The 69,880-nt window shown below is 35.1% G+C and overlaps 8 protein-coding genes across 16 annotated transcripts in view; 4 read left to right on the top strand and 4 right to left on the bottom strand.

Moving 5' to 3' along the window:
• The window catches only part of LOC111811096 (formin-like protein 14), an 11,867-nt gene extending 7,698 nt beyond the window's left edge, over positions 1-4,169 (bottom strand). For all 4 annotated transcript variants that reach the window (XR_002817496.1, XR_002817497.1, XR_002817498.1 and 1 more), the window contains exons 1-6: positions 4,028-4,169; positions 3,496-3,615; positions 2,705-3,408; positions 2,402-2,623; positions 1,661-2,252; positions 164-1,307 (exon numbers count right to left, since the gene is read on the bottom strand). Coding sequence is in view for 1 of the 4 variants with exons in the window: in XM_023697824.1 (XP_023553592.1) it covers positions 164-1,307; positions 1,661-2,252; positions 2,402-2,623; positions 2,705-3,408; positions 3,496-3,568 (2,735 nt within the window). In the remaining 3 variants the exon portion in view is untranslated. The remainder of the gene's footprint in view (positions 1-163; positions 1,308-1,660; positions 2,253-2,401; positions 2,624-2,704; positions 3,409-3,495; positions 3,616-4,027) is intronic.
• Positions 4,170-18,464: 14,295 nt separating this feature from the next.
• Positions 18,465-22,330, top strand: LOC111811467 (probable methyltransferase PMT21). Of its 2 annotated transcripts, XR_002817546.1 has the most exons (9): positions 18,466-18,740; positions 19,612-19,907; positions 19,976-20,124; positions 20,212-20,407; positions 20,492-20,702; positions 20,779-21,451; positions 21,560-21,637; positions 21,730-22,036; positions 22,068-22,330. XR_002817546.1 is itself a non-coding variant. In XM_023698328.1 (8 exons), exons 2-8 carry the CDS (start codon positions 19,629-19,631, stop codon positions 21,950-21,952), a joined length of 1,809 nt encoding a protein of 602 aa, XP_023554096.1. In that variant the 5' UTR covers positions 18,465-18,740; positions 19,612-19,628; the 3' UTR covers positions 21,953-22,330. The 2 variants fall into 2 exon arrangements, 1 of the variants encoding a protein (XP_023554096.1); XM_023698328.1 differs by having other exon boundaries at positions 18,465-18,740; positions 21,730-22,330.
• Positions 22,331-22,416: 86 nt separating this feature from the next.
• On the bottom strand, positions 22,417-24,232 carry LOC111776334. Its single transcript, XM_023655764.1, has 4 exons — positions 23,876-24,232; positions 23,028-23,123; positions 22,886-22,934; positions 22,417-22,726 (listed from the first exon to the last, which is right to left on the bottom strand). The coding sequence occupies exons 1-4, from the start codon at positions 24,230-24,232 to the stop codon at positions 22,638-22,640; spliced, it is 591 nt and encodes a 196-aa protein (XP_023511532.1). The 3' UTR covers positions 22,417-22,637.
• Positions 24,233-32,385: 8,153 nt separating this feature from the next.
• Positions 32,386-34,194, bottom strand: LOC111776332. Its single transcript, XM_023655761.1, has 3 exons — positions 34,145-34,194; positions 32,704-33,024; positions 32,386-32,629 (listed from the first exon to the last, which is right to left on the bottom strand). The coding sequence occupies exons 1-3, from the start codon at positions 34,192-34,194 to the stop codon at positions 32,386-32,388; spliced, it is 615 nt and encodes a 204-aa protein (XP_023511529.1).
• A 1,106-nt stretch (positions 34,195-35,300) lies between these two features.
• Positions 35,301-47,019, top strand: LOC111776246 (mediator of RNA polymerase II transcription subunit 34). Of its 4 annotated transcripts, XM_023655644.1 has the most exons (20): positions 35,301-35,654; positions 36,584-36,807; positions 37,289-37,435; positions 37,782-37,997; positions 39,051-39,155; positions 39,257-39,361; positions 39,479-39,601; positions 39,995-40,083; positions 40,425-40,461; positions 41,394-41,427; positions 42,436-42,488; positions 42,553-42,630; positions 42,718-42,783; positions 43,180-43,246; positions 43,397-43,450; positions 43,576-43,683; positions 43,929-43,993; positions 44,473-44,551; positions 45,280-45,494; positions 46,614-47,019. In XM_023655644.1, exons 1-20 carry the CDS (start codon positions 35,591-35,593, stop codon positions 46,803-46,805), a joined length of 2,121 nt encoding a protein of 706 aa, XP_023511412.1. In that variant the 5' UTR covers positions 35,301-35,590; the 3' UTR covers positions 46,806-47,019. The 4 variants fall into 4 exon arrangements, with proteins under 4 accessions (XP_023511412.1, XP_023511413.1, XP_023511415.1 ...); XM_023655645.1 differs by lacking the exon at positions 42,718-42,783; XM_023655646.1 differs by lacking the exon at positions 35,301-35,654 and having other exon boundaries at positions 36,725-36,807; positions 37,286-37,435.
• A 1,858-nt stretch (positions 47,020-48,877) lies between these two features.
• Positions 48,878-52,573, top strand: LOC111811354 (protein MOS2-like). Of its 2 annotated transcripts, XM_023698163.1 has the most exons (3): positions 48,878-50,424; positions 51,690-51,894; positions 52,173-52,573. In XM_023698163.1, the coding sequence occupies exon 1, from the start codon at positions 48,953-48,955 to the stop codon at positions 50,366-50,368; it is 1,416 nt and encodes a 471-aa protein (XP_023553931.1). In that variant the 5' UTR covers positions 48,878-48,952; the 3' UTR covers positions 50,369-50,424; positions 51,690-51,894; positions 52,173-52,573. The 2 variants fall into 2 exon arrangements, with proteins under 2 accessions (XP_023553931.1, XP_023553930.1); XM_023698162.1 differs by lacking the exon at positions 52,173-52,573 and having other exon boundaries at positions 51,690-52,151.
• A 49-nt stretch (positions 52,574-52,622) lies between these two features.
• LOC111811353 (beta-amylase 1, chloroplastic-like) lies at positions 52,623-58,715 on the bottom strand. The gene is made up of 4 exons (XM_023698161.1): positions 58,040-58,715; positions 53,867-54,077; positions 53,659-53,775; positions 52,623-53,554 (listed from the first exon to the last, which is right to left on the bottom strand). Exons 1-4 carry the CDS (start codon positions 58,573-58,575, stop codon positions 52,757-52,759), a joined length of 1,662 nt encoding a protein of 553 aa, XP_023553929.1. The 5' UTR covers positions 58,576-58,715; the 3' UTR covers positions 52,623-52,756.
• A 10,705-nt stretch (positions 58,716-69,420) lies between these two features.
• The window catches only part of LOC111811426 (formin-like protein 1), a 5,046-nt gene continuing 4,586 nt past the window's right edge, over positions 69,421-69,880 (top strand). Inside the window, exon 1 of the mRNA XM_023698265.1 lies at positions 69,421-69,880. This exon is cut by the window's right edge and continues 1,629 nt beyond it. Within this exon, the coding sequence (XP_023554033.1) occupies positions 69,720-69,880 (161 nt within the window). The 5' untranslated portion in view covers positions 69,421-69,719.

The raw sequence follows: 69,880 nt of genomic DNA, 5'->3' as shown, positions 1-69,880 counted from the left end.
AAAGCATATCAATAAACCTTTTATTTTTCTGTTCACCAGGATCAAATTAGGAGGATTTCATTAATAATATAAATTCGCTATTGAATAAAGTACAGGCTCTACAGTCTAAAAAAACATGGATCATCCAATCAGTAGAAAACTCAAAAATTCATTCATAGTGCACCTTGATTGATTTTCCTGCTTTTGTGAATCAGCCCACAAACTGCCTTGCATTGCTCGAGTAACTTTTACCCAGTGCAATGGTTTTAAAGTGGTTTTTTTTGGAGCATTTACAACTCCAGTAGCAAGACGGCCTTTTCCTTGAGTTGTTGACCCTAGAGAAGCTTTGCCTCTTCCAACAGAAGGAGGAGGTGGTGGCGGTACATTTGGCCCTCTTGATCCGGGGGGAGGGGGTGGCATTGGTGTAGCACCATGACTTGACGGAGGGTGAGCATTAGAGGACTTTGACGGTGGAGGAGGTGGAGGAGGTCTAGTTGGTTTAGTACCATGACTTGGTAGCTCAACACTGGGAGGTCTTGGTGGTGGAGGAGGTGGAACCGGTGCACCGCGATTTGATTGTGGAGGTGGAGGTGGAGGTGGAGGAGCACCAGAAAGTTTAGGAGGCGGAGGGGGAGGTGGAGGAGCACCAGAAAGTTTTGGAGGCGGAGGCGGAGGTGGAGGAGCACCAGAAAGTTTTGGAGGTGGAGGTGGAGGTGGAGGAGCACCAGAAAGTTTTTGAGGTGGTGGTGGAGGTGGAGGAGCACCAGAAAGTTTTGGAGGTGGAGGTGGAGGTGGAGGAGCACCAGAAAGTTTTGGAGGTGGAGGTGGAGGTGGAGGAGCACCAGAAAGTTTTGGAATTGGAGGCGGAGGTGGAGGTGGAGGTGGAGGAGCACTAGAAGATTTTAGAAGAGGGGGAGGTGGAGGTCCTCCACCTCCACCTCCAGTACCAAAAGATTTTGGAACTGGAGGCGGAGGTGGAGGTGGAGGAGGAAGTGGAGAACTGGAGGAATTTGAAATAGGTGGAGGTGGACCAACAACTTGTGGAGGGGGAGGGGGAGGGGGAGGTGGGGGTGGAGGAGCACCCGAAGTTTTAGGAACAAGCGACAGTGAATGAGTCAAAGAGGCTTCAACAGGATTGGTACCGGTAGTATATTGAGGTGGAGGTGGTGGAGGTGGAGGTGGTGGAGGGGGTCTCCCATGCATTGTTATGGTAGTCAAATTTGAACTCATGGAAGTTTCTACATGAGGTTCATTATGAGACAGGGAAAAAGGTGGCGGCGGCGGTGGTGGTGGAGGAGGAATTACTTCATCAGTGGGTGTCATTTTATTTGAGACAAGTTCCCCACTAGCATTAGTAGATGGTAGATTAGATGGAGGTAACAGTGGCGATGANGCGGAGGCGGAGGCGGAGGCGGAGGCGGAGGTGGAGGAGCACCCGAAGTTTTAGGAACAAGCGACAGTGAATGAGTCAAAGAGGCTTCAACAGGATTGGTACCGGTAGTATATTGAGGTGGAGGTGGTGGAGGTGGAGGTGGTGGAGGGGGTCTCCCATGCATTGTTATGGTAGTCAAATTTGAACTCATGGAAGTTTCTACATGAGGTTCATTATGAGACAGGGAAAAAGGTGGCGGCGGCGGTGGTGGTGGAGGAGGAATTACTTCATCAGTGGGTGTCATTTTATTTGAGACAAGTTCCCCACTAGCATTAGTAGATGGTAGATTAGATGGAGGTAACAGTGGCGATGACATCAAAGAACTTATAGGAGGGGTTGAGGAGCCAACAGAAGTTAATGGAGGTTCTTTATTCGAAGATATCTCATCTTGAAATTCATCAGAAAGTTGAGGAGACTCTGATGAAATATTCACTTCATTAGCACCAATCTTGTCCGACAATAATTCAGAAGAATGTACCGTAGCTGGAATTGTAAAATTGGTAGAAGTTGAATCAACCACAGGCCTTGTAATGGTATCAAATACTTCATCTAAACTATCGGCAGTGCTAGATGTATTATTTTCCTCTTCAGAATCCACTGGTGAGGAGTATGAACTTGTTTTATTTTGCAATCTTGACAATTCCTTCACATCACTCAAGGCAGAAAGATTCTTGAGTAGCCACAAGGCAGCATCATCATTGTTATCAATCCACTCAACACCACTAAAAAGTTCTTGAACCCTGGAAAAAGCTTCAATTGGTAATCCACCTTTCTCTTCACCATTCAAAATTGTGGTTGGAGCCCTTGGAGGGGAGATGCTTTCCATCTCTCCAAACAGAACCTAATTTAAAAGCAATTAATTGTATGAACAGCCAAAGAGAAAAAATAAATCATTAAATCAGAGTTCTTGGGACATTTATCTCATATGGTAATAATAGTAAAAGCAACAAACTTGGTATTGAGATTCTCCAAATGACTGTCGAAACTCACCTCAGCTCGAAAGCCTTTTGGATAACGCTCCTTTGAATCCCAAAGAATGTCCAAATTTTCAGAGGTTAGCATCAGTATGTTTGATCGAATAAACGCTGTATTGAACATAATACGAAACATCATAACTTCCCTTTCTTGTTCTGGTTCCAAATGTGAACACTCCAACACTACATCTCCTTGAACCAAACACTGAACGTCTATTTTAATCACATCACACTCTGCCTGCAATCAAAACATCCATCTTTTCATGGTTTACATATCTAAAGTATATGAGGTCACAAAATCGAAGTAGAAAATCAGTACCTGATGGTAGTGACGGAGGGCCTTGTTCTTCTTGGGCATAGAGAAAATCATCTGCGTGGAAAGCCCACCCTTACTAAAAAGATTCCTCCCAAAAATACGAACAACTGGTCTGCAGCCATTCTGAGAATCAAAACCCGGAATGCCACGAAGAATTACACAATCTAAAGAAAGCGCTCGCTCGGGTGGTGGCCACTCAGAGACTATATTTCTCCTTGCAACATATTGCAAGTAGCGGAGCTGAGATGGGAATGGATTTAATGGTGACAAGAGCTGCAAAAACCCTTTGGGAGCTTCTCGATGAACAATTTCAAGAGTTTTCCTCTCACCACTGTGCAGTTTTCTAAATATCAAAAAGCTAGCCAAAAGGAATGCTAACAGTGACCAACCTCCCCTCTCACAGTGGAGAAGAATGACATTTTGTTGGTTACCTAGCAGAAGCCAACTTTCACAAACATGGAGGAAGTGCTGTATTAACGACAGCGGTAGAAGCGGGCAACCTTCATATTGTCGAGGATAATCCATCACAGTGACATCATACTCGCACAACATTTGTGAAAATTGGCTCCGTTTCTCCCCTTCACGAAAATTAAAAGCAAGAAAAGAGGACTCGGGGAATTCTTCATGTAATTCGTTTATGATTTCGTGCAGATATATTTGGTACATATCATCAGGCAATACTTCAGTAGAAAAGCACGAGTCAAAAACTGCACAAACTCATGAAATTGACAACCAAATGAGAAACTATTAAGCCAAAGTTCATAATAAAGTGGCAAATTAAGATTTTCACTCACTATATACTCGTTCAACAAATTCCAGCAACCCATCCGGGGGTCTTCTGTAAAAGAATCTACTGAGGAGAGACATTTCGATGAAATGAATTCACATATGAGCATACACCACAGAACTAAGAGCTGCAAGATAAGAAACAGAAACCGGAGTTCAATTTTTCCCAATCGCACAAGAAATCATCAATCGTTAGACAATTTCTTCAAGAACATCCATAGAAACAAACTAAAGGCAAACATTCCTAGTCCAATTCTCCATCATCTTTCTTTAAACTTCAATCAAAGGCAATAATTTCCACTGAGAGACAAAAAATTGTACAAATCTTACAAAATGCGTACTCAGTGGAGCGCGAGAAGACATGCTCCTCGTTTCTCGATTTCGAAACAAGAAAAATAAATCACGATAGCAAAATGTTACTCAAAAAGTACGAAATGAAAGGAGAATCGGGAAGAAATGCGGCAAAGAATATTCGTAGGGGATCGAAATCAAAGAAGAGAAGCAGAAAATAGAAGAAATTAAAGAGAGGAAGAGGGAAACCTGGGCGCGAAGAGCGAGCGAGCGGTGGAAGAACGAGGGAGAATTGGGAGATTTTGAGAATTTGAACGTAGAAAGAGAGAGGACCCCACGCCGCCGCAGCCACAACTCCGCCTCCCCTTTCTACTCTCACACTTCTATTTATCCTTCCATTTCCTCTTCCTTTCTTTATCCACCCGATTTGGCCGCTGTCGGAAAATCTAATCATTTTACATTTTTTTTAATTTTAAAAACTTTAATAATACTTTTTTTTTTNTTTTTTAAATCTAACAAATATAATTTCTTTTTTTCTTTTTTTAATATTATTGTTTAAAAAATACCCATAAACCATTAATATTTATTTTTTATTTTCAAAATTTTCGTTAATATTAAAAAAAAAAAAAAAAACTTTAAAAATATTTTTAAGTATTTTGTAAAAAAATTAAAAACGGTTATATTTGTCAACTTCTCCTTACCCAAAACTTGTTACTCTCTTACTTGCTTATACAAATCTCTCTAAAAAATCTCTATTTCAAAAATCTCTTTGGGCTCGTTTCCTAAAATCTTCTTTTAAACTGAGGTCAGAGGCTCGAACATACGTTACTTGGTTGTAGGTGACGTAAGAACGAATTTGATTAGCTCACTTATCGTTAGGAAGTAAATGCTGCACAATCGCAAATCTACTGCCATCAAAAGTGCGATTGTGACACAATAATACTCACGAACCTTTATAATAACATAAAAATATATGTAAATGATTTATGAGGTGTCGATAATTTTTGTTTATATATTTAAATGTAATAAATTTTTAATTCGTTATTTTTTAAATTCTATGTGTATTTTTTAAATATAGTACTCATCGGAAATATATTTTTAAAATTTATAGTTCCGTCATATATTTGGCGGTAAAATTTTTTTTATGGTGGGTGAATTTTTTTTTACATGATGTTTCAAGTAAAATCTCTCCCTCGTCCATGATTTCATTCAATTCCTTTACAAAGAAGTTTGGGGGGTTAAAACATTGAATTTACTCCGATCAAACTCCGGCGAGAAAATTCATCTTCTCCGATGCTATTTTTCCACGTGAAATTACAAGCAAACACGTGGTTTCGGCCTTCTAATTTCCAATCGGCGGAGTCGCCGGCGAAGCTGCTGCCCTTTTTCCAGGTTTTTTTTTATTTTTTTAATTATTTATTATATGCGAAATTACTAAAGTACCCCTTTTCGCTTAGGGCTTCTAAGCAAACACGTGGTTTTGGGCCTCTAATTTTTCAATCGGCGAACCTGCTGCCTTTTTCCAGATTTTTCTTCTTTTTTTTAATGATTTATTATATGCAAAATTACTAAATAACCCCTTCAATTTGGGCTTGTAAGCCACGTGGTCTTGGGCCTCTTAAGATCCAATTGGTGGAGTCGCTGGCGAAGCTGCTGCCCTTTTCCTTATTTATTATACACAAATTACTAAATTACCCCTTCCGCTTTTAATTTCCTTTTTTTTTTTTTCCTTATTTCCATCTTTTATTTTTTAATTTCCTTATTTTAATTGTATTCTTCTAAAAAAGAAATATCCTTTATTTATTTATTTATTTATTTATTTATTTATTTATCTATTTATTTATTTATTTATATATAGACAATCATTTTGAACCAAAAATGTCCATTTGAACGGAGGGAGGGTGGGAAACATTTTTTTCTTCTTTAGATAAATGGAGTCGGGGACGGGATTGTATTCTCTGTCCTCATTCCCGCCCTATTTCATTTAAATATATTTTCAACGCATATTAAAATCTCGCACCGGCATGATGCTTGACCACGTATACTTCAAAACTTAAATTTGCGTTATGTTATCTAGAGAGATTTCGTTCGCATTGCATATATTTAAAGGTATTGAAAAGGATAATAGATTAAAGTGAATAGCAGATTTTGAACGAGGTGGAAAGATGACATGGCACCTCAATTTCAAGTTCGGGGACATCTTGATCTTGTGACGCCTCAAAGCTTCAAGTTAGAGTTGTGTTTTAGAGAGAGATTTAGATTAGAACGAGATCAGGTACGTCATGAAAGCATTACCTCTATATTTACTAAAGAAGAAATTGCATGAGCTTTCTAACCATGTATGTTCACATCAAGTGGCTTTTCCGTCAATGTTATCTTTACTATCAGATAGACGAGTCTTCTAAGGTTGTGCCAAGTCAGTATTGTTTAAGCATGTGACCATGGACAACAAGTAAAAAGGGGGTCTGGAACGGGCGTGCGACTCCGGGACATCCGTCATGCAATTACAAACAACACACCATGAACAAGCACGACTATAACACCAGGTCAGCATTGTCCAATATTCACCTCGACAAGCCAAAGCTAAGACCCAGACACGTGTCTTCAGGTAATTGAGCCATGTGGGAAGCCCACACTCCACCCCTAATAGCCCACGACACCATGATTGAAGGCAATACACCCCTCAAACACAAGTACAAAACATAAACAAACGTGTTGCCCACAAAGTGTCCGACGAAATGTCAACAAGAACTATGAATTAAAATTTCTTTGGGCTTGAACTCGCCCTTACTTCTATGCACGACCCATCAATATTCTCAAAAGAAAATGGGGGAAAATGGTGAAGAATGATTGATTAGAGGCTGAGTTAAAGAAGAAAACAAAGAGAAAGTGGGGCTGTCGTGGTGTGTTTGATAGTCACATGGCGAGTGATTGGATTGGCGTTGGCGTTGGCGCAGTGAGCACATGGTGTGCGCCATTTTTTGGCCGCTCCTTTAAATATCTCAACCGTGACAGCTGCGCTAACGCCAAATCCCATGTCTCTAATAATACCAATACAAATTGAGGATTCATTATTTGGAGCATTTTTATTGAATTTTATTATAAGTTCTTCTTTGAAAAAAAAAAGTCATTTTTTAATCCTTATATTGAGATGACGGGTTGACTTTTAACCCTTATTATCGGGTGATTTTGGACGACAAATTAGCTAGTTGATGTAACACACATGAGTTTGGTCAACGAATATTTAGAAAATTCGAGATTTATTAGATGCCACTGTATTCGCTGTAATGCTCAAGTCAGGTTGAGGTAAATTTGTTTGTTAACGGACAACACAATCTTTTTAAATATAAATTATATTGAAAAATAAGAATTATCAGTTAAATTTTTTTAAAACTAGTATTTTTGTTTAAAAAAAAAATGAGAATGGAAGAAAATTTGTCACGACTTAATTTGGTGACCAAATAATGCTCAAGATCTCATTGAAGTATCCTCGTTAGAAGAGCACAAGCAAAAGTCCCACCGACACCTCAGACTCCTTCACTCCTTGAGACACCTAATCCTCGCGCTCATCACCCAAATATCGCTGCTCGTCCTCTAATTTTAAGAAAAAAGAGTTTCCGTCGCCTTCCTGGGTAAAAACAGTTGAAGACAAAGATTCAAAATTTATTCAGTGGGACAAAAAAGGTGGGAACTCGATCCCTATTAGGAATCCATGTTCCATTAATTGAAATAGGATGCAGGGTCTCCTAGTTAGAAGAGCACAAGCAGGTCCCCTCGACACCTCAGACTCCTTCGCTCCTTGAGACGCATGAACTTCAAGCTCATCACCCTCGTACCGTTGCTCATCCTCTAGTTTCAATAAAAAAGAGTTTCGGCCGCCCCCTAGATAAAAACAGTCGAAAACAAAGATTCACAGACAAAAAAGGTGGGAACCCAATCCCTATTCCGGGAGTTGAAATAGGATGCAGGGTCTGAGACCGAGACTAGGACTGGCAAGGCTTCCTTGTACCGTCCTTTCTCCTCCCGCCCAATGAACTATCACCTAAGATATTTAGAACCATATAAACTTAATCTTTTCAATTATCCATAATAATTATTTTATTATTATTTTGAATTCAAATTTATTATTCATCTACAAAATTAAAATTTTTTGGATTATAAAATTTGAATTTCAAATATTTAAAATAATAATAATAATAATAATAAATTCCCCCTAAAATTATACAAAATATCCACAAAATTAAATTTTAATTCTACAACTTTAATATTTTTTTTTTAAATTAGGACTTTTCCATTTAAATAAATGGTATAAATTAAAATAGGGTATTATTGGACATAATTTACTATTTAATTTTAAATAGTAAATTATTAAAATTATTATTACCATTCATTTGAACTCAAATAATATTATTTAGTATCCAACGAGCATTTTAAAGATTAAAATTAAAAAAAAATTAAAAGGGTAAAATTGTAATAAAATATTAGTATTATTTTTTTATTTAGCATAATAAATATTAGGATGAATATAAAAAAGATCACCCTAGAAAGAATATTATTAATATTTTTTTACAAATTTTCCACCAAAAACCAATTAAATATTGTTAGTTAAATAACAAATAAATATTATATTATTTTTAATTTTATTTTTTTTTTTATTTGCTACCATAAATATTGTTAACATATTAGCTCAATTGTACGAGTAATTATATTTATGATTTAGGGTGAAATAAATTTAGGAAAATGATTTTGGGATTTTAAGAATAAATTTAGGAAAATGATTTATGTATTTCACACAAAACGTTATAAATTTTAGGAATAGATTGACTACTTCCAGTATAAATACCCCTCCACCCTATTTAGTTCATCATCCCGAGAAATCTCAAGCAGTAGTTTCTGCACAGTGTTTTTATAAATTTCTTCTCAATTAGTCTTAATAAAGTGTGCGAGTGCTTCCGACCGAGAGTCGTGTTCAACAAAATATTGAAAATATTTATAAATAAAAATGAAAATAGGGTGACAAAATAAATATTATTATGTGTTGTTGAAATCAATCAAACCAATTTTTTTTTTTTTAAATTAATTAAATTAAACTATAAGATCTAGAAGTGGCAAAAATGTAATTAATGAAGAATTGATGAGCCTTTGTTGTTAAGCAAATATATTTAATTTAATTTAATTGCAATATTTTGTTGGAGAAATTGATTAAGGAATGAATTAATTGTATTATTTTGAAAGCTAAGTTTTGTGGGGCTCTCCACATTGAGGTGTTTTTGAAAAGTTGCTTACAAAATAATTAAAAGAAAAAGGGTTTGGTGGATTTGTTTAAAATTGCTAACTTGTATTAAATGATGAAAAGATTCAATTCAAAAGTGTAGTGTCTATTGAGTGTGTTACAACTTTCGTAGTTGTGACGTTTGGAATCGGTTTCGTTTTAATTGTCACCGTCCATGTTCAAGATTCGACACTCGATGGCTTTGGTGTACCCGTGTGTCCCTGCGATATGGTCACGTTACTTCTCGTTTCTCTTTTGAGAGTGAAGACTATCCACGCATTCCAACACGGGAAGACTAGCTTTCAACCCCACTACTAGTAGATATTGTCCTTATTATGCATCGCTCTTAGCCTCATGGTTTTAAACACGTCTACTAGGAAGAGGTTTTCACACTCTTATAAGGACAATTTCGTCCCCCTCTCCAACCGATGTGGGATCTCACAACCCACCCTCTTTGGGAGCCCAACGTTCTCGCTCGCACACCGCCCGATGTCTAACTCTGATACCATTTGTAATAACCTAATCCCTCTATTAACAAATATTGTTCGCTTTGGCTTGTTACGTATCGCTGTCAGCCTCATGGTTTTAAACGTGTCTACTAGGGAGAGGTTTCCACACCCTTATAATAATTGTTTTGTTTCCCTTTCCAACCGATGTGGGATCTCACCATCCACCCCCCTTGGAAGCCCAACGTCCTTGCTAGCACATTGCCTGATGTCTAACTCTGATATCATTTATAACAGTCTAAGCCCTACGCTAACAGATAATGTCTGCTTTGGCCCGTTATGTATCGTCATTAGCCTCACGGTTTTAAACGCGTCTACTAGGACGAGGTTTTCACACTCTTATAAGGACTGTTTTGTCCCCCTCTCCAATCGATATGGGTTCTCACAATCCACCCTCCTTGGGAGCCCAACGTTCTCGCTGGCACACCACCCCATGTCTAACTCTGATACTATTTGTAACAGCCCGAGCCCAACGTTCTCGCTGGCACACCACCCCATGTCTAACTCTGATACTATTTGTAACAGCGCAAGCCCTCCGCTAGCAGATATTGTCTGCTTTGACCCTTTATGTATTGTTGTCAGCCTCACGACTTTAAACGCGCCTACTAGGAAAAGGTTTCCACACCCTTATAATGACTGTTTCATTTCCCTCTCTAGCCGATGTGAGATCTCACACCAACACGGGTCATTTCAGCATGTTTTGTCTGTTAGGATCGATATCAGTCGTTAGCTCTGATACCAATTGTTAGGATCGCACAACAACGCACACGCTCGATCTAGATGAACACAAAAAAAGGATGGAGAAAATTGCAAGGAGAACTCTGGCTAAATTTTTTTTTTATTGATGACTTCACGTATGTACAACAAGAGAGAGTACAGAGAATAGAAAGTACGTTTTCAAAGCTCTACCGAACCAGATATATATATGGTTTAGTTTACTATATATAACTTTACCAGATTTAGTCATCTACTATATATAACTATTTACCATATATAGCTTTACCATATATAGCTTTACTATATATAGCTTTACCAAATATAGCTTTACCGCATATAACTGTTGACCAAGTTATAAATAAGTATCAGCCTCCACAGCCTAACATTGTCATCACTTACATCTACCTAAAATCGAGGTCACTCAGTATAAGATTGCTCCAAACAAAATACGTTTAACTTTGGAGTTCTTATGATCGAACCACTAAAAATGAAGGTACACCTTGTTAGATTCAGCACCTAATGACCTTGACATTCCCCTACATCTCCCAACACAAACACGTTACTTACTTCTCACTTCTCTTATAAGAGTGAAAACTATCCCCACAAACCAATGCAAGATCAACACGGGTCATTTCAGTATGTTTTGTCCTCACTCACATACTTCGTAAGAAAATTCAAAAAATGTCACCCTAACAAAGTACACTGAAAATAAAGGTGCAACTTATCGGTATGGATAATAACTTTCAGTTCTCGTAAGTTTTTTTTAGTTATTTTATTCTCGGGACCTCATTCAGATATGACATCGATTCATTTATGTACCCATAGTGTCACGTCAATGCACTATAATTTATTCCATGAATGAAAATAATAAACTAATATTTTATATAATTTGTTGTGATTATATAAATAATATATGTATGTATTTTTGGGAACATACTAGGAGAGATTTGTACTTTTGGAGGCGGTACGGCACCGTTTGGTGAACATGCATGTGAGAGACACGCGTCTTGTAGTGGGAAGAGAATAGTTATTAATAAATAAATGAATAAATAAATAAATAAATAAAAGAGAGGTGTCGGTGAGGTACGTTTATAGATTCGAAAATATTTAAAGGGTTGCTGAAGGGAAGGGACAGGAATATTGGTATCCTTCATTATCGTCCTTTACAAGCTTTCCCAATCTCCACGCGCTTTCTTGGAGCGTGAGAATCCTTTATTATTATTATTATTATTAAATTTAAATCTGATTTTAATAGCCTTTCTTCTATTTTGACTTTCATTCAAAGTTTATTTTAGTCTTTAAATTATATATATAAAAAATATTATCTCTTATTAATATTTAAACTAATAAAAATACTTTTAAACTTTGTAATTTATCTAAAAAAAATTCCAAACTTAAATTTTTTTTTTTAAATATGCTCTAAAAGAAATAATCTTTGAAATTTTAAATAAATAAATAAATAAATAAATATATATATATGTATATATATTATGGTTAATATATGGATGAAAACCGTCATAGATTATCTCTAAATTTTTTAAATATTATTTTTAAAAATTTACGAATATTTTTAAGTCGTGTTTTTAAAATTTTTAAAATTTTTTAAGGATATTAATAAAATATTAAAAAATTCAAGGGTATTTTTGGAACAATTTTAAAAGTTAAAAGAGTATTTTTGAAACTCTACTCAAGTTCGAGGGTATTTTTGAAACGAAGTATTAGCTGTGATAAGGGTATTTTTGAGATTTTTTTTAACGGAAATATTTTTTTGAATAAGAGATTTACCGTGTATATAAGTGAGGACAATTCTCGACATTGGTATAAGACTTTTTTTGGGTGGGTTTAAAATAGAGAACGTCATACTATCATGGAGATATGCGATGATTCGTTGAAATTATTAATTGAGTATCAAAATCATGATTTAGACCTAGTCCTGTGTCGTTTGAGGTCGTAGAGTCTTTCTCGAACTTTAAAGTGTAAAGGTCCATTGATCTTACCAATTGATATAAAAAACATAGTTTAAACCTAGCTCTGTGTCTGAGGTCATAGGGTCGTTCTCGAACTTTAAAGCTAAATCAACAAATTTCCTATTACAAGTCAAGTGCAGTTATCTCTACCTAATTTGTGTGCCGACATTTATGATAAAATTTAAAAATAAAAAAACGTGACACGTTTGTGAACTAATAAATAAATTATATCATTGACAAAAACATCATAGGTTTAAATTTTTATCTTACATAACGTTAAATTAATAAAGAACCATCGCAAGAATAACAATAAAATGATGAGTAGAAATGAATGTTATCTCACGATTAGTAAAAGTTATTAGGTAAAATCAAGTAAGGGTGTTCATATGCCCAATAACTCGACCAATTCGGACTGTCCAACCATTGAGCTTGTTTCTTTTTTTAAAAAAAAATCGAAAAATTTGGTGCAATTTGTGAGTTTATATTTTTCAACCCGAAAATAGGTTACAACGCAACCCAATCGTACCCTACCCTACTTTTAAAAAAATTAAACGTTTATTATGGATGAAACCCGACAACTCGACTCAACCCAACTCAACCCAACCCAACCGTAGAATATTAAGTTAGGTTGAGTTACGGACTCTATTCCCGTTGCTTAAATAACCAACTTACCTAACCTGAAATTTCAGATTAGTCGAAAAGATTTTTCCAGCTTAATTCAACCCACCCGTGTACACTTTTAAAACCCAACATAACTAGCTCGTTTTAATAAGACATCAATTACCCGTTTAAAATTTTTAATCCGACAATATATATATTTAAAAAAAAAATTAAAAAAAATATTTTTAGATGTAAAAGTTGAGAGTACCAAAGATTTTCTTGCTAGTTTTCTCGGGAAACAAACAGAAAATAAGAGCAATTCAAGTTTTGTCGTTTAGTGAATGATTGACGGCGGTTTCATTGTGTAATCAAAAGACATGTGAGGGTCTCCTCCACCACTTGCATTTATCCACGTCGGTGTTGACCGTTGAATTTTACCATTTTTTTAATATAAAAAAAACGAATATTACGTAAAAATAAATAATAATAATAAGTTGACCAATAATTCTTTGAATATCTTGAATATATTCTTTATTTGTTAATAAAAATAAAATAAAATAGTTCGAGTAATTTTAAAATTATAATTCTGGTAAATTTTGACTTACGATAGATGTGCGATAGAAGATAGCTACGATACCCATTGAATTCAGTGTCATTGTAACCATACAGTGACGATTAGCTATGATATCAGTTCATAACTGACACTGAGCTCAATATCATCATGTTTTTACAACGTTGGTTTGTAACGATGTTAGTAATCGATATTCTGTGTCTAAACCAATGAGAGCCTTGAACTGACGTATTTTCTCAATCTAACTGAACATGATATGGTGACAATTTATTTTAAAAACGTTTTAAAGAATTTGCGAGGATCGTGTTTTTCATGGATTTTTTTTTAATATAATTTCTATTAAAAAAATATAATATAATATTTAATTTAATTTCTAAATAAAATATTGGGTTGGACATGAATATTTATAATTAGTGAAAATAAGCTCTAAATTTTTGTAATTATTTATTTATAATTTTTGAGTGTCGGTGAGAAAAAAAAAGGCTAAAATAATTACAGAAATGTTATGATTAAATAAGAGAAAATAAAAAATAAAAAAATAATTATTTGAAGAAAAAGAAAAAGATGGATAAAAAAAAACATTAATTAAAAATGGAAGCTTTTTTGAATGCCACCGACAAAGCTTTGATTAAATCAACAAATTTGGCACTCCCTCCACGTGGAAGCCATCCCTCCACTTTTTAAATAAATAAATAATATTTTTATTTTTTTTTTCTTTTGCTAAATTAATAAAAATATCCTTAAACGTGTTAATTTGTTTCAAAAATATATTTGAACTTTCCCCAGTTTCAATAATATCCTTAAATTTTCTAAAAGGTCTAAAAAAATACCATAATTGTTAACTCGGGATGGAAACGGTTGATATTTTATTTAAAAAAATATATTTAAATTTTAAAAAGTTCAAAAATACCCTTGTTCGTAGTATTTTACTTAGAAAAGTTACAAAAAAAAAAAATTTACCGTCAATATATAAATGAAAACTGTATATCTTCAAAATTTTGAGTGTTACCTTCTAAAGTTTATGACTATTTTTGAAACATGGTAATAACAATAAAGGTATTTTTGGACTTTTTAAAAGAGTTTAAAGATATATTTTAAAATTTTAAAAAAAGTTTAAACCTAATAAATGGAGTATTTTTAAAATTCATTAGAAAGTTGAAGGGTAATTTTGAAATAAATTATTACTGTTTCCACCCCGAACGAATGGTAAAAATATTTTTGAAGATTTTTTTTTTAATTTAAGGGTATTTTTGGAACGTTTTAAAAAGTTTTAAGCTATTATTGAGACATTTATAAACTTAGGGGTATTTTTGAGACAAAGTATAAAGTTGAACGTGTTTTTATTAATTTACTTTATATTTTTATTTAATTTATTATATTTGGGATTTAGTAAATGCCCTTGGTAAGGGCACCTACCCTAAGACTTTAGGGTTAAGAAGGGAAAGGGAGACTCAATTATTATGTAAGAAAATTAATTCTAAATGTCTAATTATCTCTCCTTTAAAAGTCAACACAAAAAGGGACCAAAAACTCTCAAATCTTACCTAATACATTTTTTTTTATTATAAATTTTAATAACATAATTATAAATTATAATATAAAGATTAAAATAAATAAACTTAATCAATTCAAGTATAGCTCAGTGTATAAAGATATTAATTATCGTTCAATAAATTACCCTAAAACCCTAATCACAATAATGGGAAAATTTTATTAATATTAATTATACATCCAATTAACTCTAAAAATGTAACTAATCGAGATTATTCATTTCTACACCTACATTACATTTATGGTTAACAAAATATATGAATAAGTGTACTTTTTAAGTATCATGAATAAATGTAATAAACTTACTCCCGTATTATTTATAACACCATATGTATCATTATTAGAGTTAGACATCGGGTGGTGTGCTTACAAGGATGTTGAGCCTTAAAGGAGGTGGACATCGAGCGTTGTGCTAGCGAGGACGTTGGTCTCTCAAAGAGAGTGGATTGTGAAATCCCACATTGATCGGAGATGGAAATGAGTGTCAACGAGGACGCTCGGCCCTTGGTTGGTGAGGAGAACGAAGCATTCTTTATAAGGGTATGGAAACCTCTCCCTAACAAACACGTTTTAAAAACTTTGAGGGAAAACCCAAAAAAGATTATATCTGCTAGCTAGCGGTGAACTTAGTTATTATACCATATGCCCAGAACTTCGATGGATATGATAACTAAGAAAAGCTTAAGACAAGATAGATTCGTGTTAGTTTGTAGGAATAACCTTCACTCTTAAAAACAAGGAGTAAGTAGCGTGATCATGTTGTACCAGAGTGTCAGCCGTACCCTGTACATTATAATTTAATTAAAAATAATAATAAATAAATAAATAAAAACGTGTCGTGGTCACATTGTATGGGGCTCGTAACCCAAAAGAACTTGAAAGTTTGATTCCTAGGGCTACGACATTTCCATTGGATCATGCAATTGTGTACTCTACACATTATAATTGAATAAATTAGATGGAAATTTTTAATGTTGAATAAAGTAGATGAAAATTTTATTTCTTCAAAAAGAGACTAAAAACTTTTGAGTCAGCCCAATAATTATTTTTGGAATTATTTTATTTAATAACTCCAAATATATAATACACAAAAATACATTATTAAAAGAAATTTCATTTATCTAAAAATAACCTTTAATTTTAAAGATTTTAATGCCCTTCAACATAAAAATAATAATAATAATAATAATAATACAAAAATAATTTTAAAATTTTAAAAAAATTGAAAATACATTTAACACTGATTTTAAATTTTTAGATGAAAACGGTTAATACTTTCTTTAAAAAATATAGCTTGAATTTTCAAAAAAAAAAAAAAAAACCTTTTTAATTTAAAAAAACTTTTTTGAAAAAATAAAAAATATTCTTACCAAATAAATAAATAAATAAATAAATTTATTTATAGAATCATTAGTATCATATTTCAAAAGTATTTACCCTTAAAGAATTGTTATGAATTTTTTTAGAAGGTTTAAAAGTATTTTTAAAAATGGTTTTGATCTAAAATTAGAAGATATTTTTATTAATTTAGCTTTTTTTTTTTTTAATTAGGGTTTTTTTTTTGGAGAAATGAGGAAATAATTTATTTGTTTCAAAATTGGATAATCAATGCTATTATTTAAATTTTAAATATTGATGGGCATTTTAGTCATTTAATTGATCAACATTTTTAGATTTTAATGCATGCGGTAGTCATGTGGATCCATCCATGTGAGCACCAAGTCTTAATTTATAGAGCTAGAGCAGTGAAATTCCATCATTAACCTTAGCCCTAAAAGTTTTTTCATTAATTATTTTCCATTTTCCAGATAATTAATATTGGGAAACAGATTTCCTGAGTGGAAGATAAAGGTTTAGACAGGCTTCATTATCACCAGAAATGCTGTCCAAAAATTTATACACACAAATAAAATATATCCTAAATAATCAAATAAACATGTCATAATTGAAAAAAGAAAAAAGGGGTAAAATATGATTATATATATTTTTAATACTGTATTTTCTTAGTACTAAATTAGAGTAAATGTGTGAGATCTAAAGGGAACAAAGCATTCCTTATAAGGAGTGTGTAAACCTCTCCCTAGTAGACCATGAGGTTATACATAATGGGCCAAAACGGACAATATCGGCTAGCGGTAGACTTGAGCTATTACAAATGGTATCACAGCTAGTCACCAGATGATGCAAGACATTGGTTAGGGTAAATTTAGACCCTCTCCATAATAGATACGTATTAAAACTGTAAGGCTAACGACGATACATAACAGATTAAAGCAGACAACATCGGCTAGCGGTGAGCTTGGACTATTACAAATGATATAAGAGCCAGACACTGGATAATGTGCCAACGAGAACGCTGGACCCCCAAGGGGGTGGATTGTGAGATCCTACACCAGTTGGAGTAGGAAACAAAACATTCCTTAAAAGAGGGTAGAAAACTCTTCCTAGTATACACATTTTAAAACCGTGAAACTGACGACAATACGTAGCCAGGCAAAACATGCAATATCGGTCAGCAATGGGTAGTTACAAAAGGATTGGTATCCTGTTTTCCTATTTTGGGGAAAGAATATATATATATATATATATATTACTTAATATAAATAAAAAAATGTGAATGTAAAAAATCAAAATATAATTGAAAACAGTAAAAGAAAAGAAATAACAATCAATAAACCGATAAGCACATTTGGACAACAGTAGCGTGGCATGTTCTGATTGGCTTCAAGTTGATAAAAGTCGTGGCCAGTTGTGAAACGAAAAGTTCCATTGTCTTTTCCCCATTTTAGGAAAATTAAAAAATGAAAGAAATAAATAAAGTTGATAAACCGTAATTGTCGCTTTATTTTTATTATTTTTTTTTTTCTTTTTCATAACGCGTAGGAATCAATCTTTAGCACAAGCCAGAAGCCAAGGCCAATCATGGAAATCAAATTACCCAAAAAATTCATAAACGATTCAGAAAATACTTAATCTCGGACTACACAAGAAAATTGTTGATAAAACTTCAAAATGACATTTTCTTTTGATCCAATTTTTCTTTTCTCTTTATCATTGAAGAAAGACAAAAATTTCAGGATAACAAAATTTTCGAGAATTTCTCTTAGATTCGAATTCATAGCGGATGATAAAACTATAATAGGTATTTTCTGTTTCCTACTCACACGAGTCCAATATCCTTGATTTTTTTTTGATCAAAACTTAGGTTGGATTGATAAGTTTTTCTGATCATAACCTAACGCAACAAAACTATCTAAGGCTCAAATAATTAAAATATTTTTGTCATGATTCAGCTTCTTACCGTTACATTTATTGAATCAGCTGAATTCAACAAACTAGGGTACCTGTCCTCCTTTGATTCAATATTATTTCACACTTAACAATGAAAAAAATGAAAAATAGAAAATGAAGTAAAAAAATGAAATAGAGTAGATAGATAAACATGGGGGAGAGAGAGAGAGAGAGAGAGAGGTGACAGTTGTGAGGAAGGAAAGGGAAGGGACGAGGTAGTGGGGACACAGCTGCAGAGGGCCGGCAAGAACCTGACTTATTTAAACCTTCATCTACATGAAGGCGAAGGAAAGGCTCTCTCTCTCTCTCTCTTTCACACATTCTCCGGTAGAGCCTCTCTCTCTCTCTCTCTCTCTCTCTCTGGGGACACTGAAACCAGAGAGATATTTGAGCTTACATACAATCCTTCATTTCCAGTTCAAAATCAGTGGTGGGGAAGGAAATACAAACAGAGTAACTCACTCACTCACTCACTCGCTCACCCAAGGTAAACTCTCTTTCACTCTCTTTCAACTTATAAGACACAGATCTCTCCGGACATTCCCTCTCTTCTGTTCCAAAACCCTTCATTCTATTTCTTCTACAACAGATCTCACCATTAGATTCTGATGTGTCTTCAATTTTTACCTTTTTTTTTTAAAAAACTCACTTCTGGGTGTTTTTCTTTGTTAACATTATCCATTGATGTTGGGGAAGTTACAGATGCTTCTGGGTTTGCTCTGTTTCAGCTAATACTTGGCTGATTTGCTTTATTTTCTGAGAAATTCTACCTCTTTACAACAAAAAAAAAAAAAAAGAAAAGATCTTCTAGACATTGGTGAATCAAAGAAGGGAAGCATCTCATTAGCAAAACGGTGGTCGTTGGATTTCATTTGGGTTTCCATTTCTCCCGTTGATTTTTAGATTCAAGGGATGGGTTTTCCTTAGACTAGGTGTGTGTGTGTGTGTGTGTTTGGTGGCCCAACACCATGTGTGAAAATTCCAATCTGGAAATTAGAAATTGTCGGCTGTCGTTGTCGGATGATAATTTTACAGCTGCGTTTCACATACTTCATGTTCATCATTTCACAATTTGATCTCCATAGCTTTTGAATTCTTGATTTTTTTTTTCAAGCTCAAATTAACTGGATCTGTTGTTTTCTTCATCTTTCCAGATTGTAACTTGTAGGGTAGCTTTTGCTTTCTGTTGAGTTTGTTTGTAGATTCAAAGGATTTGTTATAGGCTTTCGTTTATTAGGTTCATCTTGTAGCTTGGAAGTATAAATTTTGTTTAAGAAACTGTTAAAAACATCTCAAAACCTAATCAATTAATGCAAACATTCATATAACTCTGGCCCCTTGGGTGTTTTTTTTTGCAGATTGTTGATAGGGAATCATGAAGTATAAAGATGGGAAGCCAGGATATAACCCAGATAAGAATGCAAGAGTTCTCCCTATGACAATTCTGTTGTTTGTGTTATGTGGGTTCTCATTCTATCTGGGTGGAATCTTTTGTTCTGAGAAAGAGGTAGTCAATGTCAAAACATCCATGGACGTCGGAGACTCGGTTGCATCACCGAGGGATACAGCCGTTTCCCCGCTCCAACTTAAACCTGTTACCTTCCAGGCCTGCAGCAGTGATTACCAAGATTACACTCCTTGCACAGATCCAAGGGTATTTTCCATGACTTTCATATCTAAAAGAGTATATCAACCATGTCTAATTTTCACTTGTGAGTGCAGAAATGGAAGAAGTATGGTTTGCATCGTCTTACTTTCATGGAACGACATTGCCCGCCCGTGTTCGAAAGAAAGGAATGCTTAATTCCACCACCAGATGGGTATAAACCACCAGTTAGATGGCCAAAAAGCAAAGATGAGTGTTGGTACAGGTAATAATATGTTTCAAACTTCCACATATAGGTTTCAAACTTCCATATCTTCCAAGTTTCACTAACTTTATGTTGGCTCGACTTTAGGAACGTGCCATATGATTGGATCAATAAACAGAAGTCTAATCAAAATTGGCTGAGGAAAGAAGGTGAAAAGTTCCACTTTCCTGGTGGGGGAACTATGTTTCCTCGTGGTGTTAGCGCGTATGTCGATCTGATGACAGATCTTATCCCGGAAATGAAGGATGGAACGGTTCGAACAGCCATTGATACTGGGTGTGGGGTGAGTACTTTCTACAACTAACTATGTTATATATATCAATGAGGAACGAAAAAGTTTTGATCAGCTTGATGAACAACATTCTAGGTTGCAAGCTGGGGAGGAGATTTGTTAGACCGTGGAATTTTAACAGTTTCTCTTGCACCAAGAGATAACCATGAAGCTCAAGTCCAATTTGCATTGGAACGTGGAATTCCAGCGATTCTTGGCATCATTTCGACACAACGACTACCTTTCCCATCGAGCTCCTTTGATATGGCTCATTGCTCAAGATGCCTTATCCCATGGACTGAATTTGGTAAATATCTATTTTACCACTAAATTCAATTGAGTCGACTAAAATTTCTGATTATCATTCTTGGTTTGGTTTTCAGGTGGAATATACTTGCTAGAAATCAATCGAATCCTTCGACCTGGAGGATTCTGGGTTCTATCTGGCCCCCCTGTCAACTACGAAAACCGTTGGCGAGGATGGAATACGACAGTGGAAGAACAAAGATCAGACTATGAAAAATTACAGGAACTCCTAACTTCAATGTGCTTCACCCTTTACAACAAAAAGGATGATATTGCTGTTTGGCAGAAATCTTCTGATCCTAATTGCTTTAGCAAGATAGCAGCTGATGCTTTCCCTCCTAAGTGTGATGACAGCCTTGAACCAGATTCAGCATGGTACAGTCCATTGCGCACTTGTGTCGTTGCTCCCAACCCGAAACTGAAGAGGACAAGTTTGATGGCTGTACCTAAATGGCCAGATCGTTTGCACACCTCACCGGAACGTGTTTCAGATGTTTATGGTGGAAGTTCTGGCACTTTCAAGCATGATGACAGTAAATGGAAGGTCCGAGCAAAACACTACAAGAAGTTGCTTCCTGCTATTGGGACTGATAAGATCAGGAATGTTATGGATATGAATACAGTTTATGGAGGTTTTGCTGCAGCCATTATTGATGATCCCTTGTGGGTTATGAATGTGGTTTCTTCCTACGCTGCTAATACTCTTCCTGTGGTCTATGATCGTGGCCTTATTGGAACTTACCATGACTGGTAAAATAAATGAACTGTTCCTTCTTTTCCTTCATTACTTTTTGGTTGGTTTTCAATACTCTCACAGATGAAAAACTTATGGTTAACTAGCAATGGCTAATTTCGCAGGTGTGAAGCATTTTCAACGTATCCTAGAACGTATGATTTGCTCCATCTTGATGGTCTTTTTGCTGCAGAAAGCCATAGGTAAAAAGATAATGCGGTTTGACAGTCTTTTTTTGGTAAATGGATGATTGGGAAGTTAGTATGAGTTTCTCACTATATTGCATTCCTTGCAGATGTGAGATGAAGTATGTGCTTTTGGAGATGGATCGAATCCTTCGTCCTAACGGGTATGCGATAATCCGAGAGTCGAGCTACTACGTAGATGCAGTAGCCTCAATAGCCAAACAGATGAGATGGGGATGTCGTAAAGAAGAAACTGAATACAGTACTGAAAAGGAGAAGATGTTGATTTGTCAGAAGAAACTTTGGTATTCTTCTAGTGGGAAATCAAGATGACAGACGGAGAAACAGAAGCTGGGCCAAATCCAGGTACTTATACTTTCAGAATCAAAGAGAAGCAAGTAATAGAAGCACAAAGAGATTAAGAAGCAAGTAATAGAAGGACAAAGAGATTAAGAAGCAAGTAATAGAAGGACAAAGAGATTAGTTTATTTATACTGGGGAGGAAACTGTGATACTTCTCCTCGAAGAATCGGGTGTCAAATAATGTGGTTATTATTTATTTTTACAGGGCCTCTTTCATATAGATATATTCTTTTGTAAGGGAGCAATTTGTATGTCAATTTTCAACTTTTCTTCTGTATCTTTTTATGTTCAATACTACATTTGTCGTCTGCATTGAAGTTATTGATGGGTTGTTGAGATATTAAAATATGGGCTAGAAAGGTTCAAACCACAAGTCCCATTCTTGTGATCTGTCCTTTGATTTTTGGTTTTGTTTTGTTTTTTATCTTGTCCCTTTGAAGAGCAAAAAAGAACTAAACAGATTCAATACGAACCTGAAAAATTCAAACCTAACAAAAACAATAAATCTAAGATAGTAGGATCATAGACAGCAAGGAAATGAGGAAAGGAACCATCATATTTCATTTAGTGCATGTTCTTATTTTGTGATGTTAGGGTTCAAAACATGATGTACTTATGTAAGATTAATAGACTCACCGAGCAATTGATAGTGAGGTTAGGTGGAGGGGATCCCAAAACGGCTACGAAGAGCATCAATTGATCTCTCAAAGGACTGCGAAAGCTCGGTCATGGATGTTTTGCAAGCTGCTAATGAGAAAGTGTTACAATCAAGGTTTCATATTTCATATAACAGTTTCAAAACTGAATAATGAAAATATGCAAATTTCGGGAGAACATCTATATTGATTGATATTATCTTTGAGCGATTCGTAGTTAAAAATTATCATTGCAAGATTGACATACCTCGAGATGCACTCTCGTGTTCATGTGCCAAGAACTCTTCATAAGATGCCTAATAGTAGACAATGAAACAGAGTAAGATTTTTGGCACAAAAAATAATGATCATGGAAACATTTTTGCAAGTTGTATTTTTCATTAACACACCTTCATTGCTTCCTGACTTTCATAAATTCTTTGAGACATCTTCTTATACTCCTTCTCTGCTTCATCCATCATTTTCTGGCATGCTTGACTTTGAATCTGTTAAATTAATCGACATGACAATTTAAGATCATTCTTCCCGTTACAAATCGAGAATCATAAAGGAATCAATAAATTACTTCTAACCAAAATTTTTCCGTCATTGCGATTAAGCACATAATCTTATACCCTAGCTCGTCTCAACAAAGTTAATCAGTACACATAGAGATCTATAATATTTTTATTGAAGATCGAACGTAACTCTTTATGTCGACCTATTTAAATCGATAATTTAAGTCCTCACTGTTCCTCGTGTGTGCTCTGAATTTCAGTAAAAGCATACAAATTATCTGTTCAATTGACATTTCTTCGAGGCCAAAATTTCACTAGTACAGACTTTTAGTTTTTCATTTAACTTGAGTTTTGAACTTATACTCGTGTATAAGAGCTTAAAAACATGGTTAAGAAGGCACCAAAGAGATCTTGGTTTATACAACGGCAGTATAGCATGTTTAGCACGAAAACAGAGAAATATAGTGTTCTCTGCTGCCTTCAACTTTCACAACTTTCCGATGGAACATTCGGTGTCGAAACGGTGTATGCAAATTTCCAGTAATTTTTAAATTAATTACAGAAGGACTTAACTAAAACAACTGCCTCTGATCTAGATGATGTTCTTGGAACGCAGAGAAATTTTGAGTTATGGATTCTAGTAAACGGAAATCGCAGAGAAAAAGAAAAAGAAAAAGAAAAAAAAGTAGATGCAGAAGCACGCATTTATCGTCAAAATCATAAAAAAGAGAGATGGATACCTTAAATCGCTTTTCGAGGCGGGAGGTTGAGGATTCATGATCTTTGATTATTTGCGAGTGAGAATGATCAATGTGGCGCTTGAGATCGAGGAGTTGTGAAGCCGCGAAATCCTTGAGATCAGATATAGTGCTCAGACTCGAAGCATTTCGAGAAGGCGACTTGAAGAGACCAGCAGGAGCTCTGTTCTTCACAATGTTGGTGTTCTCTGGTGAAGAAAACTTGTTTCCATTGCTGTTAATTTTTCTGTTGAAGATCGCTGACTTTGGAGAATCGGTGGCCGGAGGTGGCGTTGACGGTGGCGTTTCCAGAAGCTCCGCTGCTGAAGACCGGCGAGTTCGACTCCTCTTCTTCCCCATCTTCTTCGCTCACAATCGTTAATGGCTAATTTTGCGGGAATACTTGTGCCCAAATCGTTGCGTCTCCCTCCTTTTCTTTATTTATTAATTTATTATTTATAGTACCGTTTTCTTTATTATTATTTTCTTTTTCTTCAAATTCCTAATATGTATAATGACTAGATATTATGTATTAATATTGGTAACACTTCGAACGTTAAACATGTTATTTCTCGAGCATCAAATTGTATATTATAGAGTCAGAGTCATCAAAACCTAAATATTTTTCCATTACTCGTGAATGGTCAAGTAAGACATGTTTTCAGCTCCATGACTAACACTTTCGCTCGTGATCGTCTGACGGATACCAGACACATTACTAGTATCCAGATTTGTAATCGTATCATGCACGCAAGACACGTCACTAGTATCTTGATCGGTAGTCATACCAGGCATACTGGCACGATTACTACACTCATCAATAGTCATATTCAAATCACATGTCATGGTATCCTGATGAATGATCATTTGAGACAAGGTGCCTCGATCAAAGTTAAGGTCATGCATGGTGTTCGGATCAAACCTCAGGCTAGACATAGTGTCTTGATCAAATGTCGAGCTAGACGTGGTGTTTGAAGTCCGGACATGTTAGGTGCACCATCTTGAGTTACTGTTTCACGTATTTTGGTCCTAATACCTAGTCATGCGTTTCATAGCCTTCTTGAGTTGACTAGGTATCTTGTAGTGACGGATAGGGCGCAACCTCTATTTGTGCCCTAACCAACCGAGTTTAGGGTCTATTGTTAGACATGCCTTAGTTGTCACCCATAGAGGATCTCAAGAGTCATAGGGGGTACTGACGGGTAGTTTTACTGTTATAGCCTAAGTGGCGTAGTGATATGTCGTTTTATTGCTATAGTCTAAAAACGCAAAGTAATAAGTAGTTAGTTTAAGACGGGTAGTTTTATTGTTTTAACCCGATGAGGGTACATGGGCAAATAGTTTACTATTTTAGTCTAAAAAGATATAGTGGCATGTAGTTTACTGATTTTAGAAACAGGTAGATGTTGCTCGGTATCATAGGGAGAATCACTCTTTAGAGCTCATTAATTTAGAAATATATATATATTTTTTTATCTGAACATTTTTATTAATATAGTCTATATTTTAAAACCTAATTTGTTGGCTAATTTTAACCATTAATGAAAACGTCAATACAAAATATTCTTTTTAATATTTTATTATTATTACTTTTTTTTTTAAGTTTTAAAATATTTTAATGGATAAAGAGAAAACCCCAAAATATTCTTTTTGATATTTTTACAATTATTTTTTTTTTTATATTTTAAAATATTTTAATCGAATTTCTATTACAATCAAATAACCCCAAAATATTCTTTTTGATATTTTATTATTAGAATCAAATAACTAAAAAAAAATTGTTGATATTTTATAATTATTTTTTATGTTTTAAAATATTTTAATTATTACAATCAAATAACTTCAATTTTTTTTTTTTAATATTTTACTACTATCTTTTTACGTTTTAAAATATATTAATCCGATTTCAATTACAATCAAATAACAATAATATATATATATATATATATATATATATATATATATATATATTTTGTTTACATTTTACAATTATCTTTTTACTTTTTAAAATATTTTAATCAAATTTCTATTCCAATCAAATAACCATAAAATATTCTTTCTTTTAAATTTTAAAATATTTTGATTTGATTTTTATTACAATCAAATATCTTTTAAATTTTCAAATATTTTGAATTCATTTTTATTACAATCAAATATCTTTTAAATTTTAATACAGACCTATAAAAGCTCGTTGCAAGAATATCAAAAAATACATTCACCACAAATACATTCACGAAAAATACATTTACAGAGTCTTTCTCAAATACTAATGGATTCTCATGATCGCCTTCTCTTGCCTGTGGGAGTGAGATTCAGACCTACTGATCAACAGCTTCTTCAATATCTATATTGGAAAATTCACGGCCAACCATATTTCAAACGTGCAGTCTTGGATTGTGATCTTTATGGAGAAATAGAGCCATGGGAAATCTGGCTACGTTTTGGAGGCACCGACGGCGAAGATCTCTATTTCTTCACCAAACTCAAGAGGTCCACCAATAACTCTAGACGTTTGTCAGCGCATATCAACCGTAAGGTTGGCTTGGCCAACGGTACATGGAGTGGCGAGAACTCGNACTAATCAATCAAGAGCAAGGAGCGAAAATGGTAACATATTAACATAGTTCAACATTGTTATAAAACTAGAAACAATTAAAATATCAACATTGTTTGAGAACTCGTTAAACTAAGAAAAAATATAAGGATAGATCATTAAATTAAAAAACAATAAAAATGATTAGTTTAAATATATATATATATATATATGTATATATATATATAAANGGAGCATCATGGGGAATGGATTATGCATGAATATAGCTTGCATCAAGATTCGATACAACAAGCGGTAGATNGTAGATTCAAATTATGTTTTATGCCGATTCAAAAAGAATGAAAGACTTAAAAGAAAATTACAAAAAAATCTCGAGGGGCCGGAACTTAGTAAGAGAAGAATGACCACCTGAATTCTTTCATAGTGGAAGTCGTGCAATAAGAGACGATCAAAGATATGATTCTGCACTACAACTGACATAGTAGTAACTTTAAGATGATCCAATCGATTTTATTCCGTTTAACATTTGAACTTTATTAGATTTTAGTTATTTATGTAATATTTGTCGAAGATAAATATATTTTTAAAAATAAATTAATAAAATAGAGAGTTCCCGGTAAACTCTCACTTTCTAATTTCAAAACCTTAAAATTCTCTTATCATATTTTCCCTTCAAAATTTTACCTTTATCTATAGGGTATATATGTTCGGGATTGGATTGGATTGAAGGATTTTTTTTACCCAACCCGAAAATTTTCACAACCCAACTCAATCCAACCCTCTATTTTCGAGTTGGATTATCGATTAAAAAAAATTATTTTTTTTAGAAAATTTTATTTATCCCCTCTTTATAATTATTTGGATACAATCTTAGATAAAAATAATTAAAAGTTAAAAAATCCATCTATAATTATTCACAAAAAAAAAAAAAAAAAAAAAAAAAAAAAAAAAAAAAAAAAAAAAAAAAAAAAAAAAAAAAAAAAAANATCAACATTGTTTGAGAACTCGTTAAACTAAGAAAAAATATAAGGATAGATCATTAAATTAAAAAACAATAAAAATGATTAGTTTAAATATATATATATATATATATGTATATATATATATAAATAACAAAAATAAAAAAAATATTATAAAAATATTTTAATTGAAATAGACTTATCTATAAAAGGAATATATAGATTTTGAAAATAGGGACGAAGAAACGGACAAACATACCCCGTTAACTTCTTCATATATTTTATATATTTTTATTTGACTCGGGTCAACTCGAAAGTTTTATTCCATAAGCCGAAACTGAACCGAGTCAGTTCGAGTTCAGAAAAATGAACCCAACCCAACCCTTATAGTTCGGGTTGGGTTGGTCCGGGTTGTCGAGTTGAATGTACCCCTAATTCTCTTTTTCCAATTGTGGCCATTGTGGTCCTAACTTATTCATTAATATATATAATTACTAAATAATTAAATATTTAATTTAATCTTAATTATTATTATAAATTTTGTATACAAAATATTTGACAATATTATATAACTAATAATAATATATTGTTTATACTTTTGCTTCCATTTTAATAAATTTACGCATATTAATAACTACTTTTTTTATAATAAAAAAATAGTGAATTACATTTTATATATTAAATATAATAAAAAAAAGATATCTTCATTAGTCAGTCCAACTCCACTCTAAGAAGAGGTCTAATTTATTTATTTATATTTTTTAAATTTAAACTTTTCATTATTTTTTCCATTTTCCCATTGGATTTTTGAAATAAAAATTAAAATATTAACAGAATTAAAAAATAATTTAATAAAAGAAAAATAAGAGAAAAAAAAAAAAAGATACACACGGTCAAAATTATAAACTGAAATCTTGATCGATGGTCACGTTAGACATAGTGTCTTGTTCAATGGTCGATGGCGCCATTATTCTTTTCTTGCTATGTTGCTGTAGCTCAAGGTTTTTTGGTAATTTTCTTTCAAGTCTTTCATTCTTGCTAAGTCGACATAAAACATAATCCGAGTCTACAACTTGGTGTATCGAATCTTGGTGCAAGCTATACTCATGCATAAACCATTCACTATGATGCTCGGGCAATTGGATATTCTCGTACCTAAAATGTTCCAAGAACACAAACAAAAGGTTAAAGATTCTAATGAAAATTGAAATCAAAATAATAGAACGAACCTGAAGCACTTGCGATAGCCGATTATTTGTTTTATCGGTCTTGGCAGCAAAAATCACTTTCATCAAGTTCTCGCCACTCCATGTACCGTTGGCCAAGCCAATCTTGCGATTGATATGCACCCACAGATGTTCGGATTTATTGGTTAGCCTCTTGAGTTTGGTGAAGAAATCGAGATGTTCGTTGTCAACGCCTCCAAAACGTAGCCAGATTTCCCATGGCTTCATTCCTCCATAAAGATCGCAGTCGAAGACTGCACCTTTGAAATATGGGAGGCCGTGAATCTTGAAGTTTAGATAGGGCACAACCTCTATTCATGCACTAACCAACCGAGTTTAGGGTCTATTGTTAGACATGTCTTAGTTGTCACCCATTGATGATTTCAAGAGTCGTAGAAGGTATACTACTGAAGTGCTATCGGTGGTGCTTAGTGGGGTAGTGACAAGTAGTTTTATTGTAGTTACTCTAAGATGGGTAGTTTTATTGATTTAACCCGAGAAGGGTACATGAGAAGATAGTTTACTATTCTAGTATGGAAAGATAAAGTGACAGGTAGTTTATTGATCTTATAAGCAGGTACATGGTGCTCGGTACCATTTGAGAGAATCCACTGATTAGAGCTCAGTAAGTAGATATGTATGGAGTACGATCATCATTTAGAGCAAAAAGGGCTCCTCTAGACTTGTGACTATTAGTACCCTATGACCTTTCCATGTGTCTCAGCACCCGAGGTGCACTTTATGCAAGACTGATGAATGAACTAGACATACGTGGAACCTAGAGCCAAGAGAAAACAAAAAATCTCTAAATCTTGAACATTAAGCTTTGGCACGTAAGATACTCAAGAATTTTTTAAAGAAAAGAAAGACCCAAATTTTTCTACTTAATTTAAGGTCGCTACTGTATACATATCATAAACATTGAATGCGGAAATACTCTATTTAAATTTCATAAAACATAACCTTTATCTTAAAACACAGCCATGGACTTACGTGTTTCAAAAACACCTTTAAAATGCCACAACGAAAGGTTAAATAAAATAAATAAACGTTTAAATTAAAAACATCCTATTCTAGCCCAAGTATAAGAAAATAAATATCACTACCCTATGCATATGCTATGGTCTCGAGTTGTGATGCTGTCGTCAGCCGTACAGGAATGCCTTGCCTTAACTTGAAAAATGAAATAACACATAGCTTGAGTATTTAAAGAAATATTTAGTAAGTGATCCCACTATTTCGGGTTAAATGCAAGAACATGTGAATGCAATGACGGGACCTATCATTTCAATCTATTTTTCTACGGTAATGTCCTAACGGGTAACTTTGATGTGTACCATATACTCTACACACAGGTCATACGTGCGAGTATGAACTCATCTGTCAGTTCGCAAACCATTGGGCCACTTTTCTTGTCGGGCGGGCCACGCAGGATTATGTAAAACAAAATGACCGTACCCCTGCCGGCAGCATTATGTAAAACATATTGATCGTATCCCTAACAGCAACATTTTGTAAAACATAATGATCGTACTCCTGCCCATCGTGATGAAATAGGGGTATGCCCAATGCATGAACACACATAATGCATGAGATCCCAATATTTTTTCATTTTCGACATTATTAAATATAACCCCGTTATCGTTGTACATTCATATCATATCTTTTCTCATTTTTCAATTTTCATATCATGCATAATTCTAACGGGTTATATTTCATTTCATTTCATTTATCGTGATATAATGCCATTCATAACATGCTGTATACATACAATTTAGAAAACATAACATAACGCTCCATGCTTTTAACATGTCATTTCATAACGTGCAATTCATACAACAATTACCTCAATAGTCCCACAAAACAATCTAAACATAACATATCACATCACAATATATCATATAAAAAATATGTCATATCGTATACACTTCGTGGTCATATCGTTCCCTAACTTATCATAGTCTTAACGTTCTTATACCTATCACAGTCATATCGTTACGTGAACGTACCTTAGTCATATCATCACAGGAACGTATCCTAACGCTATCGTTCTATCAATCTATTACAAACCTATCCCTTTCTACCCATAACCTAACCGTATTCTTTCATCAATCTCTCCTATCCATAACACTTCGGTATGTAATCTAACCTTAACGTTTCATGAACGTATCTTACTCTTATCGTTACATTTCGTTTTGTGCATCCTTCTCGTATCCTATCTCAAACATACCATTGAACACATCGTACCGTAATTATTATCATACCATTCACATATTATAACATATACATAATATATAAGAAGCATATCGATCCGCAGACAATTAACACATATCAATATATATGACACGTGCAGAACCACAGGACACGTGTCAACATCAAATATAACCATGCCGATAGTAAAGTCACTTACCTAGTTAGCTTAAGTTGTTGTCACGAATATATCCTTAATGAAAGTTCGATTCTATCTTTTGAAATTCAAGTCAATCTACGTGAGCCTATGACATCAATTTCAAGTTTGAAAAGACAGAGTTATTTCAAGTTAGTTTGTGCTTTCCTGCTCACTGTATTTACTTTTCTCTCTATATTTAGTTTATATTTTTTTAATTTTTGAATCTTCCTTCATTTTATTTTATCTGTATTTACTCTTTGCCTTTTAATTTTGTTCTATGTATTCCAAATTTCTAGGAGATCCCTGTTTCCAAATCTTTCTTTATCTTAGTGTTTCCTTTTGTTCACAAATTTTTCTTAGACATTTTATTTTTAATCTATTCATTTGACTACTGATATAAATTTAATCTACTGATGTGATTTACTGAATTAGTATAAATGATTGACATTTAGTTTCTAATTCAAAGCTAAATCACTGTAATAGTTTAATGAAGATCTAACTATAATTGGATGTGATTTCTAAAAAGGCAGATAAAAGAAAATGAAGATTTAATATATACATATCATATCTTTCTTCACTAAATCGGAGCTATTGTAGATAAAAGAAAATGTGGTAACCGTAATGCTTAGCTATTGTTGATTCCCAAAACGTCTTTATGACACATATATCCAAATTATGCTTAAAACTTTTAAAAATTATGCATTAAAAAAATATTATTATTATATTTTAGAGTGAAACTAAAATAAAATATTTTGAAACTAAAAAGTTTAAGGATTTTTTTTATAATTTTAATTTTTTTTTAAAAGTTTAAGGATATTATTGAATATTTTGAAAGTTTCGAAATATATATATTTTTTAAGCTGCATTTTTTAAAAAAATTAATTAATAAAAACGTCCATATAAAATATTTTTTTTTACCATTATTTTTCTTTTTTTGTAAGTTTTAAAATATTTTAATTATTATAATTAAATAACCACAAATAATATTTTTGATATTTTACCATTATCTTTTAAGTTTTAAAATATTTTGATCCGATTTTTATTACAATCAAATAAGCACGTACAAACCTATAAAAGCTCATTTCAAGAATATCAAGAAATACATTCACCAGAAATACATTCACGGAGTCTTTCTCAAATACTAATGGAGTCTCATGATCGCTCTCTCTTGCTCGTGGGAGTGAGATTGAGGCCTACCGATCCACAACTTCTTCAATATTTGCATTGGAAGATTCATGGCCAACCATATTTCAAAGGTGCAATCTTGGACTGTGATCTTTATGGAGAAATGGAGCCATGGGAAATATGGTCACGTTTGCATTCTAATAAACGGAAATCTCATATTAAAAAAAAAAAAAATGCAGAAGTTCCATTCATTGTCAAAATTATGAACTCATATCTTCATCCATGGTCACATCAGACATAGTGTCTTGTTCAATGGTCGATTCAGGCCTCGTTATTCTTTTCTTGCTATGTCGCTGCAACTCAAGATTTTTTCCTAATTTTCTTTTAAGTCTTTCATTCTTGCTAAGTCGACATAAAACGTAATTCGAATCTTCAACTTGGTGTATCGAATCTTCATGCATAATCCATTCGCCATGATGCTCCGACAATTGGACATTCTCGTACCTAAAATGTTCCAAGAATACAAACAAAAGGTTAAAGATTCTAATGAAAATTGAAATCAAAATAATAGAACGAACCTGAAGCACTTGCGATAGCCGATTATTTGTTTATCGGTCTTGGTAGCAAAAATCGATTTGACCAGGTTCTCGCCACTCCATGTACCGTTGGCCAAGCCGACCTTACGGTTGATATGCGCTGACAAACGTCCAGAGTTATTGGTGGACCTCTTGAGTTTGATGAAGAAATAGAGACGTTCGCCGTCGATGCCTCCAAAACGTAGCCAGATTTTCCATGGCTCTATTCCTCCATAGAGATTGCAGTCGAAGACTATATCTGTGAAATACGGGAGGTCATGAATCTTCCAATGCAGATATTGAAGAAGCTGTTGATCGGTAGGCCTGAATTTCACGCCCACTGGCAAGAGAGAGAGCGATGACGAGAATCCATTAAAATGTATTTCTTGAAATTTCCTTCCAATTCTGCTACGAACTAAACCTATTTAAGAATAAAACTAACCTGGGCCACTATTGTAATTAAACAAACTTTTTGGCCCTCGTTCCGCAATTTAATAAAAAAAATGGGTGCGCTTTCATAATTTGAGGAATTGAACATCCCCATTTGTAATTCTGTAAGTTTTTTTCATTTGATTTTAATACAATTGTACCAAGTGGAATTTTAACGAAAAAAAAAAAAAAAAGGTGAACAGTTGGACGATCATCACGTAGTGAGCATGACGAGTATGTTGTATGCGTTTATACGTTTATTATGCATGATTTAAGGTTTGGATAGCTCGTTATTGCCCAGTTATGAGTTGGACTATCACTATGTTTCATACAGTGCTAGTTGTGGTATCCATAGACTATGAGTTATTGTTTCACGTATTTTGGTCCTAATACCTAGTCACGAGTTCCATAGCCTTCTTGGATTGACTAGATATCTCTATTCATGCACTAACCAGTCGGGTTTAGGGTCTATTGTTAGACATGCCTTAGTTGTCACCCAGAGAGGATTTCAAAAGTCATAGAGGGTATGCTATTGATGGTGCCCAGTCGAGTAGTTTTACGGTTATAGCTTGAGTGGCGTAGTGACATGTAGTTTTATTGTTATAGTCTGAAAAGACAAAGTAACAAGTTGGTTTGCGACAGGTAGTTTTAGTGTTTTAACTCGATAAGGGTACATGAGTAGATAGTTTACTATTCCAATCTGGAAAAACATAGTGAAGGTAGACGTTGTTTGACACTATTATGGAGAATCTACTGATTAGAGCTGAGTAGGTAGATATGTATGAAGTACAATCACTGTTTAGAGTAAAAAAGGCTCCGCTAAACTTATGAGTATTATTACCCTAAAGCCTTTCCATGGGTCTCAGCACTTGAGGCGCACTTCGTGCAAGACTAACTAGGCTTCATAATTAATTTTTGAAAATAATACACTGAATACGAAAAATATGGAAAATATCTCATAAAAATATTAACCAATTTTATTTATATATATATATATATATTTTTTAACCATTACTGATCAACAACTTCTTCAATATCTACACTTGAAGATTCACGGCCTCCCATATTTCAAAGGTGCAGTCTTGGACTGTGATCTTTATGGAGAAATGGAGCCATGGAAAATATGGCTACGGTTCGGAGGCATCGACGGCGAAGATCTCTATTTATTCACCAAGCTCAAGAGGTCCACCAATAACTTTGGACGTTTGTCGGCGCATATCAACCGTAAGGTCGTCTTGGTCAACGGTACATGGAGTGGCGAGAACTCAGCTAGTCCAATTTTTGCTACCAAAACTGATAAAAAAATAATCGGCTATCGCAAACGCTTTAGGTTCGTTCTGTCATTTTGATTTCAATTTTTGTTAGAATCTTTAACCTTATGTTTGTGTCCTTGGAACATTTAAGTCATTGAATACATTTTAGGTACGAGAATGCCCAATTGGCGGAGCATCATGGAGAATGGATTATGCATGAATATAGCTTGCATCAAGATTCGATACAACAAGCGGTAGATTCAGATTATGTTTTATGCCGATTCAAAAAGAACGAAAGACTTAAAAGAAAATTACAAAAAAATCTCGAGGAGGAGCAACTTAGCAAGAGAAGAATGACCACCTGAATTCTTTCATAGTGGAAGTCGTGCAATAAGAGACGATAAAAGATATGATTCTGCACTACAACCGACACAGTAGTAACGTTAAAATGATCCTATCAATTTTATTTCGTTTAATATTTAAATTTTATTAGATTTTAGTTATTTATGTAATATTTATTGAAGATAAATATATTTTTTTAAATAAATTAATAAAATAGAGAGTTCGCCTTCTAATTTCAAAAGCCTTAAAATTCTCCTATCATATTTTCCCTTCAAAATTTTATGATAAAATTATAACATAATAACAATAATAATAATAATAATAATAATAATAATATAATTAAAAAATAGAAAATCAATAATTTATATATCCTTATTCATTAATATATTATTACTAAATAATTAAATATTTAATTTAATCTAAAGTACAAAAATAAATAAATTATTATTTTTTTTAAAGTTAAAAAATGTAAGGATATTTTTATTAATTTATTTTTTATTTTTAAAAATTATAATTTATAATTTAGCCCTATTTAAAACAAAAACATAAAATGGAGGGAAATGGGGTGCACGCGCCAAGAATACTACTCGCTCGATTAGGGGAGGGAATGAGACGACGGTAGGGCAGCGGAACACCGGCGGGGAGATCGGCGGAAACTCATGCAAATTCTTCTCAGTTCAGAACTCAAAGCCTTTCCATTTTCGTAAACGGCGGTTCATCTTCAGGTGTCTTGGGAGTCCATGATTGTTGCTGTCTCGACCTTCATTTCCATTATCCGCTCCCGAGCCCCTCACATGATTCTGGCTCTAGTGTTTCTGTTCTGATTGCCTTTGTTCAAAACCTGGTCTATAATTTGCGATCGAGAGATGAACACGGAAGAGGTATTAGAGGAGCTTCTCAACGTAGAAGTGCAGATAAACGAAGTCCAAGGTGCTTGAGTAGTCATTATCTTCTCTATTTTTGCGTTCCTTTATTCTTTATAATGTATGCCTGAATTTCCATTGGTGTCATTGCTGTTTCTGTGTTTCAGTTCGTGTTAACTTCTTGCATGAGTTAAAAGTTCGATCAAATCTTTATATGTACCGGTGGAATTCCTCAATGGAACTGAAAAATTGGGTTGGTTGAGGAAGCGTTGTATAGTCTGGTAGTAGTCATTAGTGTTGAGGATTGTTGGGAGGGAGTCCCCATTGGCTAATTTAGAGGATGATCGTGGGTTTATAAGTAAGGAATACATCTCCATTGGTATGAGGTCTTTTGGAGAAGCCCAAAGCAAAGCCATGAGAGCTTATACTCAAAGTGGACAATATCATACCATTGTGGAGATCCGTGATTCCTAACATGGTATCAGAGTCATGCCCTTAATTTAACAATGTCAATAGAATCCTCAAGTGTCGAACAAAGAAATTGCTAGCCTCGAAGGTGTAGTCAAAATTGACTCATGTGTCGAACAAAGGATGTACTTTGTTCGACGGCTCCAGAGAAAGGAGTCGAGCCTCGATTAAGGGGAGACTGTTTGGAGGCTGCATAGACCTCAGGGGAGGCTCTATGGTGTACTTTGTTCGGGGGAGGATTGTTGGAAGGGAGTCCCACATTGACTAATTTAGAGGATGATCAAGGGTTTATAAGTAAGGAATACATCTCCATTGGTAGGAGGCTTTTTGGGGAAGCCCAAAGCAAAGCCATGAGAGCTTATGCTCAAAGTGGACAATATCATACCATTGTGGAGATATGTGATTCCTAACAGTTAGAACCTCCCACGTTGCCGAAGCTGATCGTGTTTTATGTTTGTATAATGGATTATGTAATTCATTTCTTTTGGGTTGTCCTCGCATTTTGCCTTATGCCTTATCTTTCTGCAGCTGAAATAAATGTTCTTCTGGAACGCCAAGACAATTTGTACCAAAGAAAATCCGAGCTGCAGTCCTTGTTAGAACTCTGTAAAGAAACAGAAGATTCCGTCAGCCACACAGGCACTTCTACGAATTCAGAAAATTGGTCTGGTCCATTTAAATGGGATTCCGAAGCGAATGATGTTAAGTTGAACATCTTTGGCATATCCACATATCGTGCAAACCAGCGAGAGGTAAATATTTTCTTTTTGGTTTTTTTCTTCTCATATATAGGTTATATCTTTGATTCTGTTGTTTATCAACTAGAAATGGTCAAAGATTAAAGTGAACAGAGAGCAGGCCATCTTGTTGTTAAATGCAGGCTTTGGTGAAGCATGTTCTACATTTTCACTGGAATATAAATAGAGTTGCTTACTTTCCCTTAATAGGAGCAAGGGAAAAACGCGAAATCACCTGTAGCCTAATTCAATATATGAATCAAAGCTCTAACTACCTCTGATCTCTTCTACTCGGAAAACAATTCAAACCTATCTATTTTATTTATTTGATTGCTCTTATAAAGAAGAACACCTTGACTTTTCCACCATTATTCAAGTTCATAAATATTTACCAAAGAATGAACTAAGGACAATATGTTTGAACTGTTGAAGTTGTCTTTGTGATGCTATTGTTTTCCGTTTGTGAGTGGATTTACTAATTATTGCATAATAGTAGATTGTCAATGCTGTCATGAGTGGGCGAGATGTTTTGGTGATTATGGCTGCTGGAGGTGGGAAGAGTCTTTGTTACCAGTTACCAGCTCTTCTATATGATGGACTTGCTCTGGTTGTCAGTCCTTTACTTTCTTTGATTCAGGATCAGGTACCTCATAGTTACATTTTTCATGTTTTAGTGTAAGTTCTGTTAAGTAGAGTGACATGCTGAGTAGGTTTTATCAGTTTGGCTAATAAGTTTATATTTTTTTTTCAAATTTATATATGTTGGATTAGAAAATATCTCGGTCTGCTGGTTTTGTTTGATTTAGAAGAAATCAATACTTTTGGTCGTTTTTAGTTTTTTCTGGAACCAATATATTGGTTCAACATTGATTTTGGAGAAAAAGAGGAGCAACGCAGGTATTGGTTTCATGAAGAACACCCATATTTCACTTCTCCCAATAATTTCACTAGGTAAACCATATCTTTTGATCAAGAACACCTTTTTTCAGGTTATGGGTTTGGCTGCTTTAGGAATTTCAGCATCTATGCTTACTTCAGCTACTAGTAAAGAAGATGAGAAGTCCATATACAAGAATCTCGAAAAGGGTGAAGGGAATATGAAAATATTATATGTCACACCAGAAAAGATATCAAAGAGCAAGAGATTTATGTCTAAACTTGAAAAGTGCTATCATGCTGGTCGTCTTTCTCTTATTGCAATTGACGTGAGTATATCTATCAACATGTGTTATCTATGTTTCTTACTATGGTTACCATCACATTACCGCCTTACCCTTTGTTTCAGCGAATTATCCCTGTTGTTATCGAACTTTAAAATGTCAAACGAAGGAATAACAAAAATGTATTTGGTTTCGAACGTTGGTAGCTTCTTCTAGCCTATCATTATTTTTAAATAGAAATGAGGGAATGTAAATATAAAAACTCGAATAAAGAATGTCAGAGGGAATAAGATAAGAAAATCTATGAAGAGAGATTGAAATTACAAAATGCTGCAAAGGATTCAATTTATGACAGTTAAAGAACAAAAGAAATGATCAAATATAGCAAGATTAGACAATTTCTCAGAAATTTTCTCTTCGGAAAATGGCTCCATTGTGAAAACTGGTGGCTTCTTCGTTTTTTAGCATTGATAGATGTTATTATCATTACCAAAGCAGATGATAGTGTTAAAAGGACCAGAAGGACACTTTTTCAAAATGGAAAAAGAGAGTTCTCTACATCTGTCCTTTTAGGGTGAAAAGAATACTTGCATGGTGAAACTATTCCACAGTTGGTGCAGCCGACCTTAGTAAATAACAGATAGAAGTATATGCACAAGGAATATGTGCTCATAAAGAGCATTAATATGTTTCTAGAAGTTAAAGACTCAGGCTGGAATTAGTTTCTGATTGATAAAGAAAAACATTATTCTGGTCTTTGCTACAACATGATTTACAAGATTACAAACTGCAGGTTCCTATTTCCCAATCTCCAAGATTTCACCATTCATATAGATTAAAAGTTATTCTTTCAGCAATATACTTTATGCCATTATCGTTAATCACGATCATAACTATTGAATTTCTTGTTTCAGTACCTTTGTAAAATTCCCAAAACTAAAGCTTTTAGGTTAGAGTTAATATTTTTATTAGTTCTTAAAAATGAAATCTTATACATTAACATATCTTTTTTGGTTTATTGGTACTCACCTTCTAGTGAATAATGAGTTTGCACATGCAAGAAAGGATTTTTTTTAATCTATTTGTCTTTCTCTGTAGGAGGCTCATTGCTGTAGTCAGTGGGGCCATGACTTTCGACCTGACTACAAGAATCTTGGTATTCTGAAGACTCAGTTTCCAAATGCTCCTGTGATTGCTTTGACTGTATGTTATTATTCTACTTTTGTGGAAAAAGTCTTATCTTTTCCATTCAATCTTTTTAACGGACTACATTATGAATTAAATATCTTGTTATATTCTTTTAGGCAACTGCCACTCAAAGGGTCCAAAATGATCTGGTTGAGATGCTTCGCATCCCCAAATATGTTAAATTTGTCAGTACAGTCAACAGGCCAAATCTCTTTTACATGGTATACTGTAAACATTGTCAAAAAAAAAAAAAAAAAAAAAAAAAAAANAAAAAAAAAAAAAAAAAAAAAAAAGTCTTTGGGAGATTCCTACTTAATGATTCAATCATTGTACTACAGGTACGGGAAAAGTCGTCCGTTAGCAAGGTGGTGATTGATCAAATAGCTGAATTTATACAAGAATCTTATCCAAACAATGAATCGGGTATAATATACTGCTTTTCCCGAAAGGAGTGTGAGCAGGTCTGTATCGACACTCTCTATGTGCTATCTGGATCATCATAGTAAACCTTTACGCATGGCTTAACGAAAAATATTTCTAAAACATGTACAATATATTATGAAGTCTAATGGGAGCACTTTTTTGCATGATCTTGTTTTTTTGGGGCTTTCTGTAAAATCTTTTGTCCGTTTCTTAGAGTCAACGAACAGTTTAATGAATTTCGTATAAGAAAAGTTTAGAAGCAGATTTGCGAATTGTTGTATCTCATGCAAGTGCTACTATTTTTCGCAAGGGTTTGTAATTTGACCATGGTTGTGCTTTATGCATTGTCTGGTTCATCTAATGTAATGTGGGATCTTGTTTATACATGACACTAGAAGCTTGTGTTTCTCTTATTTCTTCAAGAATTATAGGTTGCAAAGGAGTTACGTGTGAGAGGCATTTCTGCTGACCATTATCATGCAGACATGGATTCTGTTGCACGTGAGAAAGTTCATATGCGGTAAAGTAATTCCGCTCGCTGGTCAATGTTTATGAATCTGTACTTCGTATTCGGTAATTTGGGAGAAAGTAGATTGGCTTTCCACATGTCATGGCGGGACATCTTTACTAAATAATATAAAAGTATAAAACCAAGGCGTGAGCATGGCCAATCATCACTTTCTAAAAAACATGAATATCGCTCTATATGATATGGATGTAGATGCCCAAATCTCTAACAAAATAACTTATCACAATTTAAATGAGTAAAGCTACTTGGACATCTCTATTTAAATTTCTGCTTAATTCTTGATTCAATTTACCAAAGTTTCTTTGATATCTTGTAAATGTTTTCTATCACAGGTGGAGCAGTTCTAGGTTGCAGGTTATTGTTGGCACGGTATGCATAATTGGATTTTCCTCGTCTCTTTTCTGGGGGAAGTGTTTTTGGTCAAAATACACTTTTGGTCCCTGAGGTTTAAAGTTGATATCTAGAACCACTTAAAACCATTTCTCAAACATTAGGGACTAACGTGTTCGTTTTGGAACTTCAGATATCAAATAGACATTAACTTCAAACATCAGGCACCAAAAGTGTATTTTGCCTCTATTTAGAGGGACTCTGATTTCATTCTAAAACATAAAGAAGATACAGTTACAAGCATTTAACCAAAGGCAAGGAGATAAAATATCACTTTCCAATGAATAAAAAAGGGGGTGTTACGATAATTTCTTTGATTTTGTGGTTAATCTGGGTTTGGTTTTTGTCAAGCATTAATGGAAATGGTAAGCTTGTTTACGAATGGTTGATAAATAACATGCTATGTTTGGTATTGAGAATGGTTTTTCTAAAATGTGATTTAGATTTTTTTATGTATTACCTAAATTATATATATATTTTTTAATAATTTGATTAATTGTATTAAATTAAACTAAATCTATTAATAAAATTGGTTTTTTTATAAAAAGTGAATAATTAGAATTAAGGAAATTAATTTGAGTAATTAAAATTTGTATTAATTATTACTAGCAAGTTTAGGATGAAATGCTCAGTAGTAACATATCTTTTTGAACCCATTCCCCCCCCCCCCCCCCNACACTCACACTTAATTATTGCATACCAAATGTTCCTATCCCCAATGCTAAGAAACAGCTACTGGGCACAATATTGAAAAAGAGGAAATTCAGGAACCCAGTTTAGGTGACCCTTTGAGATCATGTAAAGAGTGAACGTTCAATCGTCCTGCAATTTTTTATTTTCTAGCATCTTGGTACGTATAAGCATTGCATTGGTTAACTGATCTAATAGCTTGAAGTGCTTTGGCATTTCAGGTAGCCTTTGGTATGGGAATCAACAAACCAGATGGTTAGTTTCTTGCTAATTTATGGTTTTAACAATGTTGCAGGACTTCTTCCTCTTTTTATTTTTCAGCCGAATTTTTTTTGCTGATAATGTTAGCTCGTGATTTATGTGTTTGATTAGGGCCCATCTTTTATTTTTGGATAGCCTCTAAGTGATAATACTTGTTTGGTCATTTTTAAAATCTAGTTGAAATTTGTGTAAAATAGGGGATTCATTTTGCACTTGGATTATACTTCATGTTGCATGTGATATCTCACATTGGTTGGAGAGGAGAACGAAACACACTTTATAAGAGAGTGGAAACCGTTCCCTAGCAGACACGTTTTAAAGCCTTGAGGGAAAGCCCAAAGAGGACAATATCTGCTAGCGGTGGGCTTGAGCCGTTACAAATGGTATCAGAGCTAGACACCAGGCGATGTGCCAACGAGGAGGCTGTTCCACGAAGGGGGTAGACACGAGGCGGTGTGCCAAGTAAGGACGCTGGGCCCCGAAGGGGGGGTGGATTTGGTGGTGGTCCCACATTGATTGGAGAAAGGAACGAGTGCTAGCGAGGACGCTGGGCCCTGAAGGGGGCTGGATTGTGATATCCCACATTGGTTGGGGAGGAGAACAAAATACCATTTATAAGGGTGTGGAAACCTTTTCCTAGTAGACGCGTTTTAAAGCCTTGAGGGGAAACCCGAAAGGGAAAGCCCAAAGAGGACAATATCTTCTAGCGGTGGGTTTGGGCCGTTACATTGCATGTCTTGAAAATCGGGACAAAAAGGATGAACACGGTTTAATGTTCCTCATCTTTGAAATTGGTAAAGGAAAGATGAGGAAAACATAGAGGAAAATGAAAATAGAAGGGAGAAAAATGAGAGAATAGTAAGGTCAATGGGTGTGTGTATGTATGTTCTAATTTTAATTTTTAAAATGCAGTAGTTTTTTTTTTCTTTGTTAAATTTATCTGACACGTCATATCTGAACATCGACATACTCTGAAACCCATTTCTCGGTTACTGCTTGTAGTCAGATTCGTCATCCATCACAGTCTGAGCAAATCAATGGAAACATACTATCAGGTCCTTCTCTAACTAAACATACATTTCATTCAATTCTCTCCCTTTGTAACTTCTTGTGTCGCAGGAAAGTGGACGAGCTGGACGGGATGGGCTTCCATCCGAATGCCTACTTTACTATAGGCCTGGTGATGTCCCAAGACAAGTAAGTAGTTTTCGAGGCATTGGCATGAGCCTATGTGTATTATTCAACTTCCTGAAGATTTAGTAGTCTATACTGTCATCCTTGCAGAGTTCAATGGTATTTTATGAGAATTCTGGATTGGAGAATCTATATGGTATTGTTCAATATTGTCAGGTATTATCTTTACAATTAAATTGAAATGTGTTCGAGTTCTTTTTTAAAATTGTATTTTTTTTTAAGTTAATAAACAAATAATATAATTGCAGAGGTGTTTTAAGTTTACCTTTTCCCTTCCCTTATTTCTTTTTAAAGCTATTTATTTGGAAATAGACAAGATAATTTTGGAGATTTCAACTTACTTCAGATGAGAAGGAAAATTTAGCATTTGTCGTGCTCTTGATATTAAACATCTTAATTTCATTTTCTTTACTTTATGTTAGTTGACAGTTGAGATGGTGTTTTTATTTTCTTTTTGTTGCCTTCTTTAGGAGAATGCTTTACCCTTTTGTTGTCTCCTTCAATTTTATTTTCTTAAAATGTGATTGTATTTCCTCTTTCTAATTATTGCAGTCCAGACAACAATGTCGTCGCAGTGCCTTCTTCCGACATTTTGCTGAGCCATTAAAAGACTGCAATGGTACACTCTCCCCTCCCCATTTCTTTTATTTATTATTACCTTTTTTTTTCTTTTGGGGGGGTGGGGGGTGGTCTGCTGGGGAAGGGGGTGGTTCTGCAAACACTTCCTGTTTTTCTTTCTGGAAAAATAATCATAGATCTAAATTTTCAGGGATGTGCGATACGTGTGCAGTCCCCAATGAGTTTACGGAATTGGATGTCTGTTGTATGTTCCTTCAACTTTTGTTTCTGATGCCTATTTATTTTAAGTAAAAGAAGTTATTCTCTTTCCTTTTCTTTTCTAAGGAGGATTTTTCTTCTAATTCTAGTGTACTTTATCTTTTTTAATAGGTCATGCTAGAGTTATTATTTCAATGTTACAAGATGTACAGAAGACCAATCAGAGGATGACAATGTTGCAATTAGTTGACAAATTGAAAGGAAAACGCAACGAACTAGGTTGGTTTGCTGATATTCTTTACTGTCCGAAGATATCTAAGGATGAGTATACAATTGATTTTTGTATTGCTATTTCACATGGTTTATTATAGCTTAGAATGGAAGAGGCTGTTTTCGCGTTTTCACGTGCTTGCATTACATCTGATTAGCATCTCCTAGCCGAGAGAGAGAGAAATTTTGTCTTGCTTGGCAATGCAGTTTGCAGAACTTCATTGTTAAGGTCTTAACGTTGTGTATAATTTCAGTTTCTGACCTAAGGAAAGAGGAGATGGAGCAACTTATCATACAACTTTTATTAGACCGTGTTTTGGTAAGGTTTCTTCCTCTTTATGTAACTTGCTATAATACAATGAAGGCCTAGGGGAAGGAGGGGGGAGGTGGAACCATGGAGGAATTTAGCGTTTTTTTTCTTCCTCGAGGTTCTCTTCAAATAAAAGATCTTTCTCCTGCCTTTTCCTAATCGAGACAAATCAGGAGCATGGTTGTAATCTCCTTACGTTCTGTTGGGATTGGAGACCTTCTTTCTGTATTCATTTTATTATATAGCTATACAAACTACTCGTGCTCTAATTGTTTCTCGATCAACATTTGATCAATCAAGACCGATCTAACATCATCGGAAGTATTATTCTCTTCTATTCTTTTGATCGAAAATTATCTTCTATTTATGAGTCGAATTACTATGACATGTAGTTAGTTTTTCCTGTTCGTTGATTGGCTCATCTATGCTGCTGTATTATATCTTTTCTAATCCGTTTGTGGCATTGGAATAATTTTCTGTTGCTTCAGAAAGAAGAATTTCAGCATACAGCTTATGCTACAAATGCGTATATTACAGTTGGACCATTAGCCCGGCAAGTGTTGCAAGGTTAGGAATGCTATTTTTCAACAGTTGATGGTCACATGAAAACACTGTAAATACAAAGGATTGTTTTCCTTTGTTATTGCTATAAAGCCAGTGGGAAGGATTTTTTCGTTCTTTCAACAAACAACAATTAAAGAAAAGTACTGTGTTCTAATTTCTAAACAAATTTTCAATTATTGTACTTATCCTAAAAAGTATCGTATTTGTGAGATCCCACCTCGGTTGGGGAGGAGAACGAAGCATTCCTTTTAAGGATGTGGAAACCTCCTCCTAGCATGGGTTGTTACAAATGGTATCAGAGCTAGGGCAATGTGCCAGCGAGGAGATGAGCCCCTTCGGGGGGTGGACATGAGGTGGTCTGCCAGCAAGGACGCTGGATTGTGAGATCCCACATTGGTTGGGGAAGAGATCAAAGCATTCTTTATAAGGGTGTGGAAACCTTTCCCTAGCAGACACGTTTTAAAAATCTTGAGGGGAAGCCCGAAAAGGAAAGCCCAAATAAGACAATATCTGCTAGCGGTAGGTTTGGGCTGTTATAGTATTTCTCTCTAAGAAAATTGAACTTGAACAGTTCCAAAAAGCCTTGAATATATATATATTTGAATTTCAGAGAATTAAAAACACAGTTTGGTTATCGAGCTATTACTTGTTTTTTAAGAAAAAAAATGTGAAACTGGAAAAGGATACCAAAAGATATACTAATCGACTTCGCTGACATTGTTTGCATACAGGGAAGAAGGTTGTGAAACTTGAGATTTCCGGCAAACAAAAGATAACTGGTGTTAAATCTAGAAGAAAAAGTGTTGCTTCATCAGGTTTAGAGTATAAACTCGACGAGCTACGCAAGGAACTTGCGTCCATTGACGGAGACATTTTCCCTCATTCAGTGCTCTCTACCCAGCAAATTGGTGTCTTAAGTGCCCAAAAGCCCACTTCCTTGGATCAGGCGAGTTTTCTTAATGTCAATTTTATTTATTGATTTCGTAAAGGTTGACTGCTGGTTGCTTAAGAAGCCTTTACATACAGGAGTCCCGTTCAATTTAATTATAAGCATCTGAGTTTAAGAATTGCCAAAAAAAAAAAAAATCCCCTGGCTGAGATCAAATAGGACCGCACTTATAACTACTTTGTTTCCTGGTCATTTATTTTTTAAATTCATGCTTGTTTCCTCGTAATCACCTTAAAACCACCTCTCAATCTTCTTCATGTAAAACCTGCTTTATTTAGATCAGGAAAATCGTATGGTTTTATGAAAATATGTGCTATGGCTCGAATCCGTAGGCAATCCTATGTATGATAGGAGCAGTTGACAATTGAATCCAATTTTGCCTATTATTTTCATTTTCGTATCCGTAATAGTGCGAAAAGAAGGAAGGCCCAATTCCAAGTTGTTCAAGAATAGTGGCGTTGAGTTTCTCGCCCCTTTGCCTTAGGATTAGTCAGTTCTATTTCTCGATGGGGGCAAGGGAAGGGATATAACTCAGCGGTAGAGTGTCGCCTTGACGTGGCGGAAGTCATCGGTTCGAGCCTGATTATCCCTAAACCCAATGTGAGTTTTTCTATTTTTACTTGCTCCCCCGCCGTGATCGAATGAGAATGGATAAGAGGCTCGTGGGATTGACGTGAGGGGGNTGACGTGGCACAAGTCATCGATTCAAGCCTTATTATATCCCAAAACCCAATGTGAGTTTTTCTATTTTTATTTGCTCCCCCGTCGTGATCGAATGAGAATGGACAAGAGGCTTGTGGGATTGATGTGAGGGGCTGGGGATGGCTATATTTCTGGGAGCGAACTCCAAGCGAATATGAAGCGTATGGATACAAGTTATGCCTTGGAATGTCATACTTGTTTCAAAAATGTATTATTTTTCCAATATGAGCCTAACTTAACTTGTATAACGTATCAAAATACGTATTATTTTACCATTGACCTATAAGAATAACTTTTTTTAGTTTTTAAATTTTTCTTGGTAGCAAGTGCTTCTCTGATTCTTCTTTGAACACATTGACTGCAGTTGTGATTGACCAATCTAAAATGCTGAAAATGTTAATGTTTTTTTTGCAGTTGGAAACAATGATCGGAAAAGTGAAAGCAGAGAAGTATGGAAATAGGATTCTTGGGGAAATAGAAAAGTGGTCCGCTGCTCAAAGCCAAAATGCTTCGCAAGAAGAGAAAGGAGATGAAAATAGGGCTCCAAAAAGACCGAAAACCATCGACACTCACGTTGTTATTGAGAGCAGCGACGAGGAAGCCTGATGAGTTCAACAAAGATTTTGTGATCAGATCCACTGGTTTGTAGCTTTCTTCCTCATCTCTCCCCTTCTGTTTCCTATTCAAGGTCCCCCTTTTTTGGTTGCTCCTATGATGCCATGTGCCATACTTAATTTGATGCCATGAGAAGGGGATATGCTTCATTACTAATAGAACGGACCTGGGTTTTATGGGTTTAAAAATTTCAGAATTTGATTCATTCATTTTTCCTCAGAATCTTCCTTCTCCAAGGTTTAAGGAGAGTTTATAATGCCAGTATCCGAACTAGAAGTTCGGAAATGGCTTTAGAATAAGATTATTGATGATGTATCGTTCTCCTCGGTCGCATCATAACATTTGTCTGTTTTTGCCCTTGCATGGTTGGATGGATGTCACTTAAGGGTTGTTGTTTTGCTTGTCGCCATGTGAGGGTCATAACTTATTCTCTTCATAGTCTAGTTGTGACACATGGTTTTAAATGATACACTGTTCTTCTCGGTCACATCATAACACTCATTTGTTTTTGCTTTGTGTGATCGGATGGACGCCACTTAAGGGTCGTTGTTTTGCTTGTCGCCATGTGAGGGTCACAACCTACTCTCTTCATAGTATAATTGTGACACATGGCTTTAAATGATGCACCATTCTCCTCAGTTGCATCATAACACTTATCTGTTTTTGCTCTTGCATGGTCGGATGGACGCCACTTAGGGTCTCTGCTTTGCTTGTCGCTATATAACGCTTACAACCTATTCTTTTCATAGTATAGTTTTGATACATGGCTTTAAATGATGCACCGTTCTGCTGGTCACATCATAACACTTGTCCTGTTTTTGTCCTTGCGTGGTTGGATAGACGTCACTTGAGGGTTGCTGCATTGCTTGTCGCCATGTGAGGGTCACAACCTACTATCTTCATAGTATAGTTGTGACACATGGCTTTAAATGATGCACCGGTCTCCTCGGTCGCATCATAACACTCGTTTGTCTTTTGCCCTTGCGTGGTTGGATGGACGCCACTCAAGGGTCTTCACTTTTTTTGTCACTATGTGAGGGTCACAACCTACTCTCTTCATAGTATAGTTGTGACACGTGGCTTTAAATGACTTTAAAAGTATCAAAACGAAGTTATAAGAACGGAAGGCATATGGGTTAAGATGCGTGTTTGGAATTTGGATTGCATAGTGAAATTTGAAATCTAAGCCTATAGGCTTATTAGGTGCGTACCCCATAGCCTAGTAGAAGCTCATTAAGGTAGGAATGGGCTTATAAATGTGTGTAAATAAACCAATGCCACTCGAATTCTTTGTCAATGTGTCATAATTTTGAATTTAAAATTTTATAATGTCAAAATTATAGTAAAGAAGATAAATAATAATAATAATAAATATTGTATTTCGGGTAATAAAATCAATTTGTTTTTGTTAAATTAGAATATATATTATAAATTATATAAATATATATTCGAGCTATGTTCAGTGGTATCTTACTCCAAGCTTGATGGACTAAAATTATCGAAAACGCTTTGTTTTTTGAATTTCTATTGCCTACCAAAAAGGCCTTAATTATTTTGAACTTTCATACTTGTTTCTAACAAGTCTTTTAGTACATTTTGAGACATGTTATCTCTAGCCATGAGCAGTCATACGACCCATCTAACGTGAAAATAAATAAAAGGGGTTTGAAACGAGCATGTGTTCAGGGATAACACGTCTTAGACAAGCATGATTAGAACATTCGACATGTAGCCATAGACAACACGTCTTGAACAACAAGCATGATTAGAACATTCGACATGTAGTCATAGACAACACGTCTTGAACAAACATGACCATGACGAACTTTAAGAAGTATTTATTTAAAAATATTAAAAAATAGTTATTTTGTCTAATCTATCATTTTTAATTTCATAATTTCTAGTTTTTGTCTTTTTTTTTTATTATTTATTTATACTTTATTCAAATTTCAAATTAGCCTAGATTTGCATGATAAATAAACCGGGTAATGAAACAGCCGAACCGGCGGTTCAGTTTTTCCCCGTAGTCTAAAGTCAAACCGGATTCATGGTCTCTCCATATCCCACCGTCAAAAGAACTCGAAAACTCCATTTCCGAAATTCCAGGCCCCCAGTTTTGAAGGATTCGGGATTCAACCATGAAGCTTTCATTCTCTCTTCCTTCCAAATCCTCTTCCTCTTCCAAGCCAAATCTCGTCAGACCTTCGAAGGAATTCGACGACAAAACCCTAGATCATGGAGATTTAGAGGATTCCAAGGAGTATGTTAACGAATTTGACGCCTCGAAACCCTTCTCCGGAACCAGGGCTAACCCCAGAAACATTGTTATTCCTTCCCTCCAGAACGAATGGAGGCCGCTGAAGAGAATGAAAAATCTCGAAGTCCCGCTTGGGCAATCGGACGAGTCTGATCTCAAGTTCGAGTCCGCCTCTGGATTAGATCCGCCGGAAGATTCGAAGATGTCGTTTGGTCTCAACGTCAGGCAGTCCGTCGACGGTATTAAGAGTGCCGATGATTCGAAATCTGTGGAGGAGTCACGGCCTGCTCCTTTGGAGGTTGTTATGCTGGAGAAGTTTAAAGCGGATCTGAAGAGGTTACCTGAGGATAGAGGCTTCGAGGATTTTGAGGAGGTTCCGGTGGAAAGCTTTGCTGCGGCTTTAATGGAAGGCTATGGCTGGCGTCAGGGTCGGGGAATTGGGAGGAACGCCAAAGAGGATGTTAAAGTTAAGGAATATAATCGAAGAACAGACAAGCAAGGGCTAGGGTTTGTCACCGACGTTCCTGTTGGGCTTTCAAGCAAGAAGGATGAGAAAGATAAAGGGAGAGAGCGCGAGAAAAACAGGGATGGAGATAGAGTGAAGGAAAACAGAGATCGAGGAAGTGATGTATTGTCTACTATTGGGAAACATGTTAGGATTATTGGCGGAAGAGATGCGGGTTTGAAAGGTAAAATTGTCGAGAAGTTAGATCATGATTTGCTTGTTCTTAAGCTTAGAGACGAACATGTCAAAGTGAAAGTCCGTGCAACTGATATTGTCGAATTGGGTTCCAAAGAAGAGGAAAGATTCTTGAGGAAACTGGAGGAATTGAAAGTTCAGGATGAAAACAAAGGCCAGAGACGGAGAAGAGAAGTTGTGGAGAAGCGTGAAAATGGTACAAAGGACGAAGAAAGGAAGAACAGTAGAATGTCTTGGGTCACTAGTCATATTCGCGTTAGAATCATCAGCAAAGACTTTAAGGGAGGAAAGTTTTATCTGAAAAAGGGAGAGATAGTAGACGTAGTTGGGCCCTCTATTTGTGATATATCCATTGATGGGAGTAGAGAGCTTGTCCAAGGGGTCTCTCAAGAGCTTCTTGAAACTGCACTTCCTAGACGTGGGGGACCTGTTCTTGTTCTTTATGGTAAGCACAAGGGAGTTTATGGGAGTTTAGTTGAGAGGGATCTTGACAAAGAGACGGGGGTAGTGCGGGATGCAGATAGCCATGAATTACTTAATGTGCGTTTAGAACAGATTGCTGAATATATTGGTGACCCAAGTTACTTGGGATATTGATTCTTTGTACCCAAGATGGTGCTGGACCTGTTTTAGAGGTTACTCTGTTTTATCAGGTACTTTTGGTTCTAATATTTCTTCTTATATGCATACATAGTTGGTTTATCAGCTACTTTGTTTAACGTGTTGAAATGTACTCTCACTATATTTCTTTCTTTTCTTTCCATATTCGTTGGGGAACTTGTGTGATTTATGTGAAAATTGATGGTTTAGCTTATAAGGTCAAATGATGAGAGATGACGATCCAATGTATATGTGGGATCCCACATTGGTTGGGGAGGAGAACAAAGCATTCTTTGTAAGGGTGTGGAAACCTCCCCCTAGTAGAGACACTTATTAAAAACCTTGAGGGGAAGCCCGAAAGGGAAATCCCAAAGAGTACAATATCTGCTAGCGGTGGGCTTGGGTTGTTACAAATGGTATCAGATTCAGACACCATGTGCCAGTGAGGAGACTGAGCCCATAAGGTGGATGGACATGAGGCGGTGTGCTAGCAAAGATGTTGGTCTCGAAGGGGATGGATTGGGGGTCTCACATCGATTGGAGATGGGAACGAGTGCCAGCGAGGATGCTGGGCCCCGAAAGAGGGGTGGATTGTGAGATCCCACATCGGTTGGGGAGGGGAACGAAGCATTCTTTATGAGGGTGTGGAGACTTCTCCACGTTTTAAAAACCTGGAGGGGAAGTCCGAAAGGGAAAGTCCAAAGAAGACCGGCTAGTGGTTGGACTCTTACCGTGTTAGAGGGAAATGGCTGGTATTGCTGGTATTGGGGCTAAATAAAAGGTGAAAAATTGACAATCCATGTGATGAAGCGAAAATGATCTACTATGCTAAGCTTTTGTTGGGATGTTTTACTTTTAATCTTACATGCTCTCTTACGTTAAACTAAGCCTTAGCCCTACATCTCCCACATTTTATACAAGTGATGTAATACATATTCATGTTCTTCTCTATATATGTCATGAGCCATTGTCAAACTTCGTGTTTTCTTTCATGAAAAACTTTAAAAGAAAATCTACATTCTTTTTGTTAGTCAACTCATATTTCTATGAAGATGCTTGAATTCTGAACATATTGATCCAAGAGACTAAAACAGAGTTCTTAAATTTTTGGGACCGTAAGTAGTAAATACAGGGATTAGTATAAGGCACCAAAACTGTATTTGAACTTTGAATTCTCAACTTGTTTCAGCGTATCTATAGCTGGTAACTGACCACTATTAGCTGTTAGGATTAGGATTTTATTGTTTTCAATTAGATGATATTGGGGATTATGCAAATTGTTGTTACTTTCTGATCGATGATTTCATGTATCGTTCAGAGTTTGGATAAATGACATGCCGTGACTCGTGAGTTATCTGAACAAGTCCTTCACATGAATGAGCCGCCTATGTGCTAATGTGCATAGTAAGTCGTCTTAGAATGCTCAGAGCATGAAGTGTATGCAGAAAACTCCTGCACCAGCCAAGTGGTGGTGATAATTATTCCCTCTTACCTTCAAGATGCTTCTGAATAGTGAACTTGTGGTAATTTTCACTGCATTTGTTCTCAAGGTAGTGAATTATCTGATGTGTTGGTGATAACTAATTGTAGGGGATATGATATTGGGTTAAAATCCCGTTGAGAGTTTTTAAACAAATTATAATTCACTGCAAACACGTATGCCTCATGTTCGCCCAATGTTTGAATTGTAATGGAGGCATAAAAAATGGGAGTTCTATGGGTTTGCATGGAATGCATTTAGTTGAAAGTGATGGTATTTTCCTCGCTTCTTTAATATCTATTCTTTGACTAATATTTCCAGATTCCAATCTTCATGAATGGCATCCCTCTTCTCCAAAGTCGGAAGTTGAGAGAGAGATAGATCGAGGGTGATGCTCATACTTACCGGTGCATAGTTGTTGGAACTAGCTTTCAGGTGCATCTTGTGCATAGACCTTTATTTGGAGATTTTTTTGTGAGATCTTGTGAAAACTTCTCCGTAAGTAGATACCTTGAGGGGAAGCCTAAAAGTCTAAAAGAGAAAGTCCAACGAAAAATATCCGCTAACAGAGAACTTAGATTGTTACTTTTTTTTTTTCTTTACTATCGGTTTATTTCATCTCTCTCGTCGTGACCTCGTTTCTGGAACAGTTTACCTTTGACTTCGATCAACATTCAAGCTGCCAAAAGAGCATATAATACCAAAGAATTTGATTGCTTTTAGAAATTGGCTTCTAGGACTTTACATATCACTTAATATGTGAAAAATGTATAACAGAGAAATAGCTGCATAAATTTATATATATGCGACTGATCAGTAGTTTATACCTTACTACAATACATGCATACATAGGAGGAACCATTGTGTAATTCTTTTGAATGATTTGCATTCGTGTGACATTATCTTCAATGATATACAAGAGCCAATCTCGAAGTAGTAATATCTGTTGCAGAAGAGAGGCCTCTGTTGCTTCCAGGATCTAGCTTGGCTCGAAAAAGCTTGGAGGCATCAGACATCTGCCTCACAAAACGAGTAAATCGAACCCAGTTACTATACTCGAACATGTTCTTATCCATCCTCACAAAATTGAAAGAAAATGAGGGCTTCTCCAACCCATCTGTGTAAACCCTTGACATCTTTACAACCTGTTGAAACGAGTCATCATCGAGCCCCAATGCGGAGTTTTCACCTTCCAATGGTACGTCACATACCCGGGCAGCCATCAGCAGCTGCCGGAGAAACCCTTCAGGGCTACTGACAGGGTTCATCTGCTTCTCTGCCACATCCTTCATTTCAAAGCATGAACAACAGATAGTGAACCTGTACCTACCAAACATGCGAGCAATTGGGAGATATCCATCACGGATTGAAGTATTGTAGTACCCAGCAGTCAACTCCGATGGGTGAGATTTTGTTCCATAGTGCCAGTGAATCCCAGCTAATTTGGCTGACAAATTTACTTCAATACCTCTGAAAATGGTTTCAGCTTCCTTGCATAGTCTCTCCCCATGTAGTAGCAGCATTTCGGAGTACCATCTGAGAAAAAACTCCCCGTACGGCGTATTCCAAGAACCGTCATCGCCTCTAAAAAACTCCGATTGTTCGGGATTGTTCATCAAATTACTAGCACCAATTGGTCCTCCATTTCCCCATTCACGCATCCCAACATTTTGAGCACAAGCATTCAGAGAGGCAAGCATATACTAAACCAGAAAAGAAGAAAAGAAAATGTAATCAGACCAACTGGAGCACGTACAGTATACACTAGAGAATCGCGAAACGGTGAAGAAGCTTTACGCATTCCTACCTTATCATAACACTGAAATTCTCCAAGCTCACGAGAGCGCCATGCCCATGCTAACTTCTGGGGAGGGGACGAAGGATATCTTAGTTCACCACCAGGACCCATTCCAACTTGAATTCCCTGTAATATGAACATTAAGAAATGGATATAAGAGCCAAATTCAGAGATAGGAACTCGAAAATCAATACCCCAGATACAGCCACCAACTTACCGTTACAATGGCTCCGAGATAAGGCCTAAAAGTGTCTCTGAAATTTCTCATAAAATCGGCATACGCTTGGATAGGTGATCGTCCCCGCAAAACAGGAAGAGTGTCACATCCAAGAGTAATACATTCCATATTTCTCCTTCCAAATCTGTCAGAATATGCTAAATCGGGATCTTTATTAATTTCTTCAAGTACCCATTTAGGAAGGGGAATCCTTAATGTTTTATTGGGGAAACAAAGGGGAAATAAAGGAGATACTTCAGATTCAATGGCAGATAAACCACTATCTTAGAATAACGCTTAAATCTATCAAGACAACTCCTATTTCATATAAACTTAAATCTATCAGCTTCCAATTTTATAGGAGGTTAACAGAATTAATTAATAAATAAATGTAATGTACAAACAAAAGGAGGCAAAGCCTCAAGAAAGTCCATACAAAAGGCCCTTCAAATGACTACAGTCATAGATATATGATGATAATAAAATAAAATGATACTAAAACAGCACAGCAGAAATTTCTTGCAATATCTTTGCAACAAACAAGGGAAAGTAAGAGGTCTGTATAAGACAAAAACTTTGATCGAGTTATGACACTGAGTCATGGATGGGAATTGAAGCAAGTTAGGCGTCACACAATGAATGGGCTAAGGACTATGGAGAGATCGGCCATGTAATGAAGCCCCGACTTCACCGTTTTTTATCATCTTGTCTTATAGTTAGTGTTATATGATGTAATCGAGAGGGTCTTTTGACCATTAAAAACCTTCCTCTTAGAAACGCCGTCTTTTTTGCTTCTTGTCGTAAGACCATTTAGGAGCTTAAGACCCTAGGGGTTACCTTTTGCATTATTTTGAATACCATGCTTCCTAGACCATGATTTTGAAAATATTTGAAAGAAAGAATACCAACTGCGTCTACCGTAAGAATTCCATGTTATTGTTGATAAATTACCCTCTAGTGCAACATGTGCAGCAGCCACAATGGAGGGAAGAGAAGAGACTTCAATGAGACACTTATAATTGTTCCAGCTTCAACAATCTCATATCCTCTATTCAAGCTATGATGAGCTTGTCAAAGGAAATTCTAGAAGATGTTGGAGTCCTCTAAATGTTGTGCAAAGTTGAACTTCAAGATAGAGATGAATTAAATGCACTTTAATTTGCATTTAATGAACTTATAGTTGAATTTATGGAACTTAGTCCAAGGATGGTTACTAGATAGCACATTTCTTTTATTGCATTATTTTAATTATAATTTCAATATTTGTTGGTCATTTAAGCTAGTTTTTAATATGTGAGTTAAGGTTATATTATAACCCACATAAGTTTCCATATATCCATTATCAACAAGCTATTTTAATATGGAGGTTGTGTACTTAAATCATATAGGTTAAGGTTATCCATTATTAACGAGCTATTTTAATATGGAGGTTGTGTACTTAAATCACATAGGTTAAGGTTGTCAAAGGCTATGTAAATTCATCAATGTAGACCTCACAAATTGGAATGGAAAAGAATAGAATTTCTATTTTAGCTTTGTTGAGAGCTAAGTTTTTACTTTGCAAATTCTTGTGTTTATAGCTCATATTACCTTGATGATCAAAATCAAGAGTAAAGAAAACTCGTTTCTAGACTCATGATATCACTCCACATGAGGTGTAATCAAGACCACTTAAATAACTCTAGTATGCAAGTTCTAAATACAAGAATCTGCAGAGTAAAAACTTAGCTCTTAACAAAACTAAAATAGAGTTAAGCTAAAATAGAGACTCTATTCTTTTAATTCCAAAATGTATGTGAAGTCTACCATAAAAGAAAGATGACTTTATTTTGACAACTTTAACCTATAGAATGGCTAGTTAGTGAGAAATACTCATAACCTCCCTATTAAAATGGCTAGTTAATGATGGAATATGGAAACCGATGTGTGGGCTGCAATATAACCTTAACTCCCATATTAAAAACTAACTTACATGACAAACAAATATTGAAATTACAATTAAAATAATACAGTAGAAGAAATGTGTTATCTAATAACCATCCTTGGACTAGTTCCATAAATTCAACTATGAGTTCATTAAATGCAAATTAAAGTGCATTTAATATATCTCTATCTTGAAATTCAACTTTACACAACACGTAAAGAAGGACTCCAACATCTTTCTAGAATTTCCTTTGACAAACTCACCATAGCTTGAATATAATTAAGCTTATTGTAACTTCTTGGCTCTCGTCCTTGTAATTGGACCTTGAGGTATGGAAATTCCTTGGTCGCGGTTCGTATCACCTACTCTAAGTTTAATCGTCCCTAGTGTCACACAAAATTTAACTGAGTTGTCCCAATTCTGAATCAGCTAGCAGCCTCCTTGCCATTAGATTCCATCATATTGCATTTTTATCCCACACAACGGTCACTGACAGCTTGAACATGATGCCACATGCAGCAAACAATAAAAAAACAAACAAACAAACAAACAGATACCACAAAAGGCTAATTTCTTGAGCTAATAATCATTAGGCCGTCACTATAGACTATAATTCTATGTTATAGGAGGTTCTTCTGTTCCTGGCATTCCATGATAAGGGCCAGACCCTTCCGTAGGAGCATTTCAATCTCTCTTGTGAAGAGAATCATAGTTATTCTCACTAGTCAAGATATCAAGGCAGTTTGAATGGCCAAAAGCCTTCATGCTTGACAACTTCTACAAGTGCTCCTCATCCATTAGTTCGCAGTCCACAAAACAACTAGTATTTCTCATCTCCTTGAAGAATTTTTTGACCGAGGGGGTTGAGGGCAATGGTAAGACGGATTTAGAGTGCCACTGGTCACCTCCATGTATGGAGATGGAGTATGAGTTATTGCTACCATATTCAAGGCTTCACTCTACTTCCATCGTGACTCATGCTAACCTCCACAAATAAGGATTTTCATTCAAACTATGCAGACTGTCTTGAAGTTACAGGCACGGGCCAACTGAACAAGAAGCTCGAAGTGGAAAAGAAGGATCATGGAGGAAGAGGAAGGTTTAGGGATTGAGGCCAGGAGTAGGGAGAGAACGAATCATTTTCCACTTCTTCTCTAGTTCTCTTCATGCTGAATTTTAAAATTGTATGGGCATTTTTTTAACATCCAAGCCAACTTGCGCGCATTTCGACTAATCTCACAAGACAACCCGCCTGACTCTACAACATTTGAGCGCCAAAGAAATTCAAAGGAGATTAAATCTAACATAGGTTGCCACAATGATTTGAACTCATACCATGACCCTTACTGACCCAGCTGCTTTTTCCTTTTTCTTTTTTTAACTCACCATTTATTGCCATTTCAGTCCACTAAACTATACTCAACCCCATACCTCTGACCTTCAAAAACTTTTGTTCTAGAGTTGTAACTTCGCTGTAGTTTAGTAACTCTATTCCATTGAATGCAGCTCCCAGAAAGAAAGGTCTTAGAAAACCATGTACTTCGAAGCTCCTGCAGATATCAGATTGGCAGGCTTTCTTGCTGCTGTTTTACTACTTATGTTCTATCGACCGACTTCTGTGTTCTGTCCCCATTGCACCCTCCCTTCCCCCCAACCCAGAGGCTATCCGTAAAGAAGAAGTGGGAGACATTAAATCACAAGCATGGTGTTGAGAATTGTTGGGAAGGAGTCCCACATTGGCTAATTTAGAGGATGAACATGGGTTTATAAGTAAGGAATACATCACTGTTGGTACGAGACCTTTTGGGAAAACCAAAGATAAAACCATAAGCAAATGGTGTACATTGTTTGAGGGCTCCAGAGAAAGGAGTCGAGCCTCAATTAAAAGGAGGCTGCTCGAGGGCTCTATAGGCCTCAAGGGAGGCTCTATGGTGTACTTACTTTGTGTTCGAGGGGAGGATTTTTGGGACGAGACCCACATTGGCTAATTTAAGAAATACATCTCTATTGGTATGAGGTCTTTTGGAAACCAAAAGCAAAGCTACGAGAGCTTAGGTTTAAAGTGGACAATATCATACTATGATTCGTGATTCCTAACACATGGAAGTAACATACATTCCTACAAGGATTCTACGCGGAAATTTAAATTCGAAGCATTGAAGCATGATGAGGGCGCCAGTTTTCTACATCGTAAATGACATTAACTAGCCAAAATTGAACACTAAAATAGAGAAATTGAACCGACTAACCAGTGAGGATCGTCCGGCCCCATTCCATTTTGATTGAAAGTAAACACAGCGCGGACTTTGAGACCATACCGACGAGCCATAGCCACAATCTCCAAATACCCTTTCCAATTATAACTACAAGGCACATCCGTCTCCACCAAACCCCACCAAACTTCAATCACGACGCCTTCAACTCCAGCCGCCGCAAGCGCCCTAAAGGACTGCGACATTGCCTTCCTCCTCCGCACCTGACCAGCCGGAGACACAGCATCAAGAGGAAGCGTAACAAACACAGCAGAGCCAGTATTCCGACGCTCCAAAGAGAATCCATGCTGGAGCTCATACTGGACATCCCCGTTGTCGGGAGAACCAAATCCACCGGCGGCGGCGGAGAAGATGGAGGAGTTGAGACGGGAAGAGATGAAAATCCTCCGAGTTAGAGGGTAAGGGCGGGAAATGGAGGGGAATGAAGCGAAGCAGGAAGGGTCAGTCCTGGAGCAGCAGAAGGAAGCAGAGGGGGAGAAAGATGGAGGAGATGGAGAGGCGGCGATGGCCATCGGAGATCGGAAAATGGAATTGAGATTAGGGTTTGGAATGGTGTGGCTTAGAGAAGAGGGAGAGAATCCATTAGAAAGGACAGTGAGCCCCGCCAGACCAACCCACCTCAAAAACACTCAACACTCAACACCACCGCCTCTTTCCCCCAATTATTTTTCTATTTCTTAAATTACCAAAAATAAATAAATAAAACCCAATTTTCAAATATTAAATTTTTTTTTCTTTTTTTTTTTAATTTTCAAATTTTTTTCATTGACAACCCGAGAACCCAACCCGAATTATAAGAATTGGGTTGGGTTGGATTGGTTCTCGGGTTTGGGTTGGGTTCGGGTTCCAAAAGAGATTGATGGGTCAACTCAACTCGACCCAACCCGAAAACATTAAAAAAAAAAAATTGAAGCCCAAATTGGAATGAAGCCCCCTAAAAATTTACCATTTGAAGCAACGAGATTGATCAGCTTCTGAAATATCTATACCACAATAACTAGAAAGTTCAAACTAGAGACTCTTTGTTATTTTGTCTTTCTCGTTCTTCCTCTCTCAGTTGTCGTCAGTCTCCATCTCCCTCCTTGAGTCTCACATCGTTGATCTCTGTGTACTCATCCCCGTCTCGTCGTTGGTCTCAGTGTGCTCGACTGCTCGTCTCCATCTGCGAGCATCTGAACTTAAGAAAGAAGAGAAAAAGGGAAAAAGCTCGTCTTCGTTTACGTTTTGAATTCTTTTTTTGTAACAACCCAAACCCAACCCGAAAATAGAGGGTTGGGTTGTGAAAATTTTCAGGTTGGGTTGGGTTACCAATCCAACTAACCGGTTTGGTTAGGTCAAAAAAATCTCTCAACCCAATCCAACACAGATCATGTCCCCTATTTTACACAAAAAATTTTAAATGTTTTTTATATATATTTTTTATTTTTCTACTATGAATTTCAGAAAAAATTAGATTTTTAGTTAAATTTCAAAAAGGAAAACAATTTTTAATTTTTCTTTTAATTTTTAAAGCATGGATAGAAAAATAAACAAAAATAAAACGGCTATAAAACGATGCCTAAATGATCATTCAATGAAATCTAAACGATTTAGTTTAGTTCTAAAATTTTCACAACCAGGTCCGTTGATTGGGTTAGCTATCTAAGCAACCCGAATAAAATTCACAACCAAATTAAGTCGAGTTATCGTGTAATATTTTTTAAAATAATTTAAAATTCTACGTATCTATAATACCATTTATATTTAATAACTAAAATTGTACAGAACTCAAATATCAAACATTCACAAGTCACAACACATCACTAACATCGATCACAAACATCAAATATTCTTAATTTTCGTAACAATCCTAAAGGTAGGCTCGGTTTTGTTGTAACCCATTTTTGGATGGGTCGGGTTGACCCAACCAAAAATATATCAATCCACCGATCAACCCAACTCAAACCGAAAATAAATAAATAAATTTAGCTCAACCTTTAGTTTAGACTGATCGAGTTGTTTGAGTAAATAAAATATTTAGAATAAATTAAAATCAACATGAAAAACATGATTAAAAATATAAATTATAAATGAGATTTATGAATTTAATAACTGCCGACAGTAATTTAATTGAGAATTAAGGAAAATTGTTCCGACAAATTCCTAATAATTCTCAAAAAGTTATTAAATTATTATATTATTAATTAAAGCATGGCAACGTCCACCCGACAATTTCCTGCCCTTAGGATCGCACTTACCGACATCCTTTTTTTATTTTTTATTTTAATTTTATTTCAATTTATGTAATTTAAATTATTAACATGAACTTCTATTTTATTGGGTATTTAATTAAAACATTATAAACTTCATTAAAACATTTATTTTATTTGTGTCGGCCTACGTACATTGAACCCTAAAACTTGACCAACCGAACCTGAAATCATAAGGATTGGACTGAGTTATTTTTCTTCGGCCCGGTTTCAGGATTTTGAGTTTACTGGATAAAGGTTCGGGTTAACTCGAACTAGGAGTGTTAAAAAAACTCAATAACTTAACAAACCCGTGTATAGTTTGAGTTGGGTTGAGTTCAAAATGAAAAGGTTTATAGAACGAGTTGGTTCATGATTCAACCCAAATTGTTTGTTTACTCATCCAAACGTAACAGTACCTCCACAAAAATCTCGAAAGTTTTCATGGGTTGATCTCGTATCAAATAAACCATGACACCCCATAGAAAAACGAACGTCATCTCGAACCAAATGTTAGATTTGTCTCCTTGCACATACCGCTCAAAAATTCTCCAACGATGGGCTGTAGCAGTTGACTAAAATCACGAGAGTGGAAGAAAACAACTTTGAAAATTACGATTCTTTCGGACGATGACGTGTTGCTAGCAACAATGGTAAGGTAAAGAAATCCATCGACAAAAATACAACAAACAGCTACTGACGTTAATGGTTCGATGCAATGAAAACTAATGAAGAGTGGTGCTATACATGGCGATCAAGTGTCAGCAATGGGCGACTTACACGATCAACGGCTTGTTGGCAGTATTATACATGAACGATAAAGTAAAAAAAATATATATCTTCACAAACGTCACGATCGGTACCTTCCTATACACGGTACCACTCATATCTTAAAAATTATATTTGTTACAATAAAAAAAACACATCATACCTTAAAAAAAACATCGATGATTCTACGTTGTCACTTCAATCACGATAAACAACAAAAATGTCGGATTTGAGAAAATCCAAATAAGTTACCAATTACACACCGTGCTCTTGAAGGCCAAGTTGTCATCCATGTGAGTGTTTCATGTTGAGCCAAAAAAAGAGCATCTAATGATTAAATATGTCTCAAGTGGAAAATAATTAAACTCGTCCATTTTTAATAGGTTAATGAAATTATAATGATACCCGTCATAAAATATATTAACCTTGATCGTTTTAGACATTTTCTGTATTTTTTATGATATGATCACGTTATGTACTGTTCTGACCTGTTTCTATGAGTGAGAAATATTTTATAGACAGACAAGTATGAGTCGGTTTTGCACGTTTTAACTTTACTCACGTTCTTCCTATCAAAATTTTCAGGTCACAAATCAACACGAGTCATTTTAGAATGTTTTGTTTTCACTTACATGTTTTGCTAGGGAACGTTTCGTGGGGTCACTCAAGATATGATTTCTCCAAGCTAAACACGCTTGATATGCGTCTTGTCGACCGTATCAGTAGTAGCTATCAATTTTTAAGTCTCGTTTAACCATAATTCGATATCTTGAAGTCCATTTTTATTCAAATGCGTGTGATCCCAGAAGAACGAAACATTCCTTATCAGAGTACGTGAATTGATATTATAAAATTATGATAATTAAAAAAAAAAAAAAAAAAAAAAAAAAAAAAAAAAAAAAAAAAAAAAAAAAAAAANATATATATATATATATATGTGTGGATTTAATTTAAAAAAATAATTTAATCATAAAAAAAATAAAAAATAAAAAAGGAAATAATCTCATTTATTTTTTCTACAAATAATGCACCCATAGGAGACTTTTGACCTCTGTCAGCAGCGTTGGCACGTGGCAGCCATATGAGACTTTTGAGATGCATTATTAATTATAATAATAAGATTCCATTTTTTAAAACAAAAATATTCTTTTTTTTTTAATATAATTATATAAATTAAATTACTTTTTTGACGGTGACAGTTGGACAATTAATTAATTAATTTTCATATAGAGAGAGTTTTTAATAACTCCAAAATATATATATATGTATATATATTTTATAATATAATAAGCGGGTACCAAATTTCAAATTAGGGATATTTCTCTGATCCATCACAATCTTCTATTTTATTAGGTATATTCACGAGATGGGGTCGAGAATAACATTTTCGGCCTCTCTCCCGAGTGAGACGACTTTTTTGCGTCGTTGATTACTCAAATTGGTTCTCGCGTCCGTTAAACCCATTTTTTAGTGTATTCGAGATTCCCATTTTTCAGTGCATCGAAGAGGGGTAGAAGCAATGGGTTCAAGGTCAAGTCTATGGATTCAATTTCTTCTTACCTCGGGATACCAGTCCCCTCGAAATAATCTCGAGATGGAAGTAGGAGCGGGGAGCTTCTAAGAGCGGAAAACCCAGTCCTATTCGAATGTTGTTGCTCGAAGTCGGGTTGAACCATATAAAATGAAATCGTAATCAAAAGAACAGGGACTGAAATGATATTTTAATTTTAAATATATATATAAAATAATTAATTAATTAATTGCAACTACTTAATTTTAAGCATATGAACAAGTACAAATATATGTCGGTGCACGTGGCTGCATGTACTTTGTTGCTAATTATTTTAATTTTATAATTATTTTTTTAGGGCTAATTATTGAATACATTTAAGCACACAATAATCAAATACAATCATAACCTTTGGATTAAAAGTCCAAATCGGAATTATTTTATTAATTTATTTTTAATTCTTTTCTTAATAATTAAAAATTTACATTTTTTTTAGGATAATATGAATATAAATCAATTTTTTAAGGAACGGCGTACTATGATTCTATCATATGTGTATATATACATATACATATATATATATATATATATATAGGTTTTTCACGAGTTCGACCAAAAAGTCCTTAAATAAAAAAAAACGATCATTATTTTTGTCAATAGCACGATCAAATATGGAGCAATAATTTAATTTTTTTTAATACTATACGTGTGGAGATCTGAGATTTGAACTTTCAAACTAAATAAATATATATATATATATATATATTAACTATCATTGAGCCATGCTGATATTGACATTGTATCGACTGATCTAAATTTCCGACATTAAAAAATTTATAAAAAAATATTTGTGTTGAGTTCGTTGAATCTTAACATATTTGAACTCATTGAAAGAAAATTTTAAAATATATAAAATTATTAGTTGTAATGAAAAAAAAAACATGCAAAATTATTGAGGTTGTCTTGTCTCAATTATTTGTCTCCTTATATTCCCTATTAGACAAAATATACCATTTTAGCGGGTCGGTCAGCTCTCTATCTTGCTAAGCCAACGAAAGAGGAAAATAAAACTAAAGCTTGCCCTGTTTACGAAACTCGAGCTAAAAACATCTCATTTCGTTTCATTCCCGTTCTTCATTTCTTTCTTGAATCTAAAAGAGACTTCTCAAATTTCGAATCATTTTGCGACGTGTTCTGTTTATTATTCTTTCGTACAACCACTCAGACCTAACGGGAATGAGCAACGAGATAACATGGGTTGCCTTGATATTAAAAGATCGACTTTTAAAACTATAATATATGTCTTATCCGTTTAATTTTTCATAATTATCAAATTACACCTCAAATTTAGATTAATATTGTAATTTAACCCATTGAATCAGTTTTCATTCGAAAAGTTGTAAAAGAGCGTATTCGAACCATAGAACATTTACATATATGGTACAAAAATGATTAAAAAATGACATTAATTGTAACGACCGATACCCATGATTTGGATCAAGATTCGGCACCTAATGGCCCCGACATTCCCGTGCATCCCCTACGACATGGTCACGTTATCTACTTCTCGCTTCCAAGAGTGAAGACTGTCCTCACATATCAACACGGGTCCTTTCAACATATTTTATCTCTATCATCACGTATTTACGTATGTAGTGACTCTCAATTCCTTGGTCATCCTATTCTTAGGACCGCTCTCATTCGAATATAAACCGCTAAATTTTTCTAAATTATTATTATTTTTTACATTATTATTATTTTTATTTGTTATCATTTGACATTGATATTATTATCATTATTATTATTATTATTATTGGAAAGGTACCTAATTATATTATGTGACACCTAAAGTATAGTATATAATAATTATAATCATAATAGTAATAATAACAATAAAGTTTTGGAGAGAGAGTTGAAAAGCCAGCTCGGTGCTCGTGCCATTGTTTTCTTTTTATGGGACATTGACATTTCAAGTCATGGATTTGCTTTTTAATGCATAATATTCGATTTCGTTATCGATATAACAATATTTTTTAACCTAAATACTCGTGAACCGTCTTTACCCTAAGTCACTAATCGATTGAATACGTGATAGTTAGCTCATTGACTGTGTGAGTTAAGTAACTAATTACGATTTCATGAATCTTGGGTCAATGGGTTTAGATAGTGGTCGGGATAAGTGTTTGAATGCAAGTCATCAGATGGTGAAAACACGAGATATGTTGTAAGATCTCATATCGATTGGAGAGTAGAACGAAGTATTTGTTATAAGGGTGTGGAAATCTTTATCTAGTAGATGCGTTTTAAATCTGTGAGGTTGATGTCGATACGTAACAGACCAAAATGGACAATATCTGCTGGCGGTGGGGTTGAGTTGTTACAAATGATATCAGAGTCAAACATTGGGAGATGTGTCAATGAGGACGTTGGGTCCCCAAAGAGGTGGATGTTAGGATCGATACCAGTTGTTAGCTCTGATACCAGTTGTTAGGATCGCACAACAACACACATGCTCGATCTAGATGAACACAAAGAATGGGATAGAGAAAAGTGCAAGGAGAACTCTGGCTAAAAGGATTTTTCTATTGATGACTTCACGTATGTAGAATAAGAGAGAATTACGAGAATAGAAAGTACATCTCAAAGCTCTACCGGAGGGGATATATATATAGTTCAATTTACTATATATAGCTTTACCCGATTTAACCATCTACTATATATAGCTTTATCGGATATAGTTTTACTAAATATAGCTTTACCTGATATAACCGTTCACCAAGCTATAAATAAGTAGGCTCCATAACCTAACAGACCAAGCTATAAATAAGCATCAGGCTCCATAACCTAACAGTGGATTGTCTCTCCCTAATAAACGTGTATTAAAACTGTGAGGTTGACGATGATATGTAATGGGCTAAAACGGATAATATCTGATGACGATATGAAGAAAAGTTAGAGCGTTCAAGGCTCGTAACCCTTAGGGGCAATCATCCGCACCAGTGTATAAAAAGACATTTGAAATTCTTACACGAGGAGAGCTTATGGACAAAAAATGAGGATTCCGGCGGCTTTTGCCAGGAATGGCGAAGTCAAACTAGATAAACTGAGCGTCTCACGTGGTCTAAGTTCCTATGATCGAGTCTTTCTGATCGATTCTTAAATCATTTCCTCGACTGTTCAGTCTCTTGACTCTCCATTCACCTGTCGGTTTCACAATTCCATTTCCTTCTTTCTTTCACCGTAAAAAAGGGAATAGAGGAAATAAAGTTCTGTCTCATTCATCCCTTTCCTTCCAAATTACCTCGTGAAAGAATAAAGAGGATCAAGAACGGAAAGTCGTATGAACGGCTTGGAGGGAGGTCTTTCATATCTTTCGAGATCTGGAAAAGCCAAAATCAATGATTTTCTTAGCCCTGATAAAAGAAAGGAAAACTACTGTGGTTCGGTGTAGGGGACACCTTCTTCATGATCTAAGCAGGGAGAGCTCCTCTTTGGTTCCATCTGTCCACATTCTTCCTTTCCAGGGGAATTCGGGCTTGATTGTTCTGTGTAGTCGATTCGCCCCCTCTATAAACAGAGTCCATGAGCTCGGGAAGAGAAGTAGAGCCCTCGGTCAACCAAGAGAGGTCCAGCCCTTCCTGATCATTCATCATTCAATTCGTTGCGTTCTTCTTTCGAGCGGATCCGTCAGCTTCTAGTCAACCAACCCAAACTCATTGACCCAAGGTCCACTCTAATCTATTTTATATCTAACTCGTTTCTTATCTAGTTAGCTACTAACAGTGAATAGCTTAACTACCACGTACTTTATTCATCAGTGGATTCTAACCGTAACAACTTTTTACAAAATTTATTCATTATAGGAATAAAATTCTAATTTCTAAAATTAATGGGACTAAATTCTAATTTTTTCTAAATTATAGGGACCGGATTTATAATTTAACCATCTATTTTCTCGTGAATTTTATTTATTTATTTATTTATTTTAGTTCAAAATTATAGATTTAATCTTTATAAAATTTTCATTTATTTAATTTTTCTCAACCTTATTATAATATAATAGGGTTTATTTATTTATTTATTTATTTTCTAATTTACATTTTTATTTTTAATTATTAAAAAAAAAAGCCCATAAAAAGCATGGAATATTATAAAAAGCACATATTTAAAAGTAAAAGATTTTACCTTTTTCTCCCACCAAAAAATAATAAATAAAAAAAACTATATAATAATGAAAATTAAATTTATACAATTTTTAAAATATTTTCGATCCTCCAACTTTAAAAAAATAACACTTTAGTCCTTCAACCTGCTTACGAATGAAGCGGAGAATCTCCGTTTAGACGGGAATGGGATATTTCTCTCCATTAGCTAAACGGGGCTGAAGACGGGGATTATATTTTTCGTCTCCGTACTCGTCCCCACCCCACTTTTATATATATATATTGAGTAGAGATGGGGACGGACAAGGCTTCCATGTCCTATAATAATCTCTAATAATAAGATCATTCATCTTTTAAAAATAAATTTCAAAAAGCAAAAGTCAAGTCGTAGGTCACGTGACCTACACTCGAGTTGGTAGCTAACTGGGTTTTTTCTTAAAGCAAAGCAGATCAGACACCTTCTTGTTATCCAAAAGTCGATCTACTATGGTCAGAGCTTAACTAGACTAAAAATAACCTATGACTGACCTAGCTCAAATTTGATGTTGATTCGGGCAAAACCAGTAAGATAAAAGGTTTGGTTCACGAGAAATTATTATTATTATTATTATTATTATTAAAATGAAGGAAAAAAAAAACTATATATATTTTTAGTATAAAAGTTATTATTATTATTATTATTTAACCAAATTTAATAAAAATACTAAGTTTAAGATTTATGCCAAAAATAAAGTGTTAATTTGAGCATTTACCAAAATAAGAATAACTAATCAATAAATAATATTTTTTACAAATTAGATTAAATAAAAACTTTGGCATATTTAGAGATATTCTAAATAAATTATTTTTTCGGGTTGACTTGGATTGTCGGGTTATTCATTTTTTTAAATTATTTTTTTAAAATAATACTGACCCACGATATATGTTACTTTAACAACTAAAATATAATAATGTTCAAATATCGAATATGCACCTGTCACATTATATCACTGATATCTGTTACAAACGTTAAATATTCTTAATATTCGTAACAATCTTAAAAATAGTGTATGGTTGGATTGGGTCGTGAACTCTATTTTCGGGTCGAGTTTGTTAATGATATTTAGTACTGAATTATTGTTTACCATATATATCATATTTGATCCTTTATTAAATACAAATATCTTCTGTATCTTTCCATTTATTATTTTTTTCAATATGCTTGTAATTTATTTGATTATAAATAGAGAATTTTCACACGACCCGAAAAAAAATTCAAATTGCAAACCGAACCGAATTTTTTATTTTCCAACTAAAAAAAAAAATCTAACACGACCCTTTGATTTAGTTAGTCTAAGTTGTTCGGGCGATCTGATTACATAAAACACCTTATCATATAAAAGAAAATTAAACGACGATGGTCGGTGCGATACTAGGGTGGCGTTGAATGTCGAGGAAAAGAAAATTCGTCGGTGCAGCTTGTTCGTTCGGAGCATAATCGTTATCATTCCTTATATTATATATGATTTATAATTTTGTTTTCATGAAAAGGATAAAAAGAAAAGCTTGAAAGGAAAGTATATAATAAATACATTCTTTTTCAAAACCTATGATTTTTTTCTAAAAGGTGAGCTAACCATTGAGATTAAAAGAGTGATGCAACACTCACTACTCGAAAACTTTTCTTTTCGTATTACTTTACGAGCTTAGATCTTTGTCGGCTGAATGACTCGGTGCCTGCTGAATTTGTTTGATCGGGACATTATGTATTTCTAACGGTTAGATGTTTGAATGATTTCCTCTACAATGTTAAGCTTGGAAATTAGGTTATGATAGAGCTTTGTACTCCTCGTCTAGTATATTGGTTCATAGTCATATCAATTTGAACATAGCTCAATTCGTTAAGACACTCCATATTTACCTTGAAGATCAAATACTCAAATTTTTGCCCATACATGGGTCATTTGAAATTTTCCTCACGTGACTTACGGACGCTCGAGGAAATGAGATGTAGTGAATGAACCGAGATCATATATGAATGAGAGTGATTATGTGTAACAGCTCAAGCCTACTGTTAACCGATATTGTCCTTTTTGGGCTTTCCCTTCCAGGCTTCCCTTCAAGATTTTAAAACGCATTTGAGAGGGGAACGAAGCATTTTTCTACACCTATTCAAGATTTTAAAATGCTTCGTTCCCCTATTCACCCGATGTGGGATCTCACAATTCACTCATCTTTAGGGCTCAACGTCCTCACTAACACTCGTTCCCCTCTCCAATCGATGTGGGATCTCACAATATGTAGATATGATGATTAAAAAATGGTTAAAATAATGGATAGTTTAACACTCGAGTAAACGAGGGGTACATAAATAAACTGAGATCATATCCGAATGAGAGCAATCTCGAAGATAGAATGAGAATTTTCGTAAGAAGCATCCTGCAATGACTGATATCAGTGGGATAGCTTTTACTCTTAAAAGCAAGACGTAAGTAACCATGTCGTAGGGGAATGTCGGGACCATTAGGTGTCAAACATGAGACATGGGTCGTTATGAGTGAGCTAGCAAAAACAAAGCAAAGTATCTTGATAGAACTCGTGTTAGCCAGTAGGGAGGGTCGGGATCGGGATTCGTAACGGTATAGAAGGAGAGAGAGAGAAATAGAAAGTAAAAGAAGATGAGAGAGAGAGAGAGAGAGAAAAGAGAATAAAAGGAAGAAGATGATGAAGATTGACGTTGAAAATCAATGGAGGTTAGAAGAAGGGGGAAGCCATTAGAGAGCAATAGAATCTTAGCTGTATGCATCACTCCCACACTCATAACCAATCAAATTACTCTTTGATTAAGCATTTTCTCTCTCTGTTTGGGGAGAGAGAAAATGAAAGAAAAGAAAAGAAAAGAAAAGAAAAGAAAAAAAGTGCCCCACACAAATCTGTAAGCCATTACTGCAAACCTGTCTCCCCCAATCTTCCTCTGTTTCTTCACTGCTCTGAGGAACAATCCCACAATGTTTGATTCCTTCTTCTTCTTCTTCTTGTTGTTGTTGATTGTATTCCCTCACTGTAAATCTTCTGAAATTTCCGCCGGTGGTCGGAGATTGCTTCACCAGCCATTTTTTCCGATTGATTCTGCTCCTCCGGCGGAGCAGCCATCGCCTCCGGTACCCCC

The sequence above is a fragment of the Cucurbita pepo genome, chromosome LG15 (assembly GCF_002806865.2).
Source record: "Cucurbita pepo subsp. pepo cultivar mu-cu-16 chromosome LG15, ASM280686v2, whole genome shotgun sequence".
Classification (NCBI taxonomy): domain Eukaryota; kingdom Viridiplantae; phylum Streptophyta; class Magnoliopsida; order Cucurbitales; family Cucurbitaceae; genus Cucurbita; species Cucurbita pepo.
The sequence above is the reverse complement of the archived record's forward strand: the minus strand, read 5'-3'. Positions and strand labels throughout refer to the sequence as shown.

Excerpts from the sequence above, each read along its gene's own strand:
- LOC111811467 (XM_023698328.1), top strand. The coding sequence starts at position 19,629 with ATGAAGTATAAAGATGGGAAGCCAGGATATAACCCAGATAAGAATGCA. Across the intron at positions 19,908-19,975 it reads CTCCTTGCACAGATCCAAGG|AAATGGAAGAAGTATGGTTT; the intron begins GTATTTTCCATG and ends TTGTGAGTGCAG. Across the intron at positions 20,408-20,491 it reads CCATTGATACTGGGTGTGGG|GTTGCAAGCTGGGGAGGAGA; the intron begins GTGAGTACTTTC and ends ACAACATTCTAG.
- LOC111776334 (XM_023655764.1), bottom strand. The coding sequence starts at position 24,232 with ATGGGGAAGAAGAGGAGTCGAACTCGCCGGTCTTCAGCAGCGGAGCTT. Across the intron at positions 23,124-23,875 it reads GCCTCGAAAAGCGATTTAAG|ATTCAAAGTCAAGCATGCCA; the intron begins GTATCCATCTCT and ends TTAATTTAACAG. Across the intron at positions 22,935-23,027 it reads AAAGTCAGGAAGCAATGAAG|GCATCTTATGAAGAGTTCTT; the intron begins GTGTGTTAATGA and ends GTCTACTATTAG.
- LOC111776332 (XM_023655761.1), bottom strand. The coding sequence starts at position 34,194 with ATGGGAGGCCGTGAATCTTCAAGTGTAGATATTGAAGAAGTTGTTGAT. Across the intron at positions 33,025-34,144 it reads ATTGAAGAAGTTGTTGATCA|GCCTACCGATCAACAGCTTC; the intron begins GTAATGGTTAAA and ends CGTGAAATTCAG. Across the intron at positions 32,630-32,703 it reads GGCTATCGCAAGTGCTTCAG|GTACGAGAATGTCCAATTGT; the intron begins GTTCGTTCTATT and ends GGAACATTTTAG.
- LOC111776246 (XM_023655644.1), top strand. The coding sequence starts at position 35,591 with ATGAACACGGAAGAGGTATTAGAGGAGCTTCTCAACGTAGAAGTGCAG. Across the intron at positions 39,156-39,256 it reads CTCCTGTGATTGCTTTGACT|GCAACTGCCACTCAAAGGGT; the intron begins GTATGTTATTAT and ends ATATTCTTTTAG. Across the intron at positions 42,489-42,552 it reads CAATGGAAACATACTATCAG|GAAAGTGGACGAGCTGGACG; the intron begins GTCCTTCTCTAA and ends CTTGTGTCGCAG.
- LOC111811354 (XM_023698163.1), top strand. The coding sequence starts at position 48,953 with ATGAAGCTTTCATTCTCTCTTCCTTCCAAATCCTCTTCCTCTTCCAAG.
- LOC111811353 (XM_023698161.1), bottom strand. The coding sequence starts at position 58,575 with ATGGCCATCGCCGCCTCTCCATCTCCTCCATCTTTCTCCCCCTCTGCT. Across the intron at positions 53,776-53,866 it reads ATCTCGGAGCCATTGTAACG|GGAATTCAAGTTGGAATGGG; the intron begins GTAAGTTGGTGG and ends TTCATATTACAG. Across the intron at positions 53,555-53,658 it reads AATTTCAGTGTTATGATAAG|TATATGCTTGCCTCTCTGAA; the intron begins GTAGGAATGCGT and ends TTTCTGGTTTAG.